Source organism: Physcomitrium patens, chromosome 17 (assembly GCF_059467195.1).
Source record: "Physcomitrium patens ecotype Gransden chromosome 17, ASM5946719v1, whole genome shotgun sequence".
Lineage (NCBI taxonomy): Eukaryota > Viridiplantae > Streptophyta > Bryopsida > Funariales > Funariaceae > Physcomitrium > Physcomitrium patens.
Window position 1 is genome coordinate 1,727,051 of NC_143426.1, and position 72,089 is coordinate 1,799,139.

General features: G+C 33.7%; 5 protein-coding genes across 22 annotated transcripts; 4 read left to right on the forward strand and 1 right to left on the reverse strand.

Annotated features, from left to right (window-relative positions):
* Window positions 1-3,335: 3,335 nt before the first annotated feature.
* On the reverse strand, window positions 3,336-4,600 carry LOC149987506 (uncharacterized). The gene is made up of 2 exons (XM_090244024.1): window positions 3,974-4,600; window positions 3,336-3,584 (listed from the first exon to the last, which is right to left on the reverse strand). Exon 1 carries the CDS (start codon window positions 4,598-4,600, stop codon window positions 4,214-4,216), a length of 387 nt encoding a protein of 128 aa, XP_090100150.1. The 3' UTR covers window positions 3,336-3,584; window positions 3,974-4,213.
* A 129-nt stretch (window positions 4,601-4,729) lies between these two features.
* On the forward strand, window positions 4,730-7,194 carry LOC112294719 (uncharacterized). Of its 7 annotated transcripts, XM_090244023.1 has the most exons (4): window positions 4,730-5,033; window positions 5,229-5,303; window positions 5,508-5,758; window positions 6,691-6,884. In XM_090244023.1, exons 1-3 carry the CDS (start codon window positions 4,730-4,732, stop codon window positions 5,738-5,740), a joined length of 612 nt encoding a protein of 203 aa, XP_090100149.1. In that variant the 3' UTR covers window positions 5,741-5,758; window positions 6,691-6,884. The 7 variants fall into 7 exon arrangements, with proteins under 7 accessions (XP_090100149.1, XP_024401246.2, XP_073396153.1 ...); XM_024545478.3 differs by lacking the exon at window positions 5,508-5,758 and having other exon boundaries at window positions 5,249-5,303; window positions 6,691-7,194; XM_073540052.1 differs by lacking the exon at window positions 5,508-5,758.
* Window positions 7,195-27,759: 20,565 nt separating this feature from the next.
* LOC112294521 (polygalacturonate 4-alpha-galacturonosyltransferase) lies at window positions 27,760-34,121 on the forward strand. Of its 11 annotated transcripts, none has more exons than XR_016498093.1 (11): window positions 27,760-27,971; window positions 29,308-29,653; window positions 30,070-30,098; window positions 30,223-30,288; window positions 30,563-30,697; window positions 30,845-30,917; window positions 31,182-31,479; window positions 31,645-32,002; window positions 32,202-32,789; window positions 32,904-33,310; window positions 33,832-34,121. XR_016498093.1 is itself a non-coding variant. In XM_090244033.1 (10 exons), exons 2-10 carry the CDS (start codon window positions 29,503-29,505, stop codon window positions 33,177-33,179), a joined length of 1,974 nt encoding a protein of 657 aa, XP_090100159.1. In that variant the 5' UTR covers window positions 27,847-27,971; window positions 29,308-29,502; the 3' UTR covers window positions 33,180-33,711. The 11 variants fall into 11 exon arrangements, 7 of the variants coding, with proteins under 7 accessions (XP_090100159.1, XP_090100155.1, XP_090100153.1 ...); XR_016498090.1 differs by having other exon boundaries at window positions 27,844-28,167; XR_016498092.1 differs by having other exon boundaries at window positions 27,897-28,025.
* Window positions 34,122-34,853: 732 nt separating this feature from the next.
* On the forward strand, window positions 34,854-45,318 carry LOC112294708 (AP-2 complex subunit alpha-2). 2 transcript variants are annotated; one of them, XM_024545464.3, is made up of 28 exons: window positions 34,879-35,200; window positions 35,672-35,726; window positions 36,508-36,639; window positions 36,887-37,012; window positions 37,198-37,260; window positions 37,475-37,572; window positions 37,815-38,022; window positions 38,302-38,373; window positions 38,675-38,767; window positions 38,957-39,058; window positions 39,249-39,346; window positions 39,621-39,702; window positions 39,833-39,921; window positions 40,146-40,251; window positions 40,437-40,502; window positions 40,820-40,926; window positions 41,080-41,184; window positions 41,485-41,605; window positions 41,757-41,924; window positions 42,054-42,428; window positions 42,575-42,655; window positions 42,884-43,048; window positions 43,219-43,305; window positions 43,617-43,742; window positions 43,987-44,067; window positions 44,355-44,426; window positions 44,561-44,640; window positions 44,854-45,318. In XM_024545464.3, the coding sequence occupies exons 3-28, from the start codon at window positions 36,547-36,549 to the stop codon at window positions 44,984-44,986; spliced, it is 2,997 nt and encodes a 998-aa protein (XP_024401232.1). In that variant the 5' UTR covers window positions 34,879-35,200; window positions 35,672-35,726; window positions 36,508-36,546; the 3' UTR covers window positions 44,987-45,318. The 2 variants fall into 2 exon arrangements, with proteins under 2 accessions (XP_024401231.1, XP_024401232.1); XM_024545463.3 differs by lacking the exon at window positions 35,672-35,726 and having other exon boundaries at window positions 34,854-35,200.
* Window positions 45,319-47,974: 2,656 nt separating this feature from the next.
* LOC112294895 (uncharacterized) lies at window positions 47,975-49,682 on the forward strand. Its single transcript, XM_073539954.2, has one exon. The coding sequence runs from the start codon at window positions 48,422-48,424 to the stop codon at window positions 49,469-49,471; it is 1,050 nt and encodes a 349-aa protein (XP_073396055.1). The 5' UTR covers window positions 47,975-48,421; the 3' UTR covers window positions 49,472-49,682.
* Window positions 49,683-72,089: the final 22,407 nt, after the last annotated feature.

Consider the following 72,089-nt stretch of genomic DNA (forward strand, 5'->3'; position numbering starts at 1 on the left):
TTTTCCAAAATCAACATTAAAAAAAATCCTATAAAGTCTTATCTAAAATTCCATTCTTTAATTTTCAAAAAAATTCTAGAGTCACCATAGGTGCGTGATTTTATGCCTTGGGGTTTAATTTTGATCTTAGTTAGCAACCAATCCGTTCTAGGTATCAATTCTTGTTTTTTTGAGGTATATTTTGCTAAAATCATCTTCTAACTCCCTTGTATATATTCATATATTCTTTATTTTTCTAATATACCTTATTTTTTTTATTTATGGCCCTACAAAGTAAGTAGAAGCCGATTTTGTAAAAAGGCAGCATTTGTACTTTTAGTTTTACTACATTTTGACTATTATCTATATTTCTAAGATAATTTTTCACAATGATTTGAAATAAGTTCTTCTATAATATAATATTTTTTTTACCTATTAGCCATGTTATATCATGACAATAGAAAAATCTTATGTCACATAGTGCCAATAGAATCTAAATAAAATATGTAATTAGCCTTAGGTCAATTTCCATGGTGATCAGACCTACAAGCTAGCAGTAAATGGTAGAAACATAAATTTGAGGTGTTGCATTACTTTTTGAATTCTTCAAAGTATCTAAATTATGGAAAAAATTAATTATATTAGTACCTAATTATTTATTGGTTAATACTCTTGCTTTGCATTCACAAGATCCTCAATTCAATTTTTACTTCTATCATGCCCAAAACTTCCCTAAAAATTTATACACAAGTAATTACCTTACACACTGAATAAAAAAGTTGTCATATAAAGAAAGGAAACTAGGAACAATACCATCAATAGTTAATTGCATCATTAAATATTATAAAGCTAAGAAGAAGCTGGAGATTAAGTAAAAGTTAGAATATCATGCATTCTCATTGAAAGATATGATTTTTACCTAGCATGATTGGTGCAAATAAAAGAGCAAAGTATTGTAGTAAAATGTGAGAGGGTTCTTTGAGAGGTTATAAATATCTTAGCTTCTTGTAACACAATAAGAAGGATGCTAAAGCAACAAAGAATATAATATATAATTAGAAAGAAGAAGTATCTTTTTTTAGAATGTCACAAATAATTAAAGCATAAATAGATTAAAAATAAAATAAAATAAAATAAAGATTAGATGGAGGAATAATAGATGAAAGTTGTTTTTTAATATGTAAGTAAATTCAACATTATATAGTTTGATGGTCAAGAATATTGTTAGAAGAAGCAACCGGAATTCTTAAGCAATTGTATTGTTAATAAGATTATGAAGCATGGAGGAAGGAGAATCATGGTTTGAAGTTGCATGAGTTAAGAGGGCATTGGAGAACTCACCAAAATCAAAAGAAATATGAATAACAAATATTGTGAGAACATCTTACAAGACAAATTTAAGCATATAAGTTCTAAAGTTTGAAAAAGAAGCAGTGGATGTTCTAATAGAATAATGATCTAAAGCATACTAGTAGGTCAATAGTGAAATACTCATAGTTTATACAATCACAATATTGCCATGGAATCTACAATTCTTCAATAAGAATCCTATTGAACATTGGTGGAACAAAGTCGAGTGGTACCTTCGACTCCATTAAGACCTCTCAACTAGTAAGGATGACCTTTGAAAGAAGTTGTAGGAAGAATAGAACATCATTGAGATAAAAGTCATACAAAAGTTGGTAAAATCAATGTCCAACAGAGTGCAAACATTATTGAAGGTAAAAAGATAATATATCAAATACCAATCAAATAACATAGCATTGATATAAAATAAATAAAAAATAAAATATATTTTTGCATCTTTATTGCAATTTTTCCAATATTATTCAACAAGATTTGTGTATCTCAAAACATAATAATGTAAAAATTCCAAAAATAATACAATACTTCAAATTCATATTTTTACCATTTATTACTAGCTTGTAGGTCCAATCACCATAGAGATTGATGTGAAGATAGCTACATACTTTATTTAGACTATATTGGTATCATATGATATAAGTTTTTTTTGTTTCCAAAAAAATGTCAATTTTATACATTTGCAAAGTATATTACATTACTTTTGGAAGTTTTTGGTATTTTAAACTATGCAATCTAATTATAAATTTTTTTATAGAAATTTTCTAAATTTATAAGACACAATAGAAATATCATATAATTCAAACATTCAAATCATAAATCATATAGCTATTAAGAAACTTCTACAAGACCATCTTGTTCATTAATATATAAGTAGGGAAGATTAAAATCATATAACATTATTTTCTCACTTTAGTATTACATCAAAATCTTTTTAGTCTTTTGTACTTAACAATAACTATTTTAATACATTCTTGTCTTATTATTAAATAAAATGAATTAGATCTTGTTTATTCTTTTCTAATATATATATATATATATATATATGTGAATTTTTTAATAAGACTGTTTAAATACATGTCCAAAAATACATCTAAAATTTTATATTATTAAGCATAAAGATATAATATTAATCAAAAATATAATTATAAATTATATGAATATTTTTTAACTATTTATTGATAACTATTACAAATTTTTTATAAATAAAATTTTAAAAAGAAGATAGTAATAAAATTATTAAAATTTAATATTTGATTGATTTTTTATTTCTTTGTATAAATTAATTGTATAATTTGTTTATCATAATTTTATACCTATTTTTTAAATAAGTAATATTTGAATACTATTTTGTAATAATGTATTTATTTTGTAATAATCCCTTTTTTGATAGACTATATAATATTTTTTTAACATATAAGTTTGATCAAAATTTACCAAAAATCAAAATTTAATGAAAAATTAAAAATTAAAATAAATTTTATTTTTTACATGTATTTTTTATAAATAATTTAAAATAATTTATTTTCTTATATAGAAAAAAAAATGAAATTTATTGATATTATATATTAACAAAAATATAAAAAAAATGATAATCATTTTTATTATTGCAGATGATTAATTCTATTCAACCATAAAAAAGTGGAATTGTTTTGGATATCACAATCATTTACTTAATATTATTAATATTAAATGATTTGATTTAGTTAAGCCTATAAATTATTTTTAAGTTTTAAATTATCATGCCTATTGTAATATACAAACACGTAAAAAATAAGAATACAAGTTTCAAATGGTCAAAACATTAGATTTTCAAATAGTGTATCCAAAATCTGTCTTTGTTTAAAATAATATATTTACTTTTAATAAACACACATACTTAGCATATAAATTCAAAAGAATTGAAAAATCAGTATTCATAAATTATATTCAGAAGTAATTAAATCTTGCCCATATGTGACTTATAAAATACTATATGTGTGATCTTACATGTATTATGAAATCATGATATTTTTTTACTTTTGGATGGTATTTATAATTTTCGAGTACAATAGTGTATTAAATGTTGTAAGCAAACATACTTTAGAACTGCTTTTAATTACTACATAATTATATTGACATCATTAAACAAACTCCATGTATTACCAGTTAAAATAACTGATGAAAAGTAAGTTATTTTCACAGAGGTTAAAATAAATTTTCAAACCATCTAGATTGATCCTTCCACAACGTTTTTTCAGTCCCTGTAAACAATAATATTCTCAAGTCTTGTGATTATACCAACAAACTTCAATCACTTTTAATGTATTTTGTTCAATGTCTATGCAGAAGTCAAAGCTATTTCATAGAAAATATAAGTGTTTAATCACAACCTGGTATCAAATTTTTTAGAGCTTTGCCAAAAATTCTCATCTAATGCAAAAGTCACATTCCCAGAATATTTTCATGTTGCTTTCTTCAAACAAATTAATACACATCTGTTCTCAAACTCTTCTTCAGTATTTTAGCTAGTATCCAACTCCTAGTCTAGTTTCTATGATACCCCACATTTCCAGCATAAGAAATAATCAAGTAGCAATGAAAATTTATTTATTTATATTGAATGTTAGAAAGAGACTCATTTTTAACATGCCTTCATATAAATCTGCAGAGGTAGTGACATTGAAAATGGAACCCATATAATGATGCGCCATGACTCAATAACCACGATCTTCATTTCTCCACTGCTGTTCATGTTATTCTTATCAGTAGTAATAGTAGTAGTAGTGGTCGTTGTAATAGTATTTTCCTACCGACTTCGCAAGAATATTGTTGGCAGGCATCTTATAACAATGGCTTTGACAAAGAGCAGCAATGCTTTGATCTCAAAGCATCAAGCATTCATGAATCCATGCCTGTTTGAGAGAAGCATGCCTGTTTGTCTGGCATAAGGGAGAATTGGCAGCATGTTGATTGATTCACCAGCAATGGAGATCATGAAGCGGTGCGACCCGACGCAAACAGGTGGCCTTTGTAAGAAGGAACGGAGGATCTCGAAGACCATGCCGAATGCAGACGTGCACGAAAAAGACATACGAGCACCGACTAGGGCAAGCAATCTCACTGTTAGAACAAAATCTCTCGCCTTCGAGCATAAGCACAAGCATCGAAACTGTGCATGTCGAAGTCGAGGTGATGGTGTGTGGTTGGTTTTGAGGAGCATGTACCTCGATAATCGATTGCCGAATTCCGGATCTGCAGTCAGAAGGGCAACCTTCATAGACCAGATTGCTTCTCCAGGGTGTGCAGGATACGCTTGTTCCACAAATCACAGGAATTTTTGGTGTTGGGATCCTTACCCCGCTTCAGATTTCCGACCTTGGGTGGTAGGAGACTCAGACATCGTGGCATGTTGAGCCGTTTCTCGTGCGGCTTCTTGCCGATCGCGGTGGTGCGACAGTTGCAGCGAGGCTGTGGGAAGCTGGTGTCACCGAAAACGTATCATGAGAAAGTGGTTGAGCATTATAACAATCCGCGCAACGTCGGCAGCTTCGACAAGGACAATCCTGACGTTGGAACGGGGCTTGTAGGTGCTCCAGCGTGCGGCGATGTGATGAAGCTGCAAATCCGCGTGGATGAGAAGACTGGCAAGATAATTGACTCCTGTTTCAAGACTTTTGGCTGCGGATCGGCTATAGCGTCGTCTTCAGTAGGTATGATATTTCTGGCCATTCCCCTTCAGACGCATTCCATCTGCGTGCTGTGGGTATGTTTCGACAGCTTCCACACACTGTTCCACCCACTATGTGTGAAGAAACTGAGATTCTCTGCTGCGATTGTACATGCGCTCGTTCCGTGACTTCCCGCATCATCATCACCATCAATACCACCACTCATCGCTCTTCAAGGGGTTGGGCGTTCTTTGCAGCCACCGAATGGATCAAAGGGAGGCCAGAGAAGGAGGTACTCTCCATCAAGAACAGGTACGCTCAGGACAACCCATTACTTCGCACTATTAACAGTGAAAGCATCCCACCGTCTCCTTCTGACCTACTGCACTAAAACTAAGAATTCCGAGCGCGATAGGGTTTCTAGGTAGAAGAACAAATTACATATATATATATATAAATATATATAATCAAATCCTAGTGTCCATTTGCCTACGCTGCCCAATTCGTGTGTGGCAGTGACATGCAAGGTCATCGCCACAGCTGTAGATTCTAGATTCGACAGCGATAGCAGTGAATTCCGCAAAAAGGCACAGCGATGGAGTGAAAAAAAAAAAAAAAAAAAAAAAAAAAGCAAAATTAACGGAAGGTCGATGCCGAGCGAAAGGATAGCCTCGCAGCATCGGAACCCACCACGGCATAGCGACATTTTCAAAATTTATATGCAGAACTACCAACGGTCCTACGATTAGGGTTTCTCGCTTTTTAAGGTTTTCTCTCTGTACCGCGATCGTAAGTTACGGGTTATGAGAGTGAGTTGCATGTATGTGTGCCTTTATTGTGATTAGTTCATTACTTCTTTCCATTTTCGTGTTGAGCTTTGTCTTTATCTCAAAATAAAAATAAAAATACGTTGGGAATTTCAGGTTGTTTTTTTATAATATCTATTATACGGTTTTCTTTTTCTTTTTCCTTTTTTTCTTTTGGAAATAGGTTTACCAAGATCAATTATGGTGAATGGTGTATGTTGGGTTTATTTTTCATATCCAAAGGTAGGATGTAGAGAGATCATATCTAATGGTTTTCAATTCTTCCTTCAATTTTGGGTATTAAGCCATTTGGGATAATTATTTGTTGATAATATTTCTTGAATACATAGACATGTTGTAACATGAATGTAATTATACAATTGCCAAAGTAAGAATTTACAATATGCAATCATGCATTGTTTTCCAAATGATGTATGATGGAAAAAACAAACAACAACAAGCAATAAGTACACATATTATTGCATATTTTGTATGTATTTGAATACATTTACAGTAAAAATTGTGAAGTGGTCCTATGGGGCATTGTGAATGTCATACTCTATAGAAATAAAGCAACAAATATATTGAAAGACAAAAGGAACTTGATAAACATTTCGTGTGTGACTCATGAGAGTTATCCTGCACAGAATAACTTAAATATTCATTTGAGAAGAACATGACTTTAGACACATCAAACAGATAACATCACTCTCATGTTTCTTCTTATAGGAAAAGAAAAAGGAAAAAAAGAAGGGGGGGGGTCTACATTATAACATTTGAATATTATATGTATAAGATTACATAAAGAAACAAGGTTTTTATTTATTTTTATATTAATCAAAAGTAACAATTACTATCATTTATTTGTTTTTATTTTATTTTTTATTTGTCAGTGACATAGCAAAGTATCTCGTTCTTCCACCAGTGAAGCTACACTGCAGTATGCTTGCTGAAGATGCAATCAAAGCAGCCATCAAAGATTATCAGTCAAAACAAATCTTGGTAATAATAACAATGGTACTTAAAATAGAAATAGAAATAATAATGGTACACCACTTCATTAATACATGATCATTCAGATGAATAACATACTAATGTTATGTTCACAATTCTCTAAACAAACTTTTAGAGATTATGTAATGTATGCATCTAGTTGGAAAATTTCAAAAAATTACTTACTTAAAGAATCAACAATGTTATTTTGAAAAGTTAGGGTAAATTTAGAGAAGATAAAGAATGTGGGTTTTCCTTAAATACTATAATCGTTTTAAACTTGAAATTTTACACAGACTGAATAAAAGTAGAAACAAGGTGAAATAATACATAAAATATCAGAAGTCGTAACAGCAGACAAATCTTAAACCAAAAGTTGAAAATAAAATAGAGATAAACACAAATCAATCAAACAACTCAAGATATTATCATTTAAATATTTTATACTATGTAAATGTCTCAATCACATTTTTTTTTTTTTCTATAAACATATTGATGAATGTTTTTCTTTATATATGTATACACACACAAACTTATATATATATATATATATATATATTTATGGAGAATTGTTAGGTGGACACCCCCATTTTATTCTGTGGACAACCCAGTGCCACACATCTCTGCACATGCACAATAAAACTCTTATTAATGTTATTAAAAAATTAATTAGGGTAACAAAAATAAAACTTTGATTTTAGTTGATTACATTTTTAAACGTATTTAAAGTAATTTCTTTATACATTTTAAAAGATTATTAATTTCATTTAGAAGTTCTTTTAGTGTAAATTTATCCTAAAACTTTACAGTGTTACTAAGAAATTGTGTGTGTGGAGGTGTGTGGCACAAGATATGTCAGCATAGCAATTCCCTATTTATGTTTTTAAAAAATTATTATGTTATTTACAAAAAAATATTAAACTATAAAATTTAATCACGGATTGTATATGAAGGGCTTGTAACTTGTTCAAATTTATTTACATTGCTTAAGATTTAATGCTAAATGATAGCTTCAAAGTAGAGGTCACATTTTGAGTAGGTAATTTTGGAAAAGAAAAGGAAAACTTTGATATTAAAAAAGAAAGAAAGGAAGTATGGTTTGATTTTTCAAACTAATATTTACTAAGTCTTCAAAATAAAATAAAAATTATGACATAGAGTTTTTAGAACATAAATTATATATCACATATTTTCGAGCACATCCAAAATTCAAGAAGATAATTTTGAAAAAGGTTTGAAAATGTCAATTTCTAACATGATTTATTAACAAAGATAACATGCATGAGTACTACAATTGTTAAATGTGACCTCTATTATTGATAATGAAACTGTTTGCAGGGTTTTTGTAAAAGCTTCTTCATGATTATATATATATAAATTGATTGGTTAGTAGATTGCAAATATTATGTTTGTTTACAGAGGTTTAGGGTACACAATATGTTTACACTTTATTTCCTTCTATGCTACTTTTGCATCAATACCTTTAATACAATCAACTTGAATCATTTTTCATACTCCATTTAAATGTTAAAATGGTAATAATAATAATAATAATAATCTTGTTCATTGTTATATGTTATGCATGTTTGGAAATACTTATGTATGAATACAATTAATTAATATACACTACATCATTGGTTTTAGAACCTACTGCAGAGTTAATAATTATATATCAGTATGATGAGTCCAGCAAAACATACATGTTCTTAACTAGAACACACCAATTATGGTGAATGGCTCCATATCATTCCCCACAAGGTTGTTAAAATTTTCTCCTCTAAAATGATAGTCTGTATATTTTCTAATATTTAAAAATAAATAAAAATAAGCTGGGAACAACACTCAATTATAAAAGAATCTAGAGTACTACAGTTCAAAATCATAGAGCCTAGAAAACATCATGCAAAGACAGCTGTTTTAAACCTTAAGGTCAATATTGTAAAAACAAATATACATTCGGTACTCTTACTTCACTCAGTAAAGGTCAAAAATTATACCTATGTGATTAGTAGTGTAATCTTAAACACATCACTAATTAGTTTCTTTGAATGGTAAGAATTGTGTTTAGTTTCAAAGTAGAAGATATTTTGTAGTTTTAACCAACATTAGACTTTGGAAATAAAAATAACTAAAAATTCAAGTTCACAAGGATTATTGCCTATCTAAAGCACATACAATTTTTGTCAATATGATTACATGCTTTTGTGGGTATGTATGTGTGAGTATCTTTTTTTGCACATACTTCAATCAATATTGCAAAAACAATAGCAACACTCATCCTCTCTATTGCTCAAATCTTGATCAATCTTTATTTATTTTTCTTCATTACAAAGCTAGGGCTTCATATATATATATATATATATATATAAGGGACTGCTTTAGAGTATTTGTGTTGATTTTGTAACAATGATTGATTGGGTTTTTCATATTCAATAATCACAAACTTCTGAGCTTTCACTTCTTTGTTTTTATTCATTAGCATTCAGTTTATTGATACAAAGATCTAATCAATGACCTTAACTTTTAATATTGTTTTAAAACAATGTGTCACAACAGAGTTATTTTTTGCTTCATCTTGTTCGCCCAGAATTTTAAAAAATCAAAAAAATAACTTCTAAAATTTTAAATCTTCAGATACCATTTTAAATAGATATATTGATAAATCCTTAAAGGCTAATTCAATTATTTTTCTTATAATTTTCTTCATTATCTAAAATAAGGATTCCTTCAGAAAAAAAAATATATATATATACACTAAGAGAACTGTAAAATAATCTAGAGATGAGAATTGTATTCTGGTTACAGATTACTAAGGAAAAGATAATGAAAGAAATAAAGAAAGAACAACCCAAAGAAAATAAATAAATTAATAAACTAAATGGCAAGAGAGTCACATTTTAAACTTCAATTTCAGACTGCAGTGCTGGTGTGTTCAAAAGGTATGATCGATCATCTTAGAAGCTATATTATTATTGATTATTTTTAGTCATATATGTGCACAATCCATCATTATAATTATTCTGATGGAAAATGTAAATTTGTTGTAGAAATAGAAAAAAATCTTATGTGATTTTACTAAGATGGCATCAAAAGGTGTGGTAATTTACATGGGCTTGGAAATTAAAAAAAAAAATGAAAAGGAATTTCTAAAATTTCTTTAACAAATATTATTTTTAGTAATCTATTATTTTGTTTGTAGAAAAAATTTGAGCTTTTAGAAGGGAAAAAAAAAAAAAAAAAAAGTGCATGGATTTTGAAAGTTTTGAATAGTATGTAGTTGAAAATAACACCTTTGATTGAAAATCAAGATGGGTAACAAAATTTGAAAGGTATTTGAGTGAGTTGGCAATAATTCATTGTGTGCTAAAGCTATGTCATACTATAATTATTTGTAATTGTAATTGATTGTAAAAATTGCATGCAAATTTCGATGTATTTTATTAAAAAAAAGTGTTACATATCACTTCATTAATACTATATATATATATATATATATATAGTTGTTAAAGCCATACCTCATTGTTGTTTAATGCAATATCTATTTCATGATTGATTCTATCCATCCTCCTCTTTATTGTTGTTCCTAGTAATATGTCTCAATTTTCCTCTCTTATTCCAAACTCCTATAATTTTTGTTCTGAGTCCCTTGTATCTATTTCTCTCCCTTGTTTCAAACTTCTTCCATCATTGTTCTTAGTTTCATGTTTCAATTCTCCTCCCTTCTCATCCTTCTTATCTCTCATTCTATGTATTGACTACTTGTTGCATTTTTCAATCCTAGTACTTATGTTTGCATAAAATTACATAGATACTACTAGGATTATTTGGATACTTTTGGTATATTACTTAGATCAGTGAAGACTTAGATTAGTTTCCTAGAATGTGATCTTCTAAAGAAGTCTCATAGATGGTCATTAAGTATTATATAATAAGTTAGTTGCCAAGGATAATAAATCTTGTTGCCAATTTTTAGTGGCAGGCAACTGAAAAAGATGATTAGTCTTGTGCTAATATGAGTAACATCACAATAAGTCCTAAGAGCTAGTAATCATTTTTGAAGGAGACCAATGTTCTTAGTACTGTCAAGCTAATATCTTATTTTTTGAAATACAAGGTAGAGAGAAGTATTTTCTAAGGGTGTTCAAGCTTTGTCTAATCAACTACTATTATAATAGTCATTTACACTTGATTTCTATTGGAAGCTCATATAAAATTCTTAATAAACTTAAAAGGGATGTGGATCTCATTTGTAATATCGACTAAGGAGTCATAACATCTTTGATTGAAGTATAAAAATAGAATTGATTAGTACATTATACCGTAGAGGACTTAAAAGAATTGGAGACAAAGTATATTAATTTATATTGATTGGTTGCAAGGAATACTTAAGAACAAGGAATGAAGTATAAAAATAATGACAAGATATATATATATATATATATATATATATATCTATATATATATTTTTTAATATTTAATTATATAATTAAATAAAAATAGATAAAAATAGATTTATTTTGTAATATTTTTTAAAAAAACTTCTTAAAAGCTTCATAGATGCTATTATGACTTTACATGTGTTTATAGTTGATTGATAAGTTAGAAACTTGGTCAACAAATTAACTATGTATTGATAGCTTATAAAAACAAGCTAACTATGTGGTACACATATAGAAAACTTACATTGTAAGTTGAGATATGGGTCTTATAAAATCAACATGTTTTGGAGGTCTTATAAGACATGGCCACATAGCTCCTAGTTAAGAATATATATAGAAGCAAGAGTGAAGCCTTCTTCACTCTTATCAACACCTTTCTAATCTTTAGTCTTATTTTAAGACTTTCTAGTTTTCTTGTCTTTAGCTATAGCTATTTTAGTTTAGTACCATATTATCTTTGGATGAGTTTTTAATCTTTTTCAATGACAAATGAGTATATTGAGGTTTCTTTCTTTGAGATTCATATCCTTGACAATTTGACAAGAGTCCTAACTCATTATTCTTGTCTTGTTTTAGAAGTGAGTAGATTATCTCACTTCTATTGTTGTATTTTGAAGGTTGTGTATTATCCACTTTTAAACAAATTATTTGATTTTCTAACACTGATTTTTTTCTAAAAAAGAGCGAATTTTTCTTTTTTGTAGAAATTTTCATTTGATATTAGAAGTTGGAGATTATTCTCCTCTAATTTAACTTGTGGATTTATTGAGTTAATTTGAATGTGAAGAAAACATCATAGATACTACTTTTGAAAAAAGTGAGAATAGATTTGTAACTTTTATAAATCTTTACAAATTTGTCAACTTTTTTAAAATAAAAATTTCGTGTATTACTAATACTTACTAAAGAAATATTAATCTTAAGGCTAAAAAAGAAGTTTAAAGTCTACATCAAGAAATTGTATAGTTGAAGGAAGCAAGTAGATTGACATTACAACCAAATCCAAGAAGTTATATTTTAGAAGTGCAATAGGGACAAAGATTAGTATGTATGAGAAGTTTGATGGAATAAGATCAAAATTTTGATAATTTTTGCAAGAAGTCAAGCTCTACTTAAGGTTTTATTTCTTCTAATATCTTGATAGATTTACTCAAGTTGAGTTCATAGGTACTATTTTATCTAGAATTACTTTCTCTTTATTTGCATCTTTGATAGAAAAGATTCAGGATTTCTTTAAGATTTGAATTCATTCCTAGAAGTTTCATAGCTATATTAAAAAAAATTGATAAAAAAATAGGAGAAACCAAGCTCTTATTTTTACAACAAAGATCATGGTCAATCACCAAATATGTTGCTAAATTCTAAAACTTCTCTTATAACATGGGATAAAATGACAAAGCCCTTATCAATTAATTTTGATATGGGTTAAAAGACAATGTCAAAGATTTATTATTTATAATGTTGAAAGCAAAATCTTTGAAAAGATTTATTGCTCAAGCCATTGCATACAATAATCAATTCTTTTAAAGGCATCAAGAACAAAGATTTGGTTGGAGAAGAATAAATCAAGAAATAAAAGCAATTCCTAGGTTTTTAAAAACTTATTCATCAAGGTCAAAACCAATGCAAAGTAATATGATATGTTTTAAATTACATATTGAGCAAGAAAAGACTTGTCATCATAAAGACAATTTATGCCTATATTATGGAGAATCCAAGTACTCTCTTCAATATTGTCAAAAGAAGCAACTCAATCAAAAAATAAAAAGTATGGTTGCCATAGATGATGATGTATTGAAAAACAAATCTCTTCAGTTACAATAAAAAAATGAAAAAATTTAGATTTTTATGCAATTCTTAATAAAGGTTTTATTCTATCCTCAAATTTCTTACCTTGTTTTACAATAGAAGTTTGTTTAGGACCAAAAATTCATAAAGTTTTAGATTTGTTGGATTGAAGAGTCTCAGCTTATTTTATAGATGAAGATTTTATCAAAAAATAAGATATATCCTTAGTTGAAAAAATCAAATATGTGCATGTAGAAATAATAAATGGTCATTTATTATCTTTTGGAGATGTTATAAAAAAAACTATTTCTGTGAAAGTAGCAACTAGTGGTTATAATAGTTTAGTAATATTTAATAAGATTAGATCTTCTTCTAATGCAATTATTTTAGAATTATTATGGTTAAAAAGGTATAACTTTCATATAGATTGGATTTCTTACAATCTTGATTTTATCCATGGTTTAATCTAAGATTTTGCTAAGCAAGTAAAAATCCATAATACCAATACATTTAAATCATTATAAGTAGGTACAATAATTTTAATGCATGCTATAAAAGAAGGATCAACTTTTGTTATATATGCCACACTTATTGTTGATAGAAAAAAGATTTTGAATGGCATTCTAAGCCAATACCAAGATTATTAAGATGTATTTGAAAAAAAGAATGGAGATATTTTTCTAAAGCATTATCTTTATGATTGTTCTATTGACCATTAAGAAGGAACTCAACCACCATTCGATCTAATTTATAGCTTATCACAAAATCAATTGGTTGTTCTCGAGGAATACATTGATGAAAATTCAGCTAAAAACTTCATACACCATTTTAAATCTTCAACTCAGAATCCTATCTTATTCGTGAAGAAAAAAGATGGATCTTTGTAGATGTGTGTAGGCTATCAAAGACTGAATAAGATCACCATCAAGAATAGGTACCATCTATGCTCGATTTCAAGATTTTTTGATCAATTGAATCAAACAAAGGTCTATATAAAAATAGAACTATGATGAGTATATAATTTGATATGCATTAAAGAAAGAGACAAATAAAAAACTATATTTTGAATCAAGTATGGGCACTTCAAATATAATATCATGCCTTTTGAACTTATAAATGCACCAACTATTTTTTAATATCTAATAAATGATATTTTTTGCAAATTTCTTGATAATTTTATCATCTGTTATTTAGATGACATCTTGAAAATTCTTAGAATATTGAAGAGTATAAATTATATGTTTATTGTATGTTAAAAAAATTAAGAGATACAAGATTATATATCAAAATAGATAAGTGTGTATTTCATACTACTCAAGTTGACTTTCTAGAATACATTATTTCAAATGATAGTCTTATAATGGATCTTAAAAATATTACAAATTTATTTCAAGAATGGTGTCATTATCTAAAATATTCTTCTTGTCTAGTTATTATATATAAAGATTACAAGAACCTTGAGTACTTTATGTCAATATATGTTTTGAATCATTGCTAAGTCCATTGAAGCATAATTTTATCAAGATTTGATTTCAAGATTACTTATCAATCCAAAAAATAATAAGATTTATTTGACATGCTTTTTTGACATTTTAACTTGTACTAAAAAGAAAAGATGTAGCTTTTGATCAACAAAGAATGACTCTCTTGAAATAAGAGTATTTTCATCTTCAAGTAATAAAATCAACATTGATTATTTATTCAATCTTTATCAAGAAAATTCAATTAAATATGTCCTTTGATCTTCTTGTTCATGATGTCAAGAATAATTCTTCAAAGTCTCATGATACTTCTAAGTTTAAGTTCAAAAATAATCTACTCTATTTCAAGAGACAATTATATATATTCTAAATAGTGAAGCATAATTATGTGTTCTTCAAGCTTATCATGACTTTCCAATAGTTAGATATTTTGGATACAATAAGACTTTGGAGCTAATATCAAGAGATTTTTAGTGGCTTCAAATGTGAAAGGCAATAAAAAACTTTGTACAATCACGTAATATTTGTCCAAGATTAAAAATTCCTTGTAATTGATCTTTTAGACTTCTTTAGCTATTATCTATTCTTAAACAACTATAGTCATTTGTTTCTATAGTTTTTATCATAGATCTTTTAGTCTTAAGTTTGTATGATTCTATATTTATGATAGTAGATTGTTTTACTAAGATGGCACATTTTATACTATGTATAAAATCTAACACATGTCAAGAAATGGCTAAGTTTTTTGTTGACCACATCTATCACTATCATGTAATATTCAAAGATATTATATTAGATAGAGAGACTCAATTTGTATCAAGATTTTAGAGAATTCTTTTTAAGATTTTAAAGATAGTTATAAAGCTTTTTTTGGCTTTTCATCTTCAAATTGATGGACAAAAAAAATGAATGAATCAAGTTTAAGAGCAATATTTAAGATATATCATCAATTATCATGAAGATGATTAGATAATTTTTTTACCATTAGCAAAGTTTTCATATAATAATTTGATATATTCTTCTATTTAACATATATCTTTCTTTATCAATTATACTTATCATCTATGATTTGATATTTTTGACTTTTTAAAAATTAATAATTTCATAATAGAAGATTTAATAAATTATTTGTCAGAGCTATATGTATTAATAAAGGTACAATTAAAAGAAGTTCAAGTATAATAAATGATTGATGTAGATACTTATCACAGAGAACAACTACAATTTATTAGAGATAACCAAATATGGCTACTTTATTGCAATATCAAGACTACTTGTCCTTGTGACAAATTAGACTATTGTAAACTTGGATATTTTTCTATTTAAAAATAAGTCAATCCCATTGCTTATGAATTACATCTATCAAAGTTTGTAAATATCTATTTTTTATTCTATGTTTATCTTCTTGAGCTATATAAGACAATGAATATATTGAAAAGAAGACAAATTCCACGTCTTCTTATAAAAAAGAATAATAATTAAAAATTTAAGGTGGAAGAAATCTTAGATTTAAGGCGACACCAAAATAGATTAGAATATCTTATTCATTAGTATAGATATGATATTAATGAATGGACATGGAAGTTATCAAAGAATCTTGTAAATACAATAAAGAAGATTGAAGCTTTTTATCAATGACATCCATTAAAATCAAGATGAAAAATAGAAAATCTTTGCTATAAAAGATATAAGATCTAAAAAAGATAATATTCTACCTTCTACTCTTATTTGTAACTTTTGTATATTTGTGATCGTAAGGAGATGGAAAACCAATAATTAACAAATTTAAGTCAAAAACTATTACTTTCTCACTTATTAAATGAAACATTGTCATTATGATAACCTTCAAGATGATATAATTGAGATAAAGATCTTCAAAAATGACATGTCTTTCTTTAAATAGATGATAAGATATAAAGTATTTAATATAACTATCTTGGAAGAGACTCTTGATGTTTGATAATTTCATTAGAAGTAGAAATTATTCTTGACAATATTTCAAATATTTTATTTGAAGGAAGTTACAAAGGCCTCAACAATAATCAAATAATAAGGTGGTCTTTATGTGCTTATAAAAGATATTTTTGATGGCTTAGAAGATCTATCAATTATCTTCAAAGAGAACAAAGATCATAGTATATGGTAAACACAATTTGCTACATCCTAAATTTTGTCAACATGTGATGATTGCTCCTCTTAAAATTCATCCCTAAAAAGAAGAGATAATATCATGGTATCATATTATGTGAAGACTTGCTCGAGAATGCACCCAACGCCTAGTTGTGGAAGATAAAATGGAAATTGGAACAAGAAAATCTTAATTCTAATAGAATACTAAATAAACTCTAATTAAATCTTACCAATATTAAACAAAATTAAATCAAATTAAAAAAAAACTTAAAGAAATTACAAAAGAAACAATAAGAAATCTTAAAGGAATTGAAAGAAAATCCACAATAAATCTTAAAAGAATTCTTAAGAAGTCCTAAAAAATATTAAAATAATCACAAATATATCTTTAATAAATTTCAATCAATTTCTAATTTAATCCTAATTAAAATCCTAATGGACTTCAATCAAACTCTAAACAAATCCTAAATCCTAAACCAAATTTCAAATCAAATTTTAGATAAATCCTAAATCCTAAATTCTAAATCAAATCTTAAATCTTATATCAAATCTTAAATCAAATCTTAGATTTTAAACCAAATCCTAAATCAAATCCTAGATCAAATCTTAGATCTTAAACCAAATCCTAAATCAAACCCTAAATAAATCCTAAATCCATAATCAAATCCTAAATCAAATCTTAGACAAATCATAAATCCTAAACCAAATCTTAGATCAAATCCTAGTTCCTAAATCAAACCTTAAATCAAACCGTAGATAAATCCTAAATTCTAAACTAAACTTTAAACAAATCTTAAATCCTAAATCAAATCCTAAACTTAATCCTAATCCTACTCAATTTAATCTTAGTATAATTTAGAACCTCAATATCTATCAATTGAATTATTGATCTTAATTAAAAATTTACACACCTTTTAATAACTAAATTAAAAATAGATATATTAAATTTGAAGAATATTATAATTATAAAATAAAAGAAATATCCTAAAATCCACTCAAGTATTAGCTGGCCTCCTATTCCAATCTAATTATTGAACTTCTAGTGCCAATATCTCCTTATCAAACTGTTCAATTGTCTTCAAATTTCACATATACATAGAAAATTAAGTCTATTAATTTTAAATATAAATTTTATTACAATCCAACTAGTAGATTGTTAAAGATCTTAGAAATTCCAACTGTCTTTTAAAGTCTAATTTTCGAAACCTCAACCTACTTGAAATTCAATAGCATTCAATTCAATCATTCGATCAAATTCAAACTTACAGCATACAATCCAAACAACTATTTTCATAATTTGTTAAATTTAGAACTATAGATCTACCACCAAATCGACAAAATTCTCCAAAACATAATACCCTTTTCATTTCACAAATTCCAAAGTCATCCAAAACAATTAAGACTTTGCAAAGCTCTTGCAAAGTCATTACAAACTCAATTCGCTTAAAATTAATGCTTAAAAAAATCTTATCAAGTTTACTCTTAAAATCCACTCTTTGATTAGCCAAAGAACCCTTGAATTACTACACGTACTCGATTTTATACTTTGAGGTCTAATTTTGATCCAAGTTGATAATTGGTCCTCTTTGGATATCAAATTTTGTTCTTTTGAGTTAATTTTTATTCCAATCAACTTCTAACTTCTTTCTACATATACTCATATTCTTTATTTTTCTAATCTATTTTATTTTTTCTTATTTATAGCCTTATAAAGTAAGTAGAAGCCTACTTTATAAAAAGATAGTATTTAAACTTTTAGTTCTACTTTCTTTTGGACTATTTTCTATTTTTTAAGATAATTTTTTATAATATTTGAAGTAAGATCTTCTATAATATAATAAATTCTTTACCCCTTTCACCTAATAGTTGTATAACATTACAAAAATGGATATACATATTTATTTTAATATTTATGTATGTGATTAAGTAGAAATAGATAAAAGTAGAATTATTTCATAATATTTTTTAGAAAGATTTTTTAGAAGCTTTATAGACTATATTATTACTTAATATATGTTTATAGTTGATGGATAGGTTAGATCCTTGATAAACAAGTTATTTACATGTTCGTAGCTTATAAAACAAGCTAATTATGTAGAGTTTATGTATAAAACTTAACTTATAAGTTAAAATATGTCTATTGCAAAGTCAACACATTTTGGAAATCTTGTAAGACATTGCCACATAGCTCTTATTTAAGAGTATATATGGATACAAAAGTGAAGCCTTCTTCACTCTTGTCAATACCTTTCTAGTTCTTAATCTTATTCTCAAAGACAAGAACACGATAAAGATAAATAAACGAGTGAGACTTCTCTCAAAGAAAGTTGATAAAATAGAAATAACTTGATATATATATATTAAAAAAGAAACTAGAATGGCTATTGCCAAAAAGCCAAGAAAACTAGAGACCCTTGAAACTAGACTGGAAGCAAGAAAGGAGTTGACAAGAGTGAAGTAGGCTTCACTCTTGTTTTTATATATATTATTTAACAAGTGACTACGTGGCGATGTTCTATAGGACCTTTAATATGTATTAACTTTGTAGGACACATGCCTTGACTTACAATGCAAGTTTTTCTATGTGTGGGCCACATAGTTAGCTTGATTTTCAAGCTAACAACATGTGTGGTACATGGCCAACTTATTGATCACATTTCTAATCCAAAAAATAAATCAAAGACACCTATAAAGTCAAAGCGGCGTCTATAAAGCTTCTAAGAAGCTTCTATATTAAATACTATAGAATTAACTTATTTTTATCTATTTTTACTTACTTCTACTTATTTATATATGTAATAACTGGCTTACATGAGTATGTCCATGACATTATCCCCTCTTCTAGAGACGAGTTCCACGAGGAGTGGTCATCATATGTTGAAGAAATCTATAATGTGATATATTCTATTTGCTATATACTCTGATCTTTGTTCTCGTCAAAGATGATTGATAGGGCCTCTCAACCATTGGTAGTGTCTCATACCAAGGCGAGAAGACCACCCAATTATTTGATCATTATTGAGCCCTTCATAACTTCCTTCGAATAAAACATTTGGAACACCATCAGGAGTTGTTTCTACTTCTAGTAAAATCACCAAACATCAAGAGTCCCTTCTAAGGTCATGATACCAAACGCGTTATATCTCGCCATTTATTCGAAGAAGAACATGTCGTTCTTGGAGATCTTCATCTCAATTGCATTGTCTTGAAGGTTATGACAATCATAATGTCTAATCCTGTAGGTCAGCAAATGAAGGCTCTTGAGTCGAATCCACTGGTTGTTGGTTCTCCATCTCTTGACTGTCACAACTACAAAGAAGCTACAAACAAGGATTGAAAGTAGAATGTTATCTTGCCTAGATCTTATTTCTTTTATAAGGAAGATTTTCATCTTCATTTTGATGGATGTCGTCGATGAAAAGCCTCCACCGCATTTGCTGCATTCGTAAGATTTTCTATTGGCTCCCATATGCATTCATTAATATCATATCCGCCCCAATGGATAAGATATTCTAATTTATTTCGATGTTGCCTTGAATCTAAGACCTCTTCCACTTCAAACTCTTCATTATTCTCCACTTCTATAGGAGGAGGTGGAGCTTGTCTTCTTTTTCATATGTCCACTGTCTTGTATGGTTCAAGAAGAGACATGAACTACTAGATGGATTTTCATTGACTTAGGTAGATGTAAAAAATATGCCATTGGATTGATTTATGCAGAAATAGAAAATGGTCCAAGCCTTTGATAGTCCAATTTGTCAAAAAGACAAGTGGTCTTGATATTGCGACGAAGTAACCATACCTTATCACCTATGTGTAATGGTGGTTGTTCCTTTTGATAGACATCTGTATTGACCTTTTGTTGTTCTTGAGCTTCTTTTAACTGTACCTTCATCGTTGCATGTAGCTCTGACAAATGAATTGCCAAATCTTTCGCAGCAGGATTATCAACTTTTGAAAAGTCAAAAGTATCAAGTCGTCGATGATAACCATAATTAGCAAAAAAAGGTGTTTGTTTTGTAGAAGAATGTATCATGTTATTGTAAGCAAACTCTGCCAATGGCAAAAGAGTTGTCCAATCATCTTGTTGGTAGTTAATGATACATCTTAAATACTGCTCCAAAACTTGATTAACATGCTCCATTTGTCCATCATTTTGAGGATGGAATATCGAAGATAGTTTTATATCTACTTTTAGAATCTTGAAAAGAGTTCGTCAAAATCTTAATACAAATTGAGTTCTCTTATCTAATATAATATCCTTAGGTAATCCATGATAGCAATAGATATTGTCAAGAAAGAGCTTAGCTATTTCTTCACCTGTGATAGATTTTGTATATGGTATAAAATGTGCCATTTGGTAAAATGATCTACTATCACAAATATAGAGTCATAAGAACCTGAGATTGGAAGATTCGTAATGAAATCCATAGAAATAGAAGACCATGGTTGTTCTGGAATGGGTAATGGCTGAAGAAGTCCATAAAGTCGATGACCAGGAGTTTTTGATCTTGAGCAAATATCACAAGATTGTACAAAATCTTTAATTGCTTTCTACATTTGTAGCCACCAAAAGTCCTTGGATATTAGTTCCAAAGTTTTATTGTACCCAAAATGTCATGCTGCTGAAAAGTCATGACAAACTTGAAGAACACATAATCAAGCTTCACCTTTTGGAACATATAGGCATCCTTCAAAATATAATAGATTGTTTTTGAGTTCAAACTTGGAAGTATCATGAGACTTTGAAAGATTTCCCTTAATATCATGAATAAAAGAATTAGAAGAGATACTTGGCTGAACTTGCTTAATGAAAGTTGAATCAACAGTTAGTGTTGATTTCATTGCTCAAAGATGAAGATGCTCTAGCTTCTAGAGAATTGTCCGTTGTTGATCAAAAGCAACATCTCCTTCCTTTGGTGCAAGATAAGATCATCTAGAGAGTGCATCTGACAAACCTTATTATTTTTCTAATCGATAAGTGATCTTGAATTTAAATCTTGACAAAGACATACTCCAACGAGCTTGGCAACGATTCAAAACACTTACTAACATAAAATATTCAAGATTCTTGTGATCCGTATACACTGTGATTAGGTTAGAAGCACCTTCTAGATAATGGCACCATTCTTGAAATGAATCCACGATTACAAAAAGTTCTTTATGGTGGATCTCGTAGTTGTTCTCAACTGCTGAAAATTTTCTGGAATAAAAAGTTATTGGGTGAAGTTTATTATCTGTTCCCATTTGTGATAATACGACATCTAAAGCAAAGTCTGATGTGTCTGTTTCCATAAAAAAATGGCTTAGAAAAATCGATGTGATACAAGTGTGGTGCAGAAACAAAGGCTGTCTTCAAAGTTTCAAATGCTACTTCTGCTTCTTGATTCCATTGAAGTTTTTCTTTGCAAATCAAATGTATAAGTGGAGCTTCAACTTGAGAGAAGTATTTCATGAAGATCCAATAGTAATTGGCAAATCCCAAAAAGTATTGGATATCTCTTACCATTTTTGGGATCTTCCAATCGATAATAGTTTGAACTTTCTTAGGATCCATTATAAGTCCATCATTTGAAATGATGTATCCTAAAAAGTTGATTTGAGTAGTATGAAATACATACTTTTCTAACTTGGCATAGAGTCCTGCATCTCTTAGTTTTTTGTAACACTTGGCAAACATGAAGTTCATATTCTTTTGAGTTTTTAGAATAGATTAAGATGGCATCTAAGTAACACATAAAAAAATCATCTAAAAATTCTCGAAAGACATCATTCATTAGATGTTGGAATGATGTTGGTGCATTTGTAAGTCCAAAAGGGATGACGTTGTATTCAAAATGTCCATACCTTGTTTGAAACACAGTCTTCCAAACATCTCCTTCTTTGATGCGTACCAAATTGTATGTTCCCCGTAGATCTATTTTTGTATAGATCTTAGCTTGATTCAACTGATCAAGAAGTCCAGATATCAAAGGTAGTAGGTACCTATTTTTTATAGTGATTTTGTTGAGTCCTCGATAATCAATACACATCCGCAATGATCCATCTTTTTTCTTCACAAATAAAATTGGAGCTCCTGCTAGAGATTTGAAGTGGCGTATGAAGTTCTTGGCCAAATTTGCTTCAATATACTCTTTGAGTTCAAGCAACTCATTTTGAGATAAATCGTAGATTGATCCAAATGGCAATTGTGTTCTTTCTTGAAGGTCAATTGAGCAGTCATAGGAATGATGTTCTAGAAGAGTATCCGCATTCTTCTTTTCAAATACATCTTGAAAATCTTGATATTAGCTTGGAATGTGACTTGAAGTCTTTCCACCAGTAGAAACTAGTGTGGCATAAATGACACAAGGTGATCTTTCTTTTGCAGCATGCAAGAAATCTCTTGCACCTACAAATATAAGTTTAATTATACTAAATTTATGACTTTTTACTTGATTAACTATGCTCTTAGTTGTACTTTCAGAAAAGTCAAGACTAGGAGAAGTCTAATCTATTTTAGGATTATATTCTTCTAACCATGATAAACCTAAAATGACTGGATTAAAAAGAGATCTAATGATATTAAATATTATAAAACTACTATGATCATTAGTTGCTATTTATATAGGAAGGATTTCATAAGTAACATCTCCTGAAGACAACGGATGACCATCTATGACTTCTACATGAACAGGTTTAATTTTCTCCACAAAAAATATGCTATGTCTTTTAGCAAATTTTTCATCTAAGCAACATGCTGAGGCTCCTAAATCTAATAAGACAAAGGCTTTGAGATATTTAGGTCCTAAAATAATATTTATCGTAAAACATGGAGAGGGTTTTGAGGAGAAGATAGGACCTTCACTAGGCGTTGTACAAGGTTCCAACCGCATGATTCCTATTGTAGCTGGATAAATTTATTTTTTGACATGCTATCTCCTTCGATTGCCGTACTCTTCATTTTATGGTTGTGTCGTTTCTTTAGGCAATGTTGAGCAATATGCTTATGTTCTCTACAATATAAGCACAAACCTTCTTGATGACGACGAGTCTTTTCTTGCTCAATAAGAGATTTGAAACGTACTGCATCAATTTACATATCCTCTACTTCCAAATGTATGTATTGAAGAGATGTTGATGTTGCTATTAAATTATAGTTACGTTGAGATTCTTAGATCAGAATTCAAAAAGACAATTGTCGCACTTCACCACAAAGTCAATTGCTTGACTCAATGTTTGATGACCAGGTAAGTTGAGCATTAATTTTTTTACCTCACATTGTAATCTGTAGAGAAATTGGCTAATGAATGAAGCATCATCCCACTTGCTATGAGTTGCTAGTTGTTGAAATTGTGAAGCATACAAGCTTACAGATGGATTGCCTTGTCATAAAATATGGATCTTATTGGTTGTAACACAAATTACATCATGCTTTCCATACATGGATCGAAACTCTGTGAGAAAAGCCTCTAGATTATCTAATATTAGATCTCTTCATTTAAGAAAAGATGAAAACCATGATATTACTGAACTTGAAAGAAGCATATCAATGAATCTAACTTGTGATCCTGGACTTGGATAGCTTTGGAATTGATGTTCAATCACAAGTTGTACTTGATTGATAAATCCTCTAAACTTTGATCTAGTGCTATCAAACTTCTCGAATAGAGTAATTCTTGGTTCTCTAACACTGGAAGGGCGTTCCACTATAGACAAGAGTAAAGTAGGCTTCACTCATGTCTCTATATATACTATCTAACTAGGAACTATGTAACAATGTTCTATAGGACCTGCAATATGTATTGACTTTGTAGGACACATGCCTTGACTTACAAGACAAGTTTTTCTACGTGTGGGCCACATAGTTAGCTTGGTCTTCAAGCTAACAACATGTGTGGCACATGGCCAACTTGTTGACCACGTTTCTAATCCAAAAAGTCAATTAAATACACCTATAAAGTCAAAGCATCGTCTATAAAGCTTCTAAGAAGCTTCCATACTAAATACTATAGAATTAACTTACTTTTATCTATTTTTACTTACTTCTACCTATTTATATATGTAATAACTGGCTTACATGAATATGTCCGTGACACGTATTTCAGGACTTTCTAATCTTTTGGCTTTGGCAATAGCCATTCTAGTTTAATAATCTATCATCTTTGAGTAATTTTTTAGTATTTTTGAGTGATATAAAAGTATATTGAGATTTTTTTTCTTTGAGATTCATGTTTTTAATAAGTGTTTGAGACCAATAATAAAAAAACAAGGGAGGGAAATGGAAACAATGGACTATGAACAAGAAAGTGAGAAAGAAATGGACAAAATTAATTATATGATGGTAAAGAGGGTTTAGCTTTAATAAATCCTTGTATACAGAGGGAAAGAAAATTATACAAACTAGTATTTATATGAATATGTAAATTTAGATATATATATATATATATATATATATATATCACACTTCTTGTGTTTTATTCTAATACATTGAATATCATGCCACTCTATATTTATATAAATTTAGTGTAATAAGAGTATAATTAGTTACTATTAGATGAAAGCTTTATTTATTTAATATTAGAGTATAAAAAAATAAACAAGGATTTATAAGCATTTTGATAAAAAAAATCAACTAAATAAAAAAATATAAAAAAATAAAAATAAAAATAAATAAAAATAAACAAAAATAAAAAAGAATGAAAAAGAATATTGATAAAAAAAAATCAAGTATATATACATACATACAAACATACATATACTCACATAATAACAATTGTAGATTAATTTATGAATAGAAAAAAGATAAACATCCAAAAAACTTTTATGTATATATAACTTTTGTAATAGCTAGAAATTATGCAAATATATATAGAAAATATTATTTATATTTATTGTACAATTTAATTTAATTTAATTTTTTTTAATGACAAAAGACACATGGTAATGAAAAAAATGAATTTCAATTTCACTTATAGTGAGCTTTTGCAAATTAATAGCTAAATTTTGTCATATTTTTACATCATTACATACTTTGAAGTTAATGTTTGTACTCATGTAGAAACTAATGTGTTTGCAGATAGTGTTTTAATTGCATGAACATCAATATTCACACGACTTTTCACAAGATCCACCATGTAGAATTGGGCAGCAAGAAAAATTATTAACAAAAAGGGATCTCCATAAATACATTATTGAAGCATCCCTGGTTTGAAAAAACAGAGATGAAACATACATGTTATTCTACTTCTCAAATTCTATGGCCATCAAAAATTTAATTGGTCCAAGAGTTCCAATAACTTCTTTTGATTATACAAAACCACTGCTTTCAAGAATTATTCTGTTGATACTATTTGCATTACCATCATTGAGCTTCTTTAATCTCAATATAATCAGAGAATATTAAAGTCAAATTAAATCATGCTTATTGTTGAAAGATCAATTATGAGCCAAATTGTGTTCAGTTGTTTAAAATCAAAATCAGCTACATGATGTGATTGTAAAATTTTAAATAATATTGACTTCATATGTATGTGTGTGTGTGTTTTTACCTGCTAAAGTAAATGCATTGGGTTGATACAAATACGGGATTTTTATATATGGTATATATATATATATATATATATATAAATTATAAATCATTGATCTTGCAGTGTTTTTTATTTTATTTTATTTTATTTATTTGTTCATCATACTTTATTTAAGAAGAATAGGAAGAAACAAAAAAAAAGGTCACATTCTTGCAACTAAGCAGCACACTACCATTGGATCCTAGTGTAAAGTATCCCAGTATGTTGTAGAATAAAATATTTTTCCATTGTTATAACCACCTGCATTATTTTGCATTGTTCTTATCTCATCCAAAGTAGGGAATAGTTACCCAATCCCCAAACATTTTTATTGATCTTGACTTTGCTTGCAATGTTTCCATTGCATCATTCAAAACTACCTAGGTTCTATTTCCAAAAATATAAATAAATATAAAAACACCCACACACACACACATCACAATCATTCAATTGGATTCAAGTTGCACCAAACAGTGGAAATATGAGGTGTTGCCTCTTCATTCTTCCCACTCCTAAAATTAAACTACCCACTCTTTTGTAAATAAAACTAGACAACATATCAAATTTATACTCTATTTATCCTTTTTAACAGTTATCTCATACATACCGTGCACCCAGGAAACAATGAAATGGGACACTACAGTCCAAAATACCAAGCCTGTGGTCAGACCTAAAGTAGGTTTAGTGCCAGGTCTGGTAATATGAGACATTCTGAGAACCACGCACAGCCACGTGACCAGACCTAGCCACATTTTTCCAACCCTCCCGCTACCAACACTGAACAGAAGCAGGTCCGATGGGGTGGACACCGAAGCCTAGGTTGATGATGTGTGTGTGTGTATGTGGGTGGGTACATATTTAAATAAATCCAAGTCTACTTTTTCTTCCACTATTTCAATACTAGCGGGATCTATCTGGAAGATTCAAATAATGTGTGTATTTGGTCTTCTCTCACCTGATCGCGAATAATGCATCTCAACACAGTTCTTGAATAAAATATTTGTATGTATGTGTGTATATATATATATATATATATATGTGTGTGTGTGTGTATGACCATTTCATTATTTATGCTCTATATTAATACAGCTATTTTTATTTATTTTCTTTTACCTACTGTGTAAATGTATCACTAAGGCATCATGCCGTCTATCAACAAAAGTTGTGAAATGTAGATTGAAAAAATATCACAACAAGTACATGCAATAATATACGACAGCCCATATCGAAAATTTCATCCACGAATAATGGATGAAAATCAACGACATACCCTCCTAGTTCGTGAGACACTGCGTTCATCCACGCGAAATTTATCACAACTCAGCAGGAATCCCCCATTCCCTAAAATATAGGAGTGCATTCCCAATCATCGAGGGGGACGAAAATGGAGCGATGCAGACTCCATGGGCAATTGCGATATCAATGAAGGGACATATTCATCCAAAATCGGAGGGTGGAGATTCTGTATCCCCCCCTGCGAGCAACTCACGTCCATCACATTCTGTTCAAAGTGATCGCAGTGTGAAAAGGAGAAATGGGATTTAAATTAGGTGGGGGGGGGGGGGGAGCTAGAATGGAGTAGTGAAAGAAAGCGGTGAGAAGAGGGGGTTTGCCCAAGGGAGAGGGGGAGTTACCGAGATCTGCTCTGCTCTCCGTTGTGTTGTGGTAGATGAGCCCCAATTATGGAGACGCCGGACAAGGTCAAGGCCAGACAAGCCCAGCTTCCCCTCATTTGTAGGCTAGCTAGCTGTCCATCCCCCCCTCTCTCCATCGTCCCCTTCCGCCATTGCCACTAGTGAGTGCCGCTGGTGCACCCCTCCCCTGCGATCGTCCTCCTCTTCTCCCTCTCGTAAGCTTCTCCATGGATGTTGTTGTGTCGCGATCTTTTATTTCGTGGTTGCGGAGCTCGGACCTCGGCGAGGCGACGCGCTGAAGCTTTGCCTCGTCTTTCGCGGGGCCGTGTCTGGTTTGTGGACGCGGAGCTGTTCGCTGTGAGTTGGTCGGTTTGTCTTTCGCTCGCTCGGTCGTTTGGTTCTTCGTCTCGTTTCACCAGGAGAGAATGCTGCGGTGTTGCAGTGGCGTTGGGCGAGTGTTAGGTCTGTTGTGATGTGGATATTGTGTCGGTTGTGGGTTTCTTGGTATATATTAGGTGCCGTCGTAGGGGGGGGGGCTGTCGAGGTACTTCCGAGGCAGTGCGGGAACCGGAGAGATATGGTGACGAGTTGTCCGTGGTTGTTTCGACGTACTTGTTCCGTTGAAAAGGATGTTGAATGTCATGTACCGGCATTTCGTTGTTGTTTCACCACGTGACTGTTGGTGCATGAGCGCGAGATTGGTTAGCATTGTTCGTTATTGTGCACATCAATTTCCCCCTACCTTCGAAGTCAGAACGTGTTGGTGGTAGTTTCAGAGGAATGCAGTTGTTTTGGAGCCTGTGCAGGTCTGCATGAGATGTCTTTTTAATGATTCGCTCTCGGGCTTTATCTTTCCCTGATCAGTAGGTCTGCCCACCACGTATCCTATCTCGATAACCTTGATTTTTGAGATCATGTACGTCCCGAGCACTGAGGAGTTCCTTAGTCTGGATCTTCATTGTGCATGGCACATCACTTCCGTGTTCTTGTAAGTTGGTGGTGCGGAGGTAGGAACGCCCGGGCGAATAAGTATCAACGAAAGACGTCATTTCGTTAATCTGCGGCATGCATTCTCTCCGTCCAAATATCAGGAGATGGCCTTGGCGAGCTTGATAAAAGCAGGGTGTAGTTGCCCTACATTCGATATCTCGTATTGACTTTGGACGGGCCGGTTTGTTCTTGGTTAATACTGTGGCTACGGGCTATTTCTCTTCCGTCACTTCAAGTGTTCCAGATTCTTTTGACCCAGTTCTGTGAGATATCTTCTGGGAACGTTTGCACTAGCAGTTCTTCCTGAATATGCTGTCTGACACTCGGAGAGATTTTGGTGTGTTAGTAAGTTGTGGAAACAGATTGTTGGCGTATGATTGTCTTCGTTGAAATTCCTGAATTCCCAGTTGAGCTAAATATGCGTATGATATTCTGTGTTTTACTATTCTTTTATTAGTTTGTACATCTTGGGGTTTCTTATCACTTCTTTCACCGATTATTCTGCAGGTGTATGTCCTGGTTGGAGCATGGCACACTTCCCCCTCTAACCTACGAACGAGAAAGTCGACGATGGAGGGTTAGAATAAGGGTCTGGTTACATCCCGTCGGCTTCCTCTTGGTCTCAGCACACACGCTCTTCCAAACCAGCTGATCTCATGCGCCGTAACAGCGATTATCTAAGCTGCTAAAAAACGTTTCTCGATGGCATTCAGAAAGAATCCACCGAATCTGCCCTTGCGGAACCATTCCAGGAATGGCGGGTACCGGGTTTCTGTTATTGGCCTCCTATTAATATCTGTCCTCGCCCCTATTTTGATCTTGGCGACAAGGACGTCGAACTTCGTATCAGCAGGTATTACTTACACTCTCAAGTACCCAGGATTGGATTTCTTGATGATTTTCACGTCATGAAGCTCATATCTTGTCGTCTTCCAGCCGCATTCAGCCCGTATCAGTTACTTGGTGCATTCTGAAGTGCTATCTTCGATTAGGAAGTGATATTGGACTGGTTAATGAGGTTGTCGAGTGTGCTGGGCAAGAGCCAAAGCTGCCATGTCAGCATGTCGATATCACAGTTCATCTGGAATCATACATAAAAAAAATTATCAGCGAGAATGTGAGCCAGTTTCGAGAAAACTGGATACTTACGGTTTTTTTCACAGTGGTAATTGCATGGTCCCGTGAAAGCATTTGTAGATAGGTTTCACCATCATTTCTGTCCAGCGATTTACGTTTCTGGTGGTATCTGTTGTAATGTCTTGTGTGCAGGCTTAAATGGTGACCAATCATCTGTCTCGGTATGTTCTACGACTTTCTCCCCTGTCTGAGAATCGATTCCGCAATTTCTTATCCTTTATGTAACTTTGTGTAATCGTCTTCCCGTCCAACCTTAGAGTCCTTGCTTGATGCCTGCTCCTGCAGTCAAGGATAGAGGAGATTCGACGACGCAGTGCGTTGGAAGGCATAGAAGCTCTGCTTCCTAAAGAGGTGTGTTCCCTTTTCCTTGGTTATAGGAGATTCCAGGATCATCAGAGAATCTCTGCTGGAGAATTGTAATGTAGATCCACGTCTCAAGTAACTTTATAACTACATAGATCTGTTCCGAAGTTGTGACTTTTTTTCTAGAATTTGCGTATGGGTTGCAAACTATGAAGTAATGTTCATGTATAGATTTGTGTTCATAGCTGGAATGAATATAAATTGTGTGTGTGTGTGTGTTTTTTTTTCTCTTCTCCTCATTCTGTTTCGTTTGGGTTTTCAGGTATTGGACCTAGTTAATTCTAAACCAGAACGCACTGGACCTCTGAATTTGAATATCGTTGGCCACAAAGATAGGTCCTCATCTTGGGTTCAAGAAGAGGGCAGGCTTTCTTCAAGGAAGTCCCAGTCTTATGAGGTAATCTCCGGGTAGATTCGCTGGGCATTGTGGGGTTGTTTCTTACTTTGCAATATACTTGCGCTACAGGCCAATGTGGCACTCTATAGTCCCAGGTGTTTACGTGCTACATTCAGAATAATAGAGTATTTCTTCTCTGATATCCAGGACGCCAAGGTGGCCTCAGACAGTGGAGACAAGAATAAGGTCGGTAATGAAGAATGGGATGGCGAGAAGACGGGTATGTGTAAATGCTCATTTAAAAGTTTTTGAGAAACTCATTTGTTACACGACTGATTTCTGTGAAAAGTCTAGCACCTTTAAGTACTTCAAGTTGAAGTTCAGCCGTTCATGTTAGAGTACATGCTTTCTCTTCTTCATTCGACCTAACAACGCTCTAATTTAAGTTGTTTAAATTTAGCCACACTTCTTATCGTCTGATCCAGTTCAAGCAATTGTCCGTATACTAATTGTATGAACTCGCTGTTGCTTGGTGTGTTCCCAGTGAATGGCATGATCTCGCAAGTCGTCGAGGCCAAGGATGATTCAAAGACTGAATCCAATTCCACGGATTCCTCTAAGGAGGTAGGAAGCAGCGTCAGCACGTGGAAGCGAGATTCGGATACTGAGAACTCGGATGCCCTTGTCCGGCTGATGCGGGACCAGTTGATCATGGCACGAGCTTATGCCAACATTGCTCAAGGTCAAGGTCACTACGACTTAGTTCGTGACCTGAAGCTGCAAATTAAGGAACATACAAACGTCGTTGGAGATGCCAATGTGGATGCTGAATTGCCAGCAGGGTATGCAGCAGACTCTTCCTCTCAATACTTTCGCATCCTTCAGTGTCGAGATTTTGGTTTTGAGAGTTGGGTATGGGTAGTATGGGAGGTTGTATACTTGTGTTTTCGATCTGCTACTATTGCTTATGCGGTTACTTATTCTTGTCTCTCTTGAACCCCTCGCAGCGCTGAAGGCAAAATGAAGTCTATGAGTGCGCTTTTGGTTGAAGCTCGTGAGAAGCACTACGAGAATGCGGTAATGATAAAGAAGTTGAGAGCAATGTTACAGTCTACTGAGGATAACGCCCGAATGCTGAAGAAGCAAAGCACTTTCCTAAGTCAGTTGGCTGCCAAAACTGTACCGAAAGGACTGCATTGCTTCTCGATGCGTCTAACCGTGGAATATCATACGCTTTCGTCTGCCGAGCAGGAGTTCGAACGCAAGGAAAAGCTGGAGGACCCTGATCTTTATCATTATGCCCTTTTTTCTGACAACATCCTGGCAGCAGCAGTTGTGGTGAACTCGACCATTCTAAATGCTAAGGTACAATATCTATGGATAATTACGAAGCTTTTTTCCACTCATGATACAGATCTACTTGTGAGATGCTTGTATTTTTTTAGCATTGAATATTATTATTATTATTATTATCATTATTATATATTGAATTGAGTATAGAATAGCGTCTTTCATGCATGTGTTGTTACTGAAGGCTCGTAAGTTAATTTCACCTGTCTCGCAGGAACCAGAAAAGCACGTGTTTCACATTGTCACTGACAAGCTAAATTATGGTGCTATGAAGATGTGGTTTTTGGCAAACCTTCCTGGCGATGCCACCATTGAAGTGCAAAACGTCGATGACTTCAAATGGCTGAACTCCTCTTACTGTCCTGTGCTGAAGCAACTGGAGTCTTCTTCCATGAAGGACTATTATTTTAAGGCTGACCAAACTAATCCCCTTGCAGCAGGAACATCTAATCTCAAGTACAGAAACCCGAAGTACTTGTCTATGCTCAATCACCTGCGGTTTTACTTACCAGAGGTGTTCCCAAAGCTTGACAAAATCCTGTTTCTTGATGATGATATCGTCGTCCAAAAGGATCTCACTCCTCTCTGGGACATTGATCTAAACGGCAATGTCAACGGGGCTGTTGAAACTTGTGGTGCCAGCTTTCATCGGTTTGATAAGTACTTAAACTTTTCTAATCCTTTGATTTCGGAAAACTTTGATCCCAACGCCTGTGGATGGGCCTATGGGATGAACGTCTTCGACTTGAAGCAGTGGAAGAAAGAAGACATCACCGGCATTTACCATAGGTGGCAAAGCCTGGTAAGCTTACATACTTGAAACGAACTTGATCTTTCATCTCATCAGTTTTACAGGCTGTAAGATCTTTTACACTCTTTGATTATGAGCTAATTACCATTTAATATTGGCCTCCAGAATGAGGATCGTACTTTATGGAAGCTTGGAACACTACCTCCGGGTCTCATTACGTTCTACAATTTGACCCAACCTCTGGAGAAGTCGTGGCACGTTCTTGGACTCGGTTACAACCCCGCCATTGAGGAGTCAGAAATCGAGACTGCAGCAGTTATTCATTGGAATGGCAATATGAAACCATGGTTGGAGATTGGGATGGTGAAATTCAAACCCTACTGGACTAAGTTTGTCAAGTACAACCACCCTTTCTTACAGCAATGCAACATCAACGAATAGAGCTGCTGCTCCGAGTGTGGTCGCTATGACTCATCATGCAGTTACAAAGAGGTGGTCTGTGAGCGAAAGTGCTGCTTCAAGGGCTACCTCTGTAGTCTCGCCATCAGTGCGTGCCTTGACTACAGGGACCGGTAACCCGCTTGCACTTTGTTGCAGTAGTCTAGCCTCTTTCAAATAATTCTTTCTGTCTCCATGTAACTGGGTCTCGCTGTATCGTACCACCAAATGAGTAGAAACACACCACCAATTGTAGCGTAGGCCCTCGTGGATGAGAAATACGTCTCGGTCTCTGTCAGGCCGTCAAGCTGAGCCGGTTGCCATGACGAGTTAATCCTGCTGGGATTCAGGCGACCGCTAGAGGAAGGCTTGTCAACCTGCCTACTTGTACTCTATATAGTTAATAGTAGCATAGTTTTCAACCCATTCATATGTAAATTGCTTTTGGATTCTGATTGCTCGTTTCATAAGAATCCACTTGCGTAATGCCATCACCTATTCTTGGTGATGCTTTATGCTTCCGTGCTTTTGTTTATGTTGGTTGGTCGTCATGAAGTCATGTGGCAATTATGATTCATTTTTCTATAGCCTTTGCCTTGATCCAGGTGCTCGTTAAGTTCGCATCCATGCTGATACTAGAACGTGTGCTGTGCAGGTAGTGGATTGCCTGCGTAGCGCACAATTGTTTGTACTATATTTAAGAGGAAACTTTTCTGAGTATATTAGTAAAAGGATCTTCTCTGTGCTTGAGGTCATTGAGCACTACTCTTGAGCTGATGTTCGGCCTGATGTTAGAACAAAGTGCAGAGTTCACTCTCATGTTCGAAGTTTTTTTCTTCAATTCCTTATTTTCGCATTGACCATAGGTGGCCATTGCAGATCCCCTGGTTCCACTGTGTGGATTTGTTGTTGTGATCAATCCAGAGAATTTGCCGAGCCTCTAAACTCATGAAACTTGTCGCTTTTAAGCTTTTGCTGTTATCAGTCTTAATATAGTCATATGGCAATGTGTAACGAATTGGACTGCTTGAAGAAATTCAAACTTACCAGTGCCCTTGCAATTTCCTTAAGTTGTCATGTATGGTATAGGTAATTACACTGCGCAACTAATTGATCAAAATACACACCATACTCACAATTTGATTCCAACTCAGTCACATGGGTTGTACACATTGCATTGTCCAATGTCTTGTACATTTAAATTGTGAGGAAGAGGTGTGAAGTTATGAAACAAGTAAAAATGATTTGTAACAACCCCGAGGAACTAGACTTTGACACGAAGATGATGTTGTGTTGGACATTAAAAGTTATGGTGGCAACTGTAATTGTTATCATGCACTATTAGAATACGAAAGCAATGTTAAAATTTGTTTCTTCCTATACATTTTTCACGTAAACAAACGAATTAATGACATTTAGTCTCGGTCATTCTTCTTTGTTACCGAAAGTCAAAAACTATACATGGAAAACAGAACATGCGGGATTAAAGGACTCGGCTCTTACTTTCTGACGAGGATGGTCCCTTCTGTGAAAGGAAAACCGAAAAAAAGATACGACACCTCTTTAACACGCACCTATTCTGTTTTCTACTAATGCAAAAAGAAAAAGAGAGGAAACAATCTTTAGAAACCACGGTTGTAGGGACACGACGGTGAATACCAACTCTTTTTTCCTTGTTTTGCAGTCAGAACGAGAGTGTGTCGCAGCAAAACTGTGCTGGGAGCACCTTCCCCTGTGGCAGTGAAGAAGATTGATTGGCGAATACTGGCTGCTTGTTTGTTGCGGATCATGGCAATGCACAGCTGAGAGTGGACTTGGATTGTGTTTCTGAGAGGCCTGTGAGGGTCTGAAAGGGGCAGATCGGCAAGCTGGGGAAGCAGGGAGGCTCCGGAATGGCACTCTCGGGAATGCGAGGGCTGTCTACCTTCATTAGCGATGTGAGGAATTGCCAGAATAAGGAGGCAGAGCGGTCTCGCGTCGACAAGGAGCTCGCCAATATACGGACGCGGTTTAAAAATGATAAGGTGGGTTCGTTCTCTTTGCGTATGCTCACATTGCAGGGGTTTGATCCTTAGTTTTGAGGTTAGATCTCGTGATTTACAAACGGGGGGGCGGGGTGTTGGTTTGTGAGATCTTTCGGAATGGGTTTTTCAGGACTTGGATTTTTTGATCGATTAGCTGAGGATAGTCTGTAGGTCTTGGTGTAAGTTATGCCTGGAAGTAGAACCTCAGGCTTCTCTAGTCCGCAGATCCGTTACGGGCTGGAGCATGTAGCATGCAGATATGGATTGTAGTGCACCATTTTTAAGAACTTTTAGTTTTGGAGCATTTGGTTAGATATATGAAGCTCCGATAAGCGTTCTGAAATTTCGTCGTTGGAAGCAGACTACATTAAGAACCATTATACATCAGGTTTTATTGTAGCCGCTGTGCTGCATTACTTCCAAAGTCTCAAGGTTGACCTAATCTAACATATACTGGATTGGTGCACGTAGATGCGGACCAGTCATATTTTTTGTTCAATAATATCCGAAGACTCTCTTCTGCAAGGTAGGCAATAAAGCAATTTTAGTATGGTTAAATATGTGGGATATCTTTCATAACCAAGGCATGTGTAGGTTTAAATGAAGATGACTAGACGAACCTCAAACTTATTCACCACAAGTCTCAGCTCTTCTGTGCAGAAACCGGATCTTCATCTCCCATCTTTCTTTGTTATTTACTAGTGTATGTTGGAAGTCCCTTATAGAAAGTGTTTATTGGTAGACATATCCAGAAGTGGAATTTCGTAACATTGCGGACTTAGCAAAAGCCCATTACTTGCTGTTACCTGTTGTAAATCTTGTTACATGGACTGGAGGATTTTCTCGTGCTGAGTATCTCAATCCTGTAGCTATTCTGTGCACTTAGTTTTAACGAAAGGATAGCAGTAAATCCGCCGCTTTATGTCACAAACATTAGCGACCACAGATTTTGTTTTGGTTGTTTTCTCGTCTTAGTACTCTAGAACTGGGGTTTATTTGTCATTTATACATCTCAAGGTAAGAGCAGTGTTAATCAGTGACCTGAAAGTGCTGGTTATTCTTTATTTCAAGTACTTGATACCTATGCACTTTATCATATTTGACATGCTGCGGAATCCTATCTGCACGTTTGAAGAAATGCTGCTCTGATTGTGGGCTACAATCTACTTTTCCTTATTATCTTCTGTACCCTACCTTTTTGCTTCTAGAAGAACTTGATGCCTGATAAAGTGACATCAAGCTGTTTTTCATGAGACGTGCGGAGTCTTACATGAGGCTACACTGCAACTTTTTTTCTTGTATTCCAGGGGTTGACAGTGTACGAGAAGAAGAAGTATGTGTGGAAGATGCTCTACATTTACATGCTTGGGTATGATATGGACTTTGGACATATGGAGACTGTCTCTCTTATTTCAGCACCCAAGTACCCAGAGAAGCAGGTCCTCTTCTGCCATTTACTCTTTCATTTGGTGATGATCAGTATATAACACTGCCTGTTGTGCCTGCAATTCTCTTTGTTGTTGGAGTTCATTTATTTTGATGGCTGAAGTACTTGGTTACAATGTAGCATGCTGTGAACTTTATCTGATATACACGTAGACAATATGGAAGTGCCAAACAGGCCTTGTATGTCCTTGTTTCGGTTCTTGCAGTAGAATTGTTAATTCTTCCATGTGCTGGCAACAGGTTGGATATATCGTGACTTCTTGCCTTTTGAACGAGAACCACGATTTTCTTAAATTGGTGATCAATACTGTCCGGAATGATATAATCGGCAACAATGAAACCTTTCAGTGCCTTGCCCTTACTATGGTATGTTTTGTTCCGCTAATCCATGATGTCATGTTTGATACTGTATTCCGCACTTTTTGATATTTTAACGTGAAGCTTGGAATTCAGACTCTCAAATTGAAGGGTGTGTGGGATTATTGAGAACTTAATTTTCCCATTATTTTTGCTCTCACTCATGAAATTACCGTCCGTCCTATGGGAAACAGGTTGGCAATATTGGCGGGAGGGATTTCTCTGAATCCTTGGCTTCAGATGTTCAGAAAATCCTGGTAAGCCCATCCAGTGCAGTTGCTTAAAGGATCATTTTGTTCAATCACCGTCCAAGGTTGGGTTTCCTTTTTACTTAGTCGAATGGGAGACAAGGCAGGAACGTTGCACAGGCTTTGCAAGAAAATAGAGTGAATGTCAACCAACGGTGTTTCTATTTAGAATGTAGATGTTCATCATGAATCCTTTAAAGTTTTTTTTTTGTTTTTAATGCAGCTTTCTAATTCCTGCCGGCCTATAGTTCGAAAAAAAGCAGCACTTTGCTTGCTGAGACTTTACCGCAAGAATCCTGACGCTGTGAATGTGGATGGCTGGTAAGTTGCTCACCTGCGAACACATCAAAACGTTGTTCTAATTGTCCTTTTATGTCATAGATGTGCATCAATCAGTTCACGCATTGTATTTAGCTTTCAGATGCTCTTGTTGATACTGGCTAATTTCTGGTTTTATTGTTCATCTTCTTCAAGGAGCATATCAGCTTATTAAGTGCGCCTGCAACTATCATTGGACTCAATATTTAATTTTGTTAGTAACAGTGTGAACTTCTGGGACGCAGGTCAGAGCGTATGGTACACTTATTGGATGAGAGAGACATTGGAGTACTAACGGCTGTTATGAGCTTGCTGGTTTCTTTGGTGGCCAAATCACAAGATGCTTACTGGAGTTGTGTACCAAAATGTGTACGGATCCTAGAACGCCTGACCAGGGGTCAAGATATTCCACAAGAATACACTTACTATGGCATCCCCTCTCCTTGGTTGCAGGTGATTTCTTATTCATTTGTCAGTTAGAATTATGTTGCATATAATTGTGGAGCTGCTTTGTATGTTGACTTTCCAGGTAGCTAATCATGTTGATGGGGAATGATTGAGGTCTGAAGGATATTCCTTGGAAGACATTGGTAATCTTTAAGGATCTGCACGTACGTTATGTTTGTGATGGAGCTTATAAGAAGGCGCGAATCTTCGTTGGAAAATATGTCATTATTAATATCCTGTTGTATGCTTACTTCCATTTTCTAAAGTCCGTATTGTGGGAATCAGGTCAAGACGATGCGGGTGCTGCAGTACTTTCCTGCTATCGAGGATCCGAATATCAGGAAGTCTTTGTTTGAGGTCAGTGTCTCTGTAGCATACTGTTAGGGGTTGCTGTCAAAAGTTCGGGAAATTGTGTTTGAGGCAACCTGTAGATTGTTGCTAGTTAGAGTCACCTTGTTAAGACTCCCAGGGAAATTGCCATCCTCATCCTGCCTGCAACGTCATTTAACGATTTGTCTTGTTTAGCTTAGTATACTAAATATGGAATGTATTATATAACACTATTTACATCCAAATGTATTGAATTACTGAGGATCCTATTGATGTTTCCATACTTATCCTTTTATCCTTTTCTATTGCGACGTGTTACGTTTTGTAGACTTTGCAGCGCATTTTGTTGGGAACTGATGTTGTAAAGAATGTCAATAAAAACAATGCCTCGCATGCGGTACTCTTTGAAGCACTCGCTCTGGTAATAATTCCCGATTTACCTCTGATGTCCTGCCCCTGACAATGGTGCCGAGTCTTGGCACACAATAGTCAGCTCGTTGTCTTTTTGAGATTTGTCACGTGTCCTTCAGTACTGCAGTACTCACTTTGAGGAAGTATATCAACTGTATCCTCCCTGCATATGTGGTGATGCCAGTCCTTTGTGATGTAGGTAATGCATTTGAATGCTGAGAAGGAAATGCTGTCCCAATGCGTTGCCTTGTTGGGCAAATTCATTGCTGTGCGGGAGCCGAATATTCGTTATCTTGGCCTGGTTTGTGCATCATTTTACCATACACCACACTCGAGAAGTTTTTACGATTTCGTACCTCTGCTCGGGCTCTGACATCTGAAGTGAATGTATGTGATGTTGCATGCATGCATTATACATTGAAGCTATTTCCACGGTGCGTGCAAGTGGACTTCTGCCATCTCTAACTTTTGATAATTTTTGCTCATTTCAGGAAAATATGACAAGGATGCTCCTAGTTGTAGATGTTCAGGATATAATTAAGAAACATCAAGCTCAGATAATCACTTCCCTGAAAGATCCCGATATCAGGTATTTCTTTTCTCCCATAAGCACACGTAATTTATGTAGTCATTTGACATTAGCCTCACTCTTGATCTTGCTTTTCAACCGCTGGTTGGCGCTTTTATCGCTCATACATCGGTTTTAAATCCCTTCTAATTTAGGACGTCCTGGATGTGCATATTTTCTTCCTCATTAAAAGATTCCATGTGATCACACCTGCCCGTAGGTCTTTCAACCCGTCCTTATATTCTGAGAAAGTTAAAACTAATAATTCTCACCTGATGTGAGTGGTGAATCACAGCATTCGGAGACGGTCTTTGGACTTGCTTTACGGCATGTGTGATGTCACCAATGCCAAGGAAATTGTGGAAGAGCTTTTGCAGGTCTCCCATACTTTTCCTTCCTGGTTCTGTTTCAAGTGATCCATTTTACTTCTAATGGTCTCCTGAATTTTACTACGTAAAATGCTTGGTTGTTCTGATTTTGCTTAATTTATACTTGTAACTGCTGCAGTATCTTACCAAAGCAGACTTTGGTATCCGAGAAGAGCTCGCATTGAAAGCTGCCATTCTCTCAGAAAGTTTTGCCACCGATCTTGATTGGTACCATTATGATATATACCCTCTACTAATTAATTTATTATTTCCCTGAAACGGTGTTTACGGCTTCAGAAGTCTTGCCTTAAGATGGAAATTTCATCTATCGTGTAACACTACACAATATTATATTCTGTGTTTATATTCGTTGTGGTATATAGTGATACTTGTCAGTGAAACTTGGCGCCTGGAATAATCCACTAAACTCTACTTGGAAACTCTCATTGTAGGTATGTGGATGTCATATTGCAACTCATCGAGAAAGCTGGTGATTTTGTAAGTGATGACATTTGGTATCGGGTTGTACAGTTTGTTACCAACGATGAACACCTTCAGGTACTTGAGGTCCAATCGTCTGATCCCTTCACTTTTGTTAGTACATTTTCAAAAAGGTTCTGCTCCATTATCGTATATTGTTCCATCAGTCATATACATTGAGGGATCTGTTTCAGTTTTTTTCAGAATTGGAAGTATGCGCCTGTTTTCTCTAATAATGATCAAGCGAACATGATATAATGCAGGTGTATGCTGCGGCCAAGGCTTTGGATTATCTTGACAAGCCAGCAGTACATGAAACGATGGTGAAGGTGAGCTCTACCATGAGGCATATATTCAGTTACTTGCAGAACGTGTACTTGCATGAACCCTTTTGACGTGAGAGAATGGCTTTTTTTAGTACCACTTGCTTGCTTGGATGGTCGTTGGCGCCGGCAGACTTTCTCTGCTTTGACGTTATTTTGATTTACTGAACGTAAATAGTTGTTTCCTTCATACAATTTGCAGTTAGGTTGCAGCGTGTGGATAGGAGCATTCTGAGGGGTTGGAGTTGTACGTGCTTTTCTGATATGTTTGTAAAGTAGGGTTTTTTTGATGCTATAAGTCTAAGCACGTGCTAGTCGTTCAGTTGGCTGGATATCTTCTTGGAGAGTACAGCCATTTGCTGGCAAGGCGACCAGGTTGCACCCCAAAGGACATCTTTGACGTCATTTACGACAAATTTGCTGTTGTCTCGTACGCATCTTCTCACTTCAATTTAAATTCATAAGTATGCAAATGCAATGGTTTTTACCTGCTCTGGCTATCTTTCAGATCTTCTCTTTGGTTCCCTGTTTTACTATTAAATCTCTTTAGTGATTGGGAATATTGTGATGTCTACTGCTGCAGAATTGGAACCAAGGCTCTACTTCTTTCTGCCTTTGTTAAAATTCTGTTACATTCTCAACCTCAAGATCCTGATCTGCGGGAGCGTGTGCTAGAGATTTTCAAGAGGTGAACCACTAGAAGCTCAGTAATGGATTCTTATGATATCTTGGCTAGTACCTTAAACCTTGCTGCAATTTGGGCAAGTACGATTTGCCCAAAAGTTCGTACTTAGCTAATGCTTGGTGTCCGAACCATGGTTCGAATACCAAATAAGTAGATCATGACAAGATCGTTGCGTAGATGCTCTCGATGGCGTGCCTTCTTACTGTTATTCAAACCATTTGAGCGTTTCGAGCTTGTTTCTTCCTCTTCTTTCATCCTGTCTGGCCTACTTCATCATCTGAGTTGATGGCGCTTTTTTGGCAGGTATGAATGCTCAGTCGATGCCGAAGTGCAGCAGCGGTGCATTGAGTATCTGACATTGTGCGCGAAAGGTCCTTCTATGGTGGACATCATGGCAGAAATGCCTAAATTCCCAGTTCGTCAGGTATGTTGTTATAGCTATCATTTCATAAGATTGTTTTGAAGGGCCTTGTAAGAAACGGGATACAGTAAATACATGCTTGCCGTGAGCTTGGCATGTTCATTTCTGCAAATAAACAATGCACTAAGGAAAACGTGGTTGTTTATGTTTGTAGTCAGCACTACTTAAAAAGGCCGGAGATGCAGAAAGAGATGTAGCAGAGGAAAGCGCTACAAAGTTGAGAGTTCAGCAGCAAAATTCCACCGCGTTGGTTGTTGTAGAGCCACAGTCTAATGGAGCGGGACCTCCAATTTTGACACCTTCAGCTGCTCCTGTGCAAAAGGTATATTAGTTGTAAAATGTGGCAAAGTGAGTTTTAGCAAAACTACATTAATATTCTGTGTTTAGCATTAGCAGCCTTGAATCATTGCTGATATCTAAGGAATTTTTTGTTGTAACGTTTGTTCTACAGAAACAGGCATCCCCTTCTGATCTTCCGCCATCTGCACATCCAGCAGCGCTTCCAGTTGGGAATGGCCATACTGAGGTGTCGGCAGTCACAGCAGAAGATGTATCTGTTCCTTCGCTGCCGGAAGACCCAGTTACAGAACCTACACCACCACCGGAACCCGCACCAGCTCCATCTGGAGCTAATCTGCTTGCAGACTTGCTGGCACCTTTAGCAATCGAAGCTCCTCCTGGATATGCGGCACCTGATAGCATAGTTGATTCAAGCCAGGATCCTGGTCCCTCTGCGGGGACTTCTGGACTTGCCCCCATGCAATCATCCGGGCCAGCAGACGCATTAGCTCTCGCCCTTTATGATGGCCCGTCTACTAAAGTCCAGGTACAGGCTTTTTATGGGATTCGCAACGCCTTTTTTAATGTTTATATCTATACGTGTTAATGTAGTAGTTCTCAACTGTGTGCGTATGCTTTTTTAGAGTGTCTTCACATCCCGCCTACAGCTTTCTTTTTATTTTTGGTTTGCAGCCGATTGGAAGTGTCGAAGATTGGTTTAATGCACTTGTGATTAAAGACAGCGGTATACTTTACGAAGATCCTTTTGTTCAGGTGCGTGATTCTTCTAGAGCTGGAAATTAATTCTGTGGCTTTTGATGAATTGATGACTTCTAGATCTTCTGTTGCGTCATTTCTGTTAATGCATCGATGCCGTTTAAATTGAACTGCTAATAAAGTTCTTCTATATTAGCTTGTAACTAAGTTTTTCGGCTTCTCTATCATGCCTCTTATGATTAAAGGTTCTGCATTGATGACCACATTACGATTGAAAATATGCAGATTGGTATAAAAAGTGACTGGAGAGGGATTCAAGGGCGATTGGTGTTATTTCTTGGTAACAAGCATAACGCGTCTTTAACTAACGTTAGGGCTGTGGTACTACCACCTCCCCACTTACGGTTCAAGTCGAGCCCTGTTCCTGATACTATTCCTCCAAGGGCCCAGGTGAGGCTTTCCTGTGACATTTTTGTGGTTCAACGGTTACAAAAGTGGAACCAGAATGCTTTGTTATTGCTTTGGTTAGATATACCGCCTGGCTACTGTTTTTTTGTTACAACTGAGCCGTGTTACCGACGTCCTACAGGCATAGATGCTAACTGTTATGTGTACTACAGGTCCAATGTCCCTTCGATGTTTTTTGTCTGCGCGCCAGCCGAGAGACAGCGGTTCTGGAATTTTCTTACAATAACGGCAATATTCCTGTATGTTTTTCATCTACTTTTATCAGGCTAGCATGTAGCCTGGCCAAGCGTGTCACTAGATGGTATAATCTACTAGTTCGTTGCATGTTGCACTGCTAAATACAGCATTTTTCTCAGTCTAAGAATTTGTTGATTTACATATCCTGCAGAGAGCGACATACTTTCCATAGCTCTTAAGACTCATGTGATATGCTTATTACACGTTGTCCAATTATTACTAGAAAAGGGTTTAAGAAAGTTGTGACCACATTCTGAATGATATGTATATTTCTAAGCGTGCTTATAGAGTCTCTGGACTTCCTATGTGACAGGTCAGTGCGCAGCTGAAGCTCCCTGTATTGATAAACAAATTCTTGCAACCAGTAACAGTGTCTGCAAACGACTTCGTAGCAAGGTGGCGAGCACTAGCTGGCCCTCCATTGAAGCTCCAAGAAGTGGTAAGCATCAGTCCATCTTATTTTGGAGTTTGCATCTCTGATGACGAAAATGTTCGCTCTTACTTTTGGCGAATTACTAGCAAGAGAAATGGATGTGTACATTGAAGCGTTGAATTCGATGTTCAGAATTACATTACCTCTTGCTCAACTTGTTCTACTTCTCTTCTCTGTTTATCTTTTTCTTTCTCTTGGATCTTTTGGATCGTTCGACACTGCTGTTTTATCCATGGGTGATGAATGCTAGGTACGGAACGTCAGGCCTATGCCTCTGATTGAGATGGCAAATTTATTTAACAGCCTGCATATTGGTGTCGCTACCGGATTGGTGAGTCATAGCACCAGGGGATGTCAGGCTTACTCCTGACGCTCCCTACCCAACTTTTCTTTTTTCTTTTTTCTTTTACTTATGGGTCTCCACGGAGTTCCCTTTTATGCTGTGATTTTTCTGCTTTTGTTATAGTTCTGGATGCTAGGATTCTTGTACAACTTGAAATTAAATTCCAAGAGTATCAATTCATATTACTTGTCCTTTAATTTGATGTGTGAAATGGGCTAGACAGGTATACTGGATCAGTGAAAAACAAATTTGTGCTCACTTTTGTGAACTTGCAGGACCCAAATGAGAATAATATCGTGTCTGCAACAACATTTTACTCTGAATCCGCTCAAGCTACACTCTGCTTGGTACATTTTTTTCTTCTGTCCCTTTTCTTGTCAGGTTTGATATTTTTTATTTTTTATTTTTTATTTTTTTTAATGTCTTGTCGTCATAGCATAATACACCACCAACTTACTTGAAGGATCATATGTGTTGTCAGATACGAGTGGAGACAGATCCATCAGACAGGACACAACTGCGACTCACCGTTGGTTCTCAGGATCTAACGACAACATATGAGTATGACAATTTGAATCGACACCTTGTCATTTTTGTCATTAGAATGAGAATAAAAATCCAAGATACTAGAGAGTAGTTTGTCATATTAGTAACGAACATGCTTTTTGAAGTTGTGCCTTGGGTTTAGGCACTGATTTCAAGCATATCTATTTTTATTTCCCAGTTCCAGAGCATACTGTCTCAAGGATTTAAGTATTTTGATGGGTAATGCAGACTCATGGAGTACATAAAGCAGCAACTGATCGATACTCCGCCACCGACGATGGTGTCACCAAATGTTCCAACGACCATCCCAACTAACTCTGAGCTGACAGGTCCTGCAGCACTTCTAAATGGTCTAATTTAATGCATGAGCGGATTTCGTTTCTTCGGTTAAGCATGCCTCTGATCATGACTGCTGTGTCCAGCTCTGGATTCACGCTCAGTTTTGCACTTTGGAAGGCCAAGAAGCTAAGGAATGCGTAGCACATGAATGAGATGCGCTTAGAAATAAAATTCACTAATGGCTGATTTGTTACTGGTTATAGGAGCATTACCATTCTATTTGTAGTGCAGTGAAATCTTTGATTGTAGTTTGAATCCAATTAAACATTCGTTCACTCCCACCCAAGATACAATTTACAATGTTATGACGGTTCTATTCATCGGAAATAAAGTGAGTTATCGTGAATTAACAGATGTGGAACGTCAGCAACTAGAAATGTCTTTATTTACATGTGCTGCAATGACCCATGTGGTCTTTCTAGGCATTTGACAATGGAATTTAAGCATGGTCGCTGCTTTTGCAATACGTAGTATCTTTACAAGCTGCGGGCCTCTCGACTTAAATTTATTTCAAATGATCACCCTACCAGGTATTTTCAAGTTCAAATTGTGCTAATAAAGTTAAGGAATTTCTTATACAACTTCAGCTCAATGTAATACTCTAGTTCTTGTTGTAGTGGTTAAATGGAGGTCTTTTTGGGGCTTTGAAAGACATACTTGTGACTGGAATTTCATATATGCTCTTTGGTTTTGAGGCTATCTTTTTATGCCGCTAATGTCACCATAATTTGCTGTCTATTACATGTTATCACAACTTATTTTTATAAGCATTTTAATTGTTTTATTATTTTTATTATTTTCTATATAATTTGAATTACAACTTTGATAAAATAATTATATTCAGTTACGTAGTTATAATTCAAATTATATAGAAAATAATAAAAATAATAAAAAAATTAAAATGCTTATAAAAATAAAACAATTATATATATATATATATATATATATATATATATATATAAACTGAAAATACTAACAATTTTTTTGATTGGAATTATAAAAATTAAAGAACAATGTCAAGTGGGTGGTGGGTTGTATGTTGTGGCAATAGCAACATCCTTCACTTATTTGTGTGTTTTTTTAGAAACATTTGTATTTTTATGAATGTATAAATCACAATTTTTGTATCTTTGAATACTTAATAAATTTTTTATAAAATTTAATAGAATGTATTTGTAGAAACATTAATATAGCTATAATAAAAAGAATAAAGATCATTGTCTTTTATGCATAGAAATTAATTACAAATCATAATTATAAAAGACAAACAAAAAAACAAGATATAATTAGATTGAAATAAATTTGTATAATTCATGAGATAGAACAATTTTCATGATAAAAAATAATACTTTTTAAGGCAAAAAACACAATCTAATAAATATTAGCTATCATTCAAATAATTTATTGGTTAAAATATATATACCTAGAATAGTAATGTTTGCTTGTGTGCATCTAACTAAAGTGCCATTTATTCAAATGTTAGGAAAATAATTTTTGATTTAAGTAATCACATTTGGTATTGTTGTTGCAAATTGTTGCTACTTAATGATATTGTTATTTGTTGTGATTAATAGAATCCTTGGTAGTGCTATTTACTTTGACTTATTGTTCATACATGTGTTGATGGTGATGTTAAAATTATTGATAGTTGTTACTTATTTCACTTTGTTATAAATTACTATAACAAATTACAATGCACTAAAATAAATTACAATACAAAAAACTTCATAAAATGTATCTTTACATAAAAATATCTATTATAATGTCAAAATCAGAATATTTCAAACTATTTAAACTAAAATAATAAATTAAAAATCTTAAAAATAGGTCTTAGAAAAAAGATTAATTTTGGATAATTTTATTATTACATAATAAATTATATTATAAACTAATATTTTGTTTTGACATATTATTTCAAAACAAAGCAAGAGGGCATAATGCTAGTATGTATATATATATATATATATATATATATATTAATCAAACATGCCTTTTCAAACCAAAGTATTTAAAAAATTATAAATTATTCCTTTACAATTACTTAGAAATAAATAAATATTTATATTTCTGATGAAGAAATACATAAAACGAAATGAAGTATTTTTTACTTTACATACAATTATAAATATGAAAAAAAACTTGCAAAGATTATTTAAAAGGATGTATATATGATGTAAGTTTTTAAAATATTCTTTAATATTACTTAACAATTCAATATAAGTACATTAAATAAAGCTTTGAATTTTGGTATTGGATGATTCTAGTTGTAAAATATAACAAGAATTAAGTTATTTCATTTTTAATACAATATATCACAATTGAAAAATACTATCAAAATTTATTTACAAAATCGTGTATATATATATATATAATATTAAAATATCAAAAAACATATTATAATTTCTTTCTTCAATTTAATGATTATTTAGTATTACTCTACATTTCAATAGGATTTTGTTTCAGGATACATAAAATTTTAGCTTCAAAGAACCCCCTTGCTCAGACGTTTATAACGTTGAATCATAACATAGCATGAAAACCTTATTATTGCATGCATATCGGAAACCACAAACATGTTACTTCTACAAACACACCTAATTTTTTGAACAAACATCTTGTATCTATTTTCCAAAACCCAGAAAGGAAATAAAATAAAAGTAATAATAAATCAGAACCTTAATTGGACCTCTACAAATTATTCATATTTATTTGTTTTGTGAGATAAATATAGAAGCAAAACGAAGTCTCCACATCAACATTCGGCATGACGTCAGCAGGGGTTGTAATTCTGGGTACTGTTTCTCGCCATGCACTCAAACTAGAGCCTCGTTTTAAATGCCTTCACCGACAGGGAGTCAAGTAAATGCGGTACAGACACGTGTCAGCTGCTGCTGCACCCCTAAAAAATCCCGGGTTATTTGGGAACACGGGTCCTCGTTCGGACCGGGTCCCCACCCGCGATACGATCGTCGAACCCTAAAAGGTGGCCTGGATCGTTCGAGGCCAAATTGGACTGGACTGCCCTTGATGGAGCAAATTGGACTGGACAATTCTCGAGGTTTCCAGGTGTTTCTGGAGACCTTCACCTTGTTACAGAAATCAACAGAAAAATTATTCACGTCTGCTATGTATTGAAGCTTCTGTGTGTGTTTTTGTACAGTATTGTATAGTAATTCTACGCCATGTCGTGGTCGATGATGCATCTTCAACTGGCCGTAGTCGGCTACACTGTTACGGCGAAGAGCTCAGTCTTGTGGATAACTGATGCTGCTGCTGCTGGGAAGAGTTTGGGGTATTGAATTACGCAGAGACCGCGTCGGTGTAGGTGTGTGAGCGGTGCAGAGGTATCGCAAGTTGTGATATAGCGAGGAGGTTTGTGGTAGGGGGGAGACGGTGAGAGGACGGTGAAAGGTTGTGAGAGAAGAAGAGGGAGACGGGAGAAGATCAGAGGAAAGAAATGGGGGTTGATTACTATAATGTGTTGAAGGTGCCGAAGACGGCAACGGAGGATGATTTGAAGAAAGCGTATAGGAAGTTGGCGATGAAATGGCATCCAGACAAGAATCCGAACAACAAGAAAGAGGCGGAGGCGAAGTTTAAGCAGATATCGGAGGCTTACGAGGTGTTGAGTGATCCGCAGAAGAGGTTGATTTATGATCAGGAAGGAGAGGAAGGTCTGAAAGGTGGTGTGCCACCTGCAGGCTCTTCTCATGGCTTTTCAAATGGCTCAGGGGGGGCGCATTCCTTTAGATATAATCCCAGGAATGCTGAAGATATCTTTGCTGAGTTTTTTGGAGGTGGAAATTGGTTTGGAGGTATGGGTGGAAGGGGAAGTAGAGGAGGTCCTTTCGGCGATGGCATGTTCGGCGGGTTTGGAGGTGGTGAGAGCGTGTTCCGGAGCCCTGATGGGAGCCAAGGATTTCGGTCTTTTGGAGAAGGGCCTTCACACGCGCAACCTCGGAAGGCCGCCCCGGTGGAGAATAAGCTGTTGTGCAGCTTAGAGGAGCTGTACAAGGGGTCCACGAGGAAGATGAAGATTTCGAGGAGTATTGCGGATGCCAGCGGCAAGACGATGCCGGTGGAGGAAATCCTGACAATTGAGGTGAAGCCTGGGTGGAAGAAGGGAACGAAGATCACATTCCCCGAGAAGGGCAATGAGCAACCGGGCATGTTGGCTGCCGACCTGGTGTTCGTGATCGACGAGAAACCTCACGACACGTTCAAGCGGGACGGAAATGACCTAATCGTGACGAAGAAGATATCGCTGGTGGAGGCACTGTCAGGGTGCAGCTTCACGTTGGGGTCACTGGACGGGAGGTCTCTGACGGTGAGCATACCGGACGTGATTCATCCGGGATACGAGAAGGTGCTGGCAAAGGAGGGAATGCCGGTGGCGAAGGAGCCGGGTAGGAGAGGCAATTTGCGGATCAAGTTCGACATTGACTTTCCGACGAGATTGAGCGCGGAGCAGAAGGCAGGGTTGAAGAGGCTGCTGGGAGGCGTGTGAAGGAGGGAATGGTGTGGCAGGACGGTGTTGTGCAGCGCGAGGTGATGATGTGCAGTATTATACATTCATTAGAGCGATTGGTGTCATATTGTGCATAGATGTAGGGAGGAAGTGGAGGTGGTGAGAAGGAAGTGTTTATTTGTATGCACTTGTTCCACTACGAGATTAGATTGCTACTCTTGTAGGAGAGAATAAAAACGTTTTCTCGACACTTTCGTCTGCTTGTTTTTGTCCTCTAATTGGTCGCCCTGTTTCGATGATCGGGGAGAGTGACATTTCGCTGCATTTGATACTTCTTTTACATACATATACGCACATACTCACTCACATATGTGTGTAACAGCGAGTGTGGGTGTGTATGTGTCTTTTGCCCAATGGCGGGTTCCTCTGAGGTTATCTCGCCAATTTTGTGTGCTGGTTAAGCTTTTTCTTTTGTCGTTTATGTCGTAGCATTTGCCTTGTTCGTAAAAGTTCTGTTTCGGGGGATGTTTTAGGGTAGAATAGTGTCTGAGCTCGTTTTGAACGCTTTCGTTGAGGTTTGCGGAGGGATGTGATTTTTTTGCGTCATAATATCTTTTAATTGAGTCTAGTTGTTGAATGTACTCTCTACTTGTTGAATATGAAGATCTCATATGTGAGGCACAGAAGTTATCTGCCACCTCGAAATACGTGGAGTTTAACTAGCACTTCTGAGTTTATGAATCAAGTTGCAAGTGCAACCATGGTTGTTCGAGAATAGTTATGCTCCAAGTATAATTCGAAAGTCGTGTCACTCTGGATGATCGCATTGGCAAGGTTTATAGCGTCTGAACATGGAGATTACTCTTACAAGGCATGCATTAAGTGCAGTTGGGTTTTCTTACATGGTGTAGGTTTGAAGATGGCTAAGCATAACGCTGGCAAGTTTATATAAGTTATTAGAAGCTTTCCTGCTTGTCCCTCGTGGTAGCCTTTTTTTGTTTGGATTCTCAATTCAAGGCTTTCCTATTTTTGAACTGGCTGCTGAAGAACAGTAGAATATGTTGATTTTTAGATTTTTAGTAAGGTTGTGTTAGGTAAGTTGTACTCTTGAACTGGTACACACTTTTTATATGATAAGACGTTCAACTTTTTTCCTTCGTATAAATTGAATTTTTGCTAAGCTTTGAGCAAGTAGATTGTTTGAGGATGAGATTCAAGTCCTACCTTTCATGCAATAATGGATCCAAGTCGCATAAATGAAATTTAGCTCTGAACTCTTGATGTGAGCACTACAGCTTGTATAAATACAAAAGGAAGTTTTGCTTGATCAGACTGCAGATTGTGAGTAAGATAATCGCTATTGCAGCAGACCGTATTCAGCTTATTTAGGAACTTCTGGTTCGAGGATGTTTGAATTTGAACAGTGATTTATTCTTCACTCGTACGCAAGTAAGTTTCTCGAACCTGCTTTTAGATCCACGTCAAGTAGGTCACTGGTGTGTACCCTAGTCTCTTGGAAATTCGCTCCGGTAACAATGTTATCCACGAGGGTATTACAGTTTGTGTCTAGTATTATTTTTCTACTTAATCGCTGGGTGATGTGCATAGATTGAGAAAGTCTGGCATCCTAATAAACAGCATTGAATGAGCGCAGTTGCTATGCAAAGAGATTCCTCGTCGCTGCACCGCTCAACAGTGTGACATGCACATTTTCTGAGATAATTCACAGCTTTCTTTCTTCTGCTTTGCAATGTCATGATTTGAATTGTTGTTGTCGATCATGGTGAGATCACGGTGTGACTTGAGAGATGCACATTGTTGATGGATTGGATCCCCTTTGGATTGGAGTTGCTGGTCAGGTACTCAGGTATTTCAAGGTTGAAGCATGAGGGTGTTTAACTTTTAAGCTACATGACAAATGCGCCTTCAGTTATTTTCTTTAGCAGGCCTTTGGAACATAAGTGTGGACTTTGAAATTTATCCCTGACATTGAGCTTTGGTTGTCCAAATTTTGTGATGTACAATCATTTGTTGTGTGACAAGAAATTTGAGATGTGCTGAATGTAAGGCGGCTTGTGTGTACAGCAGCTGGATCACTTGAATGACTTGCTAACTGTTTATGGTTTGCATGCCACTCGTTCTCACTCGTGGTGCATGTGTCACAGCTTTTTCTTTGTTGTATTACTGAAATCAGTGTTGTCGCCTTGAAAGCCAAGATATATTGTGTAGGAAATTTGGCATGTTACGAATTGATAATAGTTTGATAAGAAGTCCATTTATGCTCTTCAACGTGATGGTAATTTTCTAAAGTCAATTGTTGTAAAGCTGGAAGTTTATTGGCATGCTATTTACAATAGGTTGGAAGACAAATGCTTTGTTCCATGCTGAAATTCAATATTGTTCCATAGAATATATATTTATTTTTATCATTCATTGATTTAATTGTAACCTTTTCATTTTTAATTTCTTCGTTTTTTTTTATAAGTTAGATTAATTTTTTACTTAAATTTTTTCAAATTAAATCTTAAACTTTTGTGTCATTCTATTTGGATGTTGCCTAAATAAGTGTCACATCTTTTTATAATCTTTTAATTTGTGTAATTGTTTAAAAATTCTTTTGGTTTTTGTTTTATTAAAGTAATAATTTTGAACATTAATTAAAAGAAGAGAATTATACATTCTAAAATTTGGCTATCTTAAGTGGGATTATTTTGTTGGATATATTAATGGAGCATAGGAGTCTATAAAATATACATACATTTTTAGGCTAAAAGTTTGCAAAGAAAAGAAAATAGATGTTAGTTAATAAAGTTAATCTCATAGTAGAGTGCTTTTGTGTTGTAAATGTTTTTAAGTCCATTTGATCTAGATGCCAAAATTTTGGTGAAAACAACAAAAAAAACAACATTTGTTCATAAACAACATGATGTAGACTTCAAAAAAAAAAATTAAAAATTGTATCAAATTGTATTTTGAATAAAAATTAGAATAATTAAATAAAAAACATTCATATTTTTAAAATTTATTTTTTTAAATATATATATATATATATATATATATGTATATATCTGTATATTTCAAAGGTCCAATTTTATTTTTTCATTGTCAAATGAGTTGTTGTGAAGACTTAATACTACATCAAAACTCATTGAAAAAGACTAGTGGTTGGTAGTAAGTTTATAAATAGTATAGATTTAAAAATTTAAAAATTTATTTTTATATAGCTTATTTTTCAGATCCTTCATTATGGTGATAAGTGTTTTGATTTTGTTTACAAGTGACTTTATTCTTTTGAAGTTTTCAATTTTGGATCTTTGATACATCTTCCAATAGCTGTTGGGTCTATCACCAAAGTAATAGGCATCTAGATTCAAATTTTGATTAACTCTTAATCACCTAAAATTCTCCCTCTGGCTTGTTGAGTTCAAATCTCCTTCATGATAGCCTCTTGTCCCCTTTCTTTGATTTATGGAGCTTTGATATGGACAGCATGCACCATGTTGATATGTGAGAGCAAAAGCTTTAGACTCTTTTTTTGATCTGTTAGTTCTCTTATTCATCTCTTCATTCAAAAGTCTAGTTTCTACATCTATGTACAAAGACAGCATCTCCTTGTTCATGATTACTGGTTTGATCATCTTGTAATCTATAAGAGAGGTTCTTCAATGTGTAATATATAATTACTATTTTTAGATAATTCTATCTAATTTACTACTTCTTTCACATTGCCTAGATAGGCATCCATATTGCTTGTTTTTTAAATTGTAAAGAATTCATCTATTGATGACATTTGTCCCAATGTAGTATCTATTTTGTATTGAAATTTCAAAAATATCCAATACTTGTATTATTCTAAATAGCATTTCAGCAACTTCAATAGTAAGTTGTCTTTCATGTTGCTATTGATAGCATCGAGGACAATCTATTTGCTGCATTCTTTTAACTCATCCATAATAAGGTTTGGTATACTAATACAAAAATTATAAAGACCATTTCTTAATATAATATTTTTTTATTTAGAATGACTATGTCTTATAATTTTTTGTACTTATCAAGTGATAAACTTTTGAAATTAAAGACTAAATGTTTACATATGAGTTTAATGTATTTTTCAATGCACTTATTATCAAGTTTGTAACTATACCAAGGCTCTTAGAAATGCAATTCCTATATATTTAGATTTATTCTTTGTCATTGCTACAATCAACTCACAATCTACTTACTGGTCTATCTATCAACTTATACTCTAATACTATATAGAATAGTAATGGTAGAAGATATATACTATAAAACATAAGTACAAATGTTTAAGAAAAAATAGAACTACTAAAAATTACATGAAGATTGATGCAATGTTATAGTCTCTAAAAAACCATTAAGACAATTGCCTGATTTTGTAAATAAATAAAAGCACTTATGTTCTTTTGATCATAAAACATTTTTTATCTAAAAAAATTTGTTGTCTTTTAGCCTCTATCGTCTTCATTCAAGAATGTTTGTAATCTTCCAATATTTTTTATTTTTTAATCAAGGTCTCTTGTCTTCTTCAACATTTGTTATCTTCCAACATTATTGACTTGTAACAATTCTTTGTTTATAGTAATAATGTAATTGGTACTTTTTTATAAATTCTCTATCTCTACTGACTATTTCTTAAAGACCTTTCTAAATATATTTACATGATTTCACATAACATATACTAATTTGTTCAAAGCCAAATTATTCAATAACTTTTGATTTTTTTAAAATCTATCTTAAATATATTTTTATAGGAAAAAATCCTTTCCTTCCATTGCTCTATTATATTCTCCACTTCTACATTTGTCTACTTTTGGAGTTCTTCTTCTAACTAGTACTTGGTCTAGAAGAACTCATTTTTCAATCCTTGAATCTTTTGAATCTGATCTTCTATTACATTTTTATTTTTATTTTTATTTTTTGTCATGGTTGTTTCTAATTCTTTAATATAAGCTGCAAATTTTTAAAAGTTCTCTTGCAGTCTTTTTTTTTTTTTTTTTGTTTATTTTTTTAGTTTTGGCCTTCTTATATGCTTTTCATTCTCTTTAGCAAGCTTTAATGACATATTCTACTTTGTTGTATTCTAGTCACGCACATACATATTTATTCTAATATTTATCTATATGATTAAATAAAAATAGATAAAAATAAATTTATTTCATAATTTTTTCTAGAAAAGCTTTTTAAAAACTTTAAAGATGTTGCTTTATTTTAGATGTATTTGTAGTTGATTGGTAGATTAAAAACTTGGTAAAAAAATTAACCAAGTATTAGTAGCTTGCAGAATAAGCTAACTATGTGGCACACATATAGAAAACTTGCCTTATAAATTAAAATACATGTCTTATAAAGTCAACATGTTTTGGAGGTCCTATAGGATATTGCCATATAGCTTCTAGTTAAGAGTACATACGGAGACAAGAGTGAAGCCTGTTACACTCTTGTCAATGCCTTTTTAATCTTTAGTCTTATTTTAAGACTTTTTAATCTTCTTGTCTTTAGCAATAGCCATTCTAATTTAATACTGTACCATCTTTGAATGATTTTTTAGTCTTTTTGAGTGACATAAGAGTGTATTGAGGTTTTCTTTCTTTTAGATTCATGTCCTTGATAATTTGATAAGAGTGCTAATTCATTATTCTTGTCTTATTTTAGAAGTGAGTGGATTACTCTACTTTTATTGTTGTATTTTGAAGATTGTTGAGTATCTACTTTTAAACAAATTGTTTAATTTTTTAACATTGATATCTTCCTTAAAAAAAACAAATTATACCTCTTTCTGGAAATTTTTATTTAATATTAGAAGTTATAAATTAATATTATTTAATTTGACTTATAGATTTTTTAAATTTTTTGAAAGAGAAGAAAATATCATAGATACTACATTTGACAGAAGAAAGAATAGATTTGCAATTATTGTTGATCTTCAAGAATTTATCAATACTCTTAGGATAGAAATTTCATACATTACAAGCATCAACCATGGAAATACTAATCCTATGCCTATGGTAGAATTTTAGAGTCTATATCAAAAAATTGTATAATTGAAGGAAGAAAGTAAATCAGCTTTATAACTAAATTTAAGAAGTTTTGCTTCTACAAGTATAGTAGGGACAAGGATTAGTATAATTAAGAAGTTTGATGGAAAAATATCAAAATTTTGAAGATTTTTGCAATAAGTCAAGGTCTATCTAAGGTTGCATTTCTTCTAATATCTTGATGGATTTACTCAAGTTGGATTCATAGATACACTTTTATCTAGAATTATTTTTTTTATTTTATTTTTTACCTTTGATAGAAAAGGATTTACAACTCTTTTATGATTTTAATTCATTTTTAGAAGTATTTATGACTACATTCAAAAAAAGTGAATGAAAAAGACTAGCAAAGACCAAACTCTTATCTTTACAACAAGGATTTCAATCAGCCACCATATATGCTGCTGAATTCCAAAACTTCACTTGCAACATGGATTATAATGACAAAGCCTTTATCAATAAATTTTGATATGGATTGAAGGATAACATCAAAGATTTGTTATTGATAATGTTAATAGAAAAATCTTTAGAATAATTTATTGCTCAAATCATTGCATGTAACAATCAATTATTTGAAAGACGTCAAGAACAAAGACTTAGATAGACAAGCCAAGTAATGATGATAGCTCCTAAGTTTTTAGAAACTTATTTATCAAGGCCTAAATCAATGAAAATTGATACAATACACTTTAAATCCCTCTTTAAGTAAGAAAAGACTAATGGCGTCTAGTAGATTTGTACTTATATTATGGAGAAGCTTAGTACATTGCTCAAAATTTTCCAAAGAAATAACACAATTACATAATAAAAAGTATAATTGCTAAAGAAGACAATGTCTCAAAAAATAAAATTTTCCAACAATAATAGGAATCGTGGGGCTAGAATCATATACAACACTTAATAAAGGTCCTATTCTTTCTTTAAATCCTTCATCTTATTTTATAATAGATATATGTTTACGACCTAAAAATCACAAATTCTTTGTATTATTAGATTTAGGAGCTTTAACCTATTTTATAGACAAAGACTTTGTCAAAAAATAAGAAATATCTTAAATCAAGAAATCTAAATCCATACATATAGAAGTCATAGAGGGTCATTTTTTGTCTTCTAGAGATGTTAATCATAAGATATTTTTTTTAGATGTAGCAATTAAAGATCATAATAGTGAGATAATATTTAATGTAATAAGATCTCCCTCTAATCTAGCTATTTTAGAATTATCATGGTTAAAAAAATATAATCTTTAGATAGATTAGATTTATTATAACCTTAATTTTTTTTTATAGTTTAATCCAAAATTTTGATAGTAAAATAGAAATAGATAAGCCTAGTACATCCAAATCCTTATTAATAGATATAAGAGCTTTCATGAATGTGGCAAAAAAAGGCCATCTTTTGCTATATATGCCACACCCATTTTTAATGGCAAAAAGACATCAAGTGATACTTCTAACCAATATCAAGATTTTTAGGACATTTTGGAAAAGTTGAATGTAAATATTCTTCCAAAGCATTGATCCTATGATTATTCAATTGTTCTATAAGAAGGAGCTCAATTATTATTTGGTCCAATCTACAGCTTATTGCAAAATGAGTTGGTTGCACTAAATGAATACACTAATGAGAATTTGGCTAAAAACTTCTTATGCCACTCAAATTTTTTTAATAGGAGCTCCTATCTTATTTGTAAAGAAAAAAGATGGATCTATGTAGATGTATATAGACTATCAAGGACTTAACAAGATCACCATTAAGTGTAAGTATCACCTACTTTTGATTTCAAGACTTTTTGACCAATTCTAAAAATACAAAAGAATATGAATTTTATCTTTGTCATATGTAATAAAAACTTAGAGATGTAGGATTATATGCAAAGAAAAAAAAGTGTATATTCTACATTACTCAAGTTGATTTTTTAGGATACAACATTTCCAATAAAGAATTAATGATAGATCCTAAGAAGGTCCAAACTATCATGCATTGTGAGGTCTCAAAAACAGTCAAAGATATGTAATATTTTTTGGAATTTGTAAAATATTATTGAATCTTCATCAAAAGCTTTTCTTAAGTTATAACTCATCTTATACATCTAACATATAAAGACAAACTTGAATGGAGCAAAGAACTAGAAATATCTTTTGAAGTCTTAAAGACAACATTTATTTTAGCACTAATTTTGTATTGTGTCAATTTTTTTAAGGCATCTTCATGGAAAAAAATGTATTGAACTTTGTTATGAATGTTATTTATCACAAATGAGAGTAAATAATAAGCTCTATTTGTTTGCTTTTTATTCTAAGAAATTTTCAACAGTTGAGATTAATTACAAGATCCACAACAAAGAACTTCTTGCAATTATAGATTCATTTTAAAAATGGTATCATTATCTAAAAGATTCTTTTAGTCTACTTATTATATATATGGATGACAAGAATCTCAAACACTTCATATTGACATGTATTTTGAATTGTCACTAAGGCCATTTGAGTATGTCTTTATCAAGATTTTATTTCAAGATCACCTATAGACTTAGAAAATAATAAGATTTATCAAATGTCCTTTCTAAATGTTCTTATCTTATACCAAAAGAAAAAAATGTAGCTTTTAATTAACAAAAAATAATTCTCTTGAAGCCAAAGCATTTTCATCTTTGAGTAATAAAATCAACATTGATTGATGATTCAACCTTTGTCAAGCAAATTCAATCAAGTATGTCTTTTGATCCTCTTGATCATGATATCAAGAATAATTCTTTTAAGTCTCATGATACTTTCAAGTTTGAATTTAAGAATAATCTATTCTATTTTGAAGGAAAATTATATATTCTAAAAGGCAAAGTAAAATTATATATTCTAAAAAATAAAGTGCAATTATATGTTCTTCAAGCTTGTTATGACTTTCTAGTGGCCGGATATTTTGGATACAATAAGACTTTAGAATTAATATCTGAAGATTTTTGGTGATCTTAAATATGAAAGGTAGTTAAATACTTTTTATAATCATGTGATATTTGTTCAAGATCCAAAATTCCTTGTCATAGACTTTATGGACTTCTTCAATCATTACTTATTTTAGAACAATTATGGTCTTCTGTTTCTATAGATTTTATTATAAATCTTTCAATCTCAAGTTTATATGATTCTATAATTATAATAATAGATCATTTTATCAAGTTAACATATTTTGTATTATATACAAAATCTATCATAAGTAAAGAAATGGCTAATTTTTTTTTTGATAATATTTATCACTATTTTAGATTGACAAAATATATTATATTAGATAAGGTGATTCAATTTATATCAAGATTTAGGAGAACCTTTTTTAAGATATAAAAAATGGATAAAAATCTTTTTTAAATTTTTTTATCTTTAAATTGATAGGCAAATAAAATAAATAAATAAAATTTTGGAGTAGTATTTGAGGTGTACCATCAATTATCATCAAGATGATTAAACAATTCTTTTTCCATTAGTAGAATTTGCATACAATAATTTGATATATTCTTCTATTCAACAAACACCTTTTTTTTGCCAATTATGGTTATCATCTATGACTTGATATTTTTTACTTTTCAAAAGTTGATAAACTTGTGATAGAAGATTTGACAAATTATTTGTCAAAACTATATGCAAAAATGAAAGCACAATTAAAAGAATCTCAAGAACAACAAAAGATCAATGAGGATACCTATCGAAAGGAACAACCACAATTCAACGTAGGTGATAAGGTATGGCTACTTTGTTGCAATATTGTAATCGTCGTTTGACTCGGACTCAAAACACCAAGATATTTGATCAGTATAGGTGGGTTCGATCTCGGGAAAAGACTCGTTGTATGAATTGGATATGTTATGTTACAATTGATTATGTATTAATTATCTAAAACTTCCAAAGTTCTCTTCCTCATCTCAATTCAATCCCTTCACAATCTCTACAATCGTTCACTGCCCTGCAGCTACTAAATATCACTGACATTTTTGACATCTACAGGATGCTTAATCTCTTTCCACAGTACTTCAATTCTCAATTTCTTTACTTTTACTCAATCTTCCAGTGCTACTATCACAATGCAATAATCTCTATTATCACAATCACACTTTCTTTCTCCAAATTAATTAATTCGAATTCATAATTTTCAATATCTCAATCACAGTTTTAGCAATCCTTTTCTTAAATCCAATACTAAAGAAAAACACAAAAGCAAAGAAAACAAAAGGGTAGCTCTAAGCTTTACCTTGGCTCACGACTATCACAGTCTGGCCTCCATTCCTTCTTCCTCAACCTCTTTATCCTATCAAAATATGAATCGTCATTCAGCAGATTCCACAGGTTGTGAAACTTTGGCTTCTTAACCGCATATGTTCCTAACTTCCTACTATTAACAACTAATCAAACTAACCATTCATCTAAATCCCAACATTACTATTATTTAACCGATAACGAACCAGAAAAGTCATTTATACATTCTACATAGCCCCACTCCTTACTGTGCAGCGTCCTTGCAAACCACCTCGTATTACATTTTACAATATCACCACATCATTGGCTTCCTCCAATGTCTGAACCTCTGGTCCGCCTTGGTCCGTTTCATCATTTCCATAAGTGAGATTGGTTTCGACTTCTTGAGCTTCTTCTCCAACTCCCTCTCCCACTTGCTCTCCGTTCAATAAAGCTGTCAAGTCCTCGTTAAGTGCTCCCAATTCCCGAACCTGAGACTCCAAAAGCGCAATTTGGGTGTCTCGCTCTTTCAGCTACTCCTCCAGGGCATGCACCTGTTTCTCTAATTCCTGTAAAGATGTACTTGCTGGATTGACCTCTCCCTGCTGCGTGGTAACTGTAATCATTTCTGCCTCCAATTCGGCAATCCTTCTCTTCAATTGTTCGTTCTCCAACTTCGAGCTCTCCGATTGTCTCCGAAAATCGTCCTCCAATTTGGATCTCCCGGCTTCCAATTCCGCCACCCTATTCTTCTGCTCCTGGTATTGGTTCCGTAACTCCATACACTCCTGCTTGGTAAGCTCTATCAGACTCTTTGCGAACTTGTTTTCGTTGGCCCATTCCGCTTGGGTCTTCTTGAATTGGTGCTCTAATCTTGAATATTTGAGAGCGTCCGTTACTGAAGTACATTGTAAATTCCCAATCTTCTTCTTCTGATCCTCTATGATCTTGTCCTTCTCCTCCAGTACCTGTCTAAGGCTGAATTCATTGCCCATTTTCTCAACGGCCATCTGCAATTGAGTAATTTGTGCCGAGATTAACTCCTTGAGTTCTCTTGCCTGCTGACCAACTCCCGATAAACCCACCCGTTGATAATACTCTACCAGTACTGGTAGAGTGACGGCCATATTGGTACTGGGACGACCCAATTCTCTAGATGACGAGCTGACATTGGTCCGTTCGCAATTTCTAGCTTGGCTGCACTCTGCTATTGCCGCTTCCTCGACTTGTTTTGATGGAAATGGCGTTGACTCTAGTCTTGTCTCTGTTGCTACAGTGTCTAGTCTCTCCACTATTAAAGGTTGCTTCAGTTGATATCTAATTGCTTCACACACGTAGTTGGAGCATAATATCGTGGTGACCTTCCCTGTTCTTCTTTTCACGTCCAATTCCGCATCGATTCTGGTCGCAACATATGCTGCCTAATTGAAGACCATCCCCTCCAGCGTCGCAATTGTTGAAAACAATAACCTCCTTGCCATATACGTCGAATGTCGGTTCAGCCCTAATCGCTTCTGCACAAACCGCATCCATTCTCCCAGCTCCGGCGTAAGTGCATCCGCTGTCTTCCACCCTTGATTTTTCTCAAACGCTTCGTTTTCCGACTTGAAGTACTTGCTTGGAATAAAATCAGACTCCAAGTCTCCCGATACTGGTAGCTCACCCATGGGAAGATATAGAACCTTGTTCAACGTCACCTCATCTATACCAATAATTCTCCCATGAACCACACTGGACCCATTTTCTGGATCATAATTCGTCACATATTCCGTTAACAATGCTATATCTATTGGTGGTAGCCTCTGCGAAAACTTTAGAAACCCATACGTCTGCGCCGTGCGAAACTCTCTCTGTCTCCTTTGCGACCAAAAAATGTCGATAGCGACCGGCTCCATGCTCCACAACTCTTACGGTCAATGCTCCATAACTCTTACGCTGTCACTTCAATACTAAATTGGCTTTCTCTCTCCCCCCCCCACCGATATAAAACCCGTCCCGGGTTTATGTAGCATACAGACATAGCCGATTTCCATTTATATGCGTGGTAAATTTAACACCCATAAAGTCTTCCAATGGGACTGAGCCATTGGAAAAACCCTCAATGACTCTGTACGGCCCATGCCACCGAATATGAAATTTTCTTGGAAAATTTTTAAAACGACTGTCATAAAGCAGTACCAAATCATTGGGCATAAAAAATTTTGGTTTTAATTTACTATCATAATAACTTTTTCGTCGCCTTTGAGTGGCCTCCTGTCTCAATAGGGCATTGGTTCGAGTTTCATCCAACTGCTCCAATTGTGCAAAACGAACTTGTAACGACTCCGTATCCCCTAATCATTCCTCCAGTGCAATGCGCAAACTTTGAACTTCGAATTCGATAGGTAATATTGCTTCCTGACCATAAACTAATTGAAAGGGTGTAGCATTAGTCGTAACTTTATATGCAGTACAGTATGCCTACAAAGTGGGAAACAATTTAGTGTCCCAATCCGTGCTTGCATCAGATATTGTCTTGGTGATAATTGTACATAATATGCCGTTGGTCTTTTCTGTTTGGCCATTTGCTCTGGGATGATACGGTGTCGTCTTGCGGTGTTTAATCTCATATTTAGCAGTCAATGCTTCAATTGTACTATTAATGAAATGAGTTCCTCGATCACTGACCAATTCTTTTGGACAGCCAAACCGTGTAATAATATTTTCATATAAGAATGTGGCTACATCACTAGCACTATCAGATTTTGTTGCCTTCGCTTCGGCCCATTTGGTAACATAGTCCGTGGCAACCAATATATACCGTTTTTGTCCATGGCGAGAGACAGGTGCAATTGGGCCCACGAAATCAATACCCCATTTTTCAAAAGATGCCTGTGCCAGAATTGGAACTAACGGCATCGCGGATGTACCTGTAGGACGACCAATTCGCTGGCATGGGTCACAATGACGTGCAAACTGGTGAGCATCCGCAAACATTGTCAGCCACCAATATCCCGCCTGTAAAACTTTGCATGTTGTGCTGTCGCCTGCAAAATGTCCACCACAACTATCCAAATGACATCCTTCCAATATAGTGCGTGCTTCATTCTGATAAACGCAATGGCGTAAAATACCGTCTTTCCCTTGTTTATATAAAGTTTCTCCAATCATAGTATAAGGTGCGCTTTTCAAAACCAATCTTCTCTTAAGCTTCTCCGTAAAATGGAAAGGAAAAGTTTGAAAAGTCAAATACTGTATCAATTTGCTATATTCCGGCGTAATTAGGTCGACAAGAAATAACTCAGCGTCAGGTAATGCATCAGGAATGGGTTCATTTCCCAATATATTGGACAGTCGCGATAGATGGTCCGCATTGGCATGCAACTTCCCCGGCCGTACATTAATAGTAAAATCAAATTCTTATAAAAGCAATACCCATCTTGCGATGCGGCCACTCAACTGGGGCTTGTTAATCATATATTTTAAAGCGTCATGATCCACGTGGAAGATAAATTTATATCGAAGAAGATAATGCCAAAACTTTTGGACAGAATAAATCATTCCCAAAGCCTCTCGCTCAGTTGTAGTGTAATTCCGTTCGGCAGCCACCAACTGACGGCTTGCATAATAAATAGGATGATCGTGGCCCTTGTCATCCTTCTGGCTCAATACCGAACCAATCGCAACATTAGAGGCATCAACATAAACCTCAAAAGATTTTGTCCAATAAGGGGCAACCAATATTGGTGCAGAAACCAATTTTTGTTTTAATGTTTCAAACGCAACTGTACATTCCTTGGTCCAAATTGGTTCGAGACTGTCCGGTAGTTGCTTTTTCAACAAATTTGTCAATGGAATACAGATAACAGCAAATAGATAAATAAAACGTCGATAATAGCTAACATGCCCAATAAAGGTGCGAACACTTGTCATTGTATCGGGTATTTGGAGTTCTAGTATAATTTTTATTTTATCCGGATCGGTGGCGATACCTGTTTCCGATACGATATGACCCAATAATTTTCCTGAGGATACCCCAAATTTATATTTTTCTGAATTCAAAGAAATTCCAAATTTAGTACATTTGCCTAAGCACCAGCCCAATTTGTCTAAGTGTTCTTCTCTGGTGCTAAATGTACAGAAATCATCTAAAAAGATTTCCATTGAAACCCGTAGCTCATCTTGGAATGCTTGCATCATCACCCTCTGAAATGTAGCTGGCGCATTACAAAGTCCGAAAGGCATGACCTTATAAGCAAAAGTTCCCCAATCCGTAGTAAACGTAGTCTTTAATTGATCATCCTTTGCAATTTGTACCTGATTATATCCGGAAAAACCATCAAGAAACGAATAACATTCGTGGCCTGCTACTGCGTCTAAGATACTATCCGTAAATGGTAAAGGAAAGTAATCCTTCTTTGTAGCAACATTCAACTTTCGAAAATCTTGGCAAATTCGGACTTTCCCGTTCTTCTTGGGAACCATAACTATCGGCGAAATCCATTCAATATGTGGTACAGGATATATAAATCCCACCTCTAGAAGCTTATCCAATTCTTCCTTTACCATCAATGAATATTTAGGATTCAGTCGATGTTGCCTTTGTCGTACTGGTGTAGCCATGTCCTCCAATTTTATTCGATGCTCACAAACTTCAGCTGGAATACCCTTCAAATCTTTATAAGACCAAGCAAAAGCTGATTTATGTTTTATAAAATAATCTGTCCAAAGCTCTTTAGTTTTACCCGTTATACCATCATAAATTTGAATCAATTTGGGATTATCCTTTGTGCCTAGATTTATTGATTGACACTTTGGTCCATTAAGAGCTTCAGCGGTAATCTTCTACTCTGTTTCGGGATCTTTCATAAACTCTGATAAATTGGAGCTTTCCAATTCGGGATCTATAGCACCAACTTGATTAATATCTCTTCGCTGCATCCAGTGTGCAATCATATGATCTAAATCATCAATAACGTCTGGAGGAACAAAATATTCTCCCGGTCCTCCACAATGGTAAATATTCCTATTTTGTACTTCAACTTCCCGTGCCTCGATAGCCTTTGATTTTGAAACAACCAATTCGCCATCTTCTTCCGTATACTCCTGTTCGCAGTCCAATGTATATTCTGGACTGGTAATTTGAGTTTCTCCATGATATTGGACAGGATACATTTGGAGCACTATTTTATCCTTACTCTTTCTAATTTTTAGCGTTCCACGACCCTAATCGTTCCGAGCTTCAGCTTGATATAGCCACGGTCGACCCAACAAAATTAGATATGACAATACTGTGCTTTGCAATCGGAATACAATATAATCAATTGTGTATGTAATCCCCACAACAACTGTATCAATTCCTCATAAAGTATCCATAGGTCGGACTCGACTTGAATCTGCCATTCGCAAAACAACCGTAGTTGGCATTAATTGGTCCAATCCCAATTCTTCCATTGTATCCACATTCATGAGGTTAACTCTAGCCCCGCCATCCACTTGTACACCCTGAACTAATACTCCATCAATTGATACATCAATAGTCGACGCGCTTGGATCCGGATTCAAACTTACTTCACGAATTTCTTTTTGACGAGTTCTTCGTCGAATCAAAGAAGAGTTTAAGGTGTTACGATATTCTGGTGCTACTGCCAATAATTGCTTTATTGTGATTGTTGGTTGAATTGAACCTAAATCCTTCAGAATATCATAGGGTTCCATATTGGTCATAATTCCCAATGTCTTTTTTTTCTTACAGATTTTGGATCCCGGTCCCCGTATATTGGTACTTCCAATATCAGGAATTGGTACTTCCTCTATTTCTGGTGGCAACTGCTCCTTGAAAATTGGATCTTTTAACTGGTGCGACTGTTCATCGTATTGGTGTAATATTGATACTTGTGAAATTGGTGGACGCACCAATATATTGGTCGAATTGGGTTGTGACGGTGACGCTTCATCCAATAATGGAGCAGATTTTGGTATTGGTCTGTTGACCGGGGCTGGTATCGATTTCTCCAATATTTGAATTGGTTCTTTGCCTTTTTGCTGATTTCTTGTCAATACTGCGTGAATCGCTTCCACCCGATGTACCGGTGATTCCTGTGGTTTGTTTGTTTCTTCTATAATTTGTACTGTTGATGTCATGTGCTGGTCCCTACTATTTGGATTAAAAGGCACATTACATTGGTAGTGGTAATGACCAGATTGCTTATAATTTGTACAAAGAGGTGCGTATTCTTCGACAAATCTTGGGTTGTTGCAATCACTTGCATAATGACCCAATTGGCGGCATCAAAAACAACGAACTGGTTTTCTTCCTGTCCCGTCAGGTACATTGGGAGTCTCCGTCGGGACATACCTTCTAGGTCGATTCCATGTTGGTGCAGTAAAGGATCCAGGTTGACTAGTTGTCGCCATTACTGAATTGGTCTGTTGTATTGGCATCGATGGTTGATTTTCCATTTGATTTTGGCCACCATTCAGCATATTGGTCCCGTAGGGCTGATTATAGTTAGGATTTTGGAAATTTCCGAAACCACGATTTACTCTATTATTTCTATTTCCATTCCATCCACCCGTATTTCCTGTTTGTACTTGATTTACATCCCATACAGTTGGTTGTATCATTATTTGTTGTCTTGGTAAGTACCAACAATTGGCAGTGTTATGCTTTCCTCCACAATACATACACTGTCCCATCTTCTGATGAGGCGAGGGGCATTCCGTATCAAAGTATCCCTGCCCTTTACAGTTGTTACACCATACATTAGGTCTCATATTAGAAGGTTTATGCCTTTTCTCTTTATCTTTAGTCATATGCACGGCTAATTCTTCCATTTTCTTCATTAGATTTAACAATAGAGCTTCGTTAGAATCGTTAATTGTTGCATTCATCGGTACTTCAAGTTGTCGATATGCCATCGGCGAAGGATAAGTTGCCACGGGTGGTATCGCCCGCAAAAGAGTGGCATTAACTACTCCTTGAGAATTGGGATTTCTCATACTAGGCGCAATCATTCGTGGGTAGCTCCCTATCATCGTACTGGTCATTGGAACTTGATTTCCTACACTAGGAATCATTGTGGTTCCCACCATCAATAGTTGATCATAATAGCACTCCTCCCTCACCTTTGCACGTGCTGAGGAGGCAGCTACCGTAACTGGTTGAGACTCTTTAACAAACATCTTCAATTCTGGGGGATGCAATCCATTCATTATTATTGACAATATAAACACGTCTGGCATTTGATTGTTTGGCCATTTATGTAATATATCTGCAACTCGGCCATAATACGACTGCACCGATTCTCCTACAAACATTTTACTGTTCAGCAAATTTTCTTGAAGACGATCTTCGAATCCTATTGGTCGAAAATGAGTTAAGAAAGTATTTTTTAATGCTTCCCAATTAGGAAATTGTCCCACTGGTTGTCGAATATACCATTCAAATGCTATATCCTTTAAGGTCGCTGACAGCCATCGCAGCCAGACATCTTCAGTTCTGCCATTATTGGCTACACACGCTGTTAAAAATTGGGACAGGTGTTGATCGGGATCAGAACCCGGCCATCCATTAAATGTGGATAATGGAGCCACGTTGGTGGTGCGATCTCCAATTGCTCCCATCTGTACCGCTATTGGCACTGCGGGTGCTTCTTCTGTCATTGGTGCTTGCGCTGGTCTTCTTGCTATATTAATATGAATTCTTCTTTTTGTTCCAATTTGATATTTGCTTACTCTTCTTTCTTGTAAACTATCGCTATTATTCAATTCTTCTGTACTTAAACTTCTTATAATTACTGAACTTGACTCTGACGCTTCGTTACTCGCGGTATCTCCTACAAGTGCTCGCGGTAATTTCTCCAATGGTATATAATGGTGCAATATTGCACTTCTTTCAGAACTTGGATATGCTCGAATACTCGCACATGCATGCAGCCACGGCTTTATCCAACTCCATCGACGTTTTTTACGTTGAATCCCTTCTTGTTGTTGTCGTAATAAATTTCTGAAATAAAATCGCTCCTGTCTTTCCTTTACTTGTTGATTCCTTCTGTGATTATCATAGTCGTAATCACCGCTCATACTCCTTCGATCTCGTCTTTTGTACCATCGATTCTTTAACATTTCATACTGTTGTCAATCCCTGGCAGCGGCGCCAAAAATGTAATCGTCGTTTGACTCGGACTCAAAACACCAAGATATTTGATCAGTATAGGTGGGTTCGATCTCGGGAAAAGACTCGTTGTATGAATTGGATATGTTATGTCACAATTGATTATGTATTAATTATCTAAAACTTCCAAAGTTCTCTTCCTCATCTCAATTCAATCCCTTCACAATCTCTACAATCGTTCACTGCCCTGCAGCTACTAAATATCATTGACATTCTTGACATCTACAGGATGCTTAATCTCTTCCACAGTACTTCAATTCTCAATTTCTTTACTTTTACTCAATCTTCCAGTGCTACTATCACAATGCAATAATCTCTATTATCACAATCACACTTTCTTTCTCCAAATTAATTAATTCGAATTCATAATTTTCAATATCTCAATCACAGTTTCAGCAATCCTTTTCTTAAATCCAATACTAAAGAAAAACACAAAAGCAAAGAAAACAAAAGGGTAGCTCCAAGCTTTACCCTGGTTCACGACTATCACAGTCTGGCCCCTGTTCCTTCTTCCTCAACCTCTTTATCCTACCAAAATATGAATCGTCATTCAGCAGATTCCACAGGTTGTGAAACTTTGGCTTCTTAACCGCATATATTCCTAACTTCCTACTATTAACAACTAATCGAACTAACCATTCATCTAAATCCCAACATTACTACTATTTAACCGATAACGAACCAGAAAAGTTATTTATACATTCTACAAATATGAAGACTACTTGTCCTTGTTATAAGTAAAACTAATATAAGCTTGGATCTTTTCCTGTTAATGAATTAATTAATTTTATTGATTATTGATGAAATCTTTTGAAATCTATAAAAATTTATTTCATATTTTATGTATTTTTTCTTGAGCCATATGAAACAATGAATATCTTGGTGTCATATGGCATGATTTTTTATTTGAAAATACACTAAGTACCTAGCTCTAGAGATTTTAGCTTTAATTTATTGAATAAGTTCCAATAAATGATGTATTCTTATTATAAAGGCCAAATAAATAAAATAATATGAAAAGATATTCTATTGATAAAATCCTTTTATATTTAAGAAGCTTTATATATAAGGCTTTCAAAAGAATCTAGAAATGTCCTAACATCCTTGCCTATACCAAATCATAATTATCTAATTGCCAGTGAGTTTGATTTTTCATAAGCTCAAAGAAAATCTATAATCTTCTTACAAAAATTTATCTTTATATCATGAATTTTGTCATAATTCTATATCTCCATCTTTCATATATATATAAAATATTGACTATTAAAAATTCCTTTAATTTGCATAAAATACCTAAATTGTAGCAAAATCCTTTCAAAATATTTTTCTCTTGCAAAGGATTTGTTCTCTCTAAACTTTAGAAATTCATATCTCTTGATTCAACTGTTTAATTTTTTAATTTTTTTTTAGATAATATAGACTTTATTTTTAAGCTTTACTACAAAAAAAATAAATTTTAAATCTCTTATAGATCGTTTGGAATCTTAGAAATCCTAATAAGTACTTTAAACTCTAATTTACAAGTACTTAAAGACTATTTTCTTTATGCCTCAAAAATCCAAAATTTAAATGACATAAAATTATGTATAAAGTTTAATAATATGATAATTCACATTTTAAGAAATTTTGAGTCAAAATTTTGTCAAATTGCTTAAGATATAGCTCAAAATATAATTTCTAGTAAATCAAATCACTTATTTCTCTTAGATTGCAAGTTATGATTTTAACTTCCTATAACTCTTTTATCTTAGTTTAGAATTCATTAAGCAATACATAAAAAATATAGCCAAAAAAGTAATTTCTCTAATTTCAATTAACAATCCTTCATTACTTTCTGTACACACACGTTATGTCCAAAAGAGTGATAGTAGGTACAAAATCAATACTTTAAACTTCAGTGCATATATCTCTTTCATAAAAACTCCAAATCATACAAAATTTGTACCAAAACCATAAGCCAAAAATCTAAACTCTTTGATCTTAGCCTTCTAAGGTCAAATGGCCTCAAAAGAATAACCTTAATTCCTAGTAAGGCTTCGAGCAACCTCCTTAAAGTCCATTAGACATAAATCTTGGCCAATAAGAATAGATATTTTTATCATCTATCTCCATTCATCCATATTGATGCAGTAACTACTCTTTTTTGCTACCAAAATTCCTCTCCAATCCTTTTTCTTATAAAATTTATATAATATATGCTCTAAAATATAAATAAAAGAAACAAAATAAGATTTTAAGAGTCACTAATGTTTAATAAAGATGGCTCTAAATATATAAATACTATTATCAACATAAAATCAACTTCAATAATAGTCCTTTTAAACTAATTATTTCAAAGTAGTAATCTAATCACATTTTTTAACTAAGAAAATTTTAATAATATGGCTTTTATTATATTTTATAATAAATTATATATTAGATATATATATGCATTATTTTTACATGATAGTTAAATCACAATACAACATTAGGAAGTTGACAAATGCCACCTCTTCTTATAGAAGTGGATAATAATTAAGAGTTTGAGGTAGAAGAAGTCTTAGATTTAAGGTGGCACCAAAATATGTTAGAATATCTTGTTTATTGGCATGATGTCGGAATAGAGAGAATTTTCCTTAAAAAAACATTGAGCTACTAGTTATTATTAATTACTCAATCAAGTCTCAAGATAAAAAAAGAACTAAGTTTATGTATATAAATTTATCTCTATAGGGGTAATTACATCAATACATAAGTCTTAAGTACCAAAGAACATTCAAATGTGATAAAAATATTTTAAATCCTTATATATCCTTAAGATGAATTTTTTCCAAATTTAAATAGATTATATTTCATGATCGGACTATCTAAACAAACTAAAATTTTACATGAAGTAATAATATATTTTAAACAACTACCACAATAAATTTCTATTACAAATTTGTTACGAATCTTGAGATATCACCAAAATCCTAATAGTAGCTTCAAATCCTTACTTATATACACCTATGTGTAATTTTCTTCATATCTCACAAACTAAGTAATCAAATACTATAAAATTTTATATAGCTTTTTAACCTAATAACATATATTTTTAAAAATTTTGAGCTAAAAAATTATCTAAAAATTCAAGATATGGCTCTAACCATTATTATCAACAAAATGACTCACTTATTGCTTTTGAATTATATGTACTAACTTCATCTCTCTATACCTCTTTCATACTAACTCTTCCATATAAACTCCAAATACAATAATTCTTTTACAAAATATGTAGGTCTTAAAATTATTCTTGTAGTTGCACCTTTAAATCTTCCAAAGCTATTATATAATTCCTCGTATCCTCAAAAGAAAAATAATATATCTTAAAAAAATACCTTAACTTTAAATAGCTATAAATTTATGATATTTATTCTAAATCTTCTAAAATTTGCATATAAATTACAATCCAAATCCTAAACCTTACAATCCTTGCTTTTGATTCTTAAGTGCCTCTTTTGAAGTCACTAAAATCCTTGTTATGTTCATAGATAGCCTCTTAAAAGCTTATTGGACATGACTTTTGATCAATAGGGATGAAGATTTTTACATCTTATTTTCATTCATCCATATTTTGGTTTCATCTTTTCAAATAAGCTTTTTAGAGATTTGGATCTTCATCTTTGAACTCCAATCTTTCCTTTAAATTTTATAGTAAATATTTAAATCCTATATAATTTTAAATACTATCATCAAAATAAATAAACCTCAAAATAACTTTTCTTACATCAACTCTCTTTAAATTAACATACTGATGACTCTAATATAAATCAACACTTATAAATATATTATATATTTTAGTTCATTTTTAAATATTATATATAATTATAATATGACATCAAATGTAATATTAATAAATATACATAGAGACCAACAGAGAATCTTGTAAATGCAATAAAAAAGCTTGAGATTTTTTATTGATAACATCCATTAGAACCAAGATAAAGAATAGGAAATCTTTGCTATAAAAGAAATAAGATGTATGGAAGATAACATTCTATTTTCTATCCTTGTTTAGTACTTTTGTGCATTTATGATACTAAAGTGATAAAAAACTAACAACCAACAAATTTAATTCAAGAGTTATCACTTGTTGACTTATCAAATGAAAAATTTTGATTGTCTCAAACTTCAAGACGACATAATTGAGATGAAGATCGTCAAGAACAATACTTTCTTCAAATAGATGGTAAGATATAATATAT

Coding starts and splice junctions, on each gene's coding strand:
- LOC112294895 (XM_073539954.2), top strand. CDS start 48,422: ATGGGGGTTGATTACTATAATGTGTTGAAGGTGCCGAAGACGGCAACG.
- LOC112294708 (XM_024545463.3), top strand. CDS start 35,069: ATGGCACTCTCGGGAATGCGAGGGCTGTCTACCTTCATTAGCGATGTG. Junction 39,347..39,620: donor CTGAAAGATCCCGATATCAG/GTATTTCTTTTC, acceptor GGTGAATCACAG/CATTCGGAGACGGTCTTTGG. Junction 41,606..41,756: donor CTAAATTCCCAGTTCGTCAG/GTATGTTGTTAT, acceptor TTATGTTTGTAG/TCAGCACTACTTAAAAAGGC.
- LOC149987506 (XM_090244024.1), bottom strand. CDS start 4,600: ATGAAGGTTGCCCTTCTGACTGCAGATCCGGAATTCGGCAATCGATTA.
- LOC112294521 (XM_090244033.1), top strand. CDS start 29,503: ATGGCATTCAGAAAGAATCCACCGAATCTGCCCTTGCGGAACCATTCC. Junction 31,480..31,644: donor GATGCTGAATTGCCAGCAGG/GTATGCAGCAGA, acceptor AACCCCTCGCAG/CGCTGAAGGCAAAATGAAGT. Junction 32,003..32,201: donor CGACCATTCTAAATGCTAAG/GTACAATATCTA, acceptor CCTGTCTCGCAG/GAACCAGAAAAGCACGTGTT.
- LOC112294719 (XM_090244023.1), top strand. CDS start 4,730: ATGTTGAGCCGTTTCTCGTGCGGCTTCTTGCCGATCGCGGTGGTGCGA. Junction 5,034..5,228: donor TATAGCGTCGTCTTCAGTAG/GTATGATATTTC, acceptor TCGCTCTTCAAG/GGGTTGGGCGTTCTTTGCAG. Junction 5,304..5,507: donor GTACTCTCCATCAAGAACAG/GTACGCTCAGGA, acceptor CGTGTGTGGCAG/TGACATGCAAGGTCATCGCC.